At 55.9% G+C, this 70,449-nt stretch overlaps 3 protein-coding genes across 4 annotated transcripts in view; 2 read left to right on the forward strand and 1 right to left on the reverse strand.

Annotated features, from left to right (window-relative positions):
- The first annotated feature begins 3,182 nt into the window (after positions 1–3,182).
- Positions 3,183–32,615, forward strand: fs(1)N (female sterile (1) Nasrat). The gene is made up of 33 exons (XM_037212067.1): positions 3,183–3,288; positions 5,841–5,983; positions 6,742–6,862; positions 7,475–7,600; positions 8,116–8,195; positions 8,404–8,515; positions 8,910–9,091; positions 9,760–9,941; positions 10,218–10,343; positions 10,545–10,653; positions 10,983–11,092; positions 11,617–11,725; positions 12,429–12,569; positions 14,569–14,673; positions 15,290–15,410; positions 16,891–17,046; positions 17,683–17,836; positions 18,174–18,430; positions 20,047–20,214; positions 20,740–21,716; positions 21,777–22,179; positions 22,722–22,975; positions 24,842–25,186; positions 25,615–25,869; positions 26,454–26,601; positions 27,118–27,251; positions 27,658–27,765; positions 28,070–28,213; positions 28,525–28,785; positions 29,020–29,185; positions 30,189–30,418; positions 30,693–30,855; positions 31,558–32,615. The coding sequence occupies exons 1-33, from the start codon at positions 3,273–3,275 to the stop codon at positions 31,767–31,769; spliced, it is 6,318 nt and encodes a 2,105-aa protein (XP_037067962.1). The 5' UTR covers positions 3,183–3,272; the 3' UTR covers positions 31,770–32,615.
- A 68-nt stretch (positions 32,616–32,683) lies between these two features.
- On the reverse strand, positions 32,684–35,348 carry LOC119089509 (histidine triad nucleotide-binding protein 3). 2 transcript variants are annotated; one of them, XM_037212239.1, is made up of 5 exons: positions 35,101–35,348; positions 34,396–34,510; positions 33,948–34,014; positions 33,435–33,561; positions 32,684–32,955 (listed from the first exon to the last, which is right to left on the reverse strand). In XM_037212239.1, the coding sequence occupies exons 1-5, from the start codon at positions 35,182–35,184 to the stop codon at positions 32,782–32,784; spliced, it is 567 nt and encodes a 188-aa protein (XP_037068134.1). In that variant the 5' UTR covers positions 35,185–35,348; the 3' UTR covers positions 32,684–32,781. The 2 variants fall into 2 exon arrangements, with proteins under 2 accessions (XP_037068134.1, XP_037068135.1); XM_037212240.1 differs by lacking the exon at positions 33,435–33,561 and adding an exon at positions 33,602–33,725 and having other exon boundaries at positions 35,101–35,346.
- A 22,571-nt stretch (positions 35,349–57,919) lies between these two features.
- LOC119089401 (TBC1 domain family member 20) overlaps positions 57,920–70,449 on the forward strand; it is a 16,355-nt gene continuing 3,825 nt past the window's right edge. Inside the window, exons 1-2 of the mRNA XM_037212068.1 lie at positions 57,920–58,014; positions 60,677–61,884. Of these exons, the coding sequence (XP_037067963.1) occupies positions 60,688–61,884 (1,197 nt within the window). The 5' untranslated portion in view covers positions 57,920–58,014; positions 60,677–60,687. The remainder of the gene's footprint in view (positions 58,015–60,676; positions 61,885–70,449) is intronic.

Raw genomic sequence — 70,449 nt, forward strand, 5'->3', positions numbered from 1 at the left:
ACAGTCGGCCTTCGTCTGCCTTCTCTTCGATACGTGGCGGCGGGTCCGCAGCAGTGACTCGGTAATTCAGCGCTGACGTCATCGTAGGCTTCGTGCGCGTAGGCCAGTGAGCGTAGGCCTCGTGAATGTAGGTCCAGTGAGCGTGGGTATCCTGGGCGTAGGTCCAGTGAGCGAAAGTCTCTTAGGCGTAGGTCTCCTGGATTGTGCCCTATTCCGGTAGATATAAAAATGCCACAGGTGGAGAAAATCTGCTGCGAAAGACGCAGTGGGGAAGTTTTCTCGCTGGGCCTCTAAATCTCCGAAATACCCAGCGTAGACATCATACTCCGCCACGGGTGCGCAACGAGGTGGAAGCCGATGCCGTATAATAACAGTGCAACTGCGCGGTGCCAGCTTGGTCGTAAGAGTTCTGGAAGTAAACTTGAGGATCGATGGCAAGGCAACGATGCTGAGCGAGGTGGGCGAATTGCACACAGCAAAGCTTCACGTGCTTCCAAGTGTGTGGCTCTGGTCAGATTGCTATCTCCAGATCCCCTCAAACCAAGTGCTTGTAGGTTGACATAATAGGCGTTTTTTCCTATCACGGTCAGTGATGATAAGGAACAGTAAAGGCAGTAGGAACAAAGAAGCAAGTAGTAACTCCTAAATAAAAGAGCAAACCTACACAGACTATATGGGTGTAGAAATTAGTTGGGGGATTAGCTGAGCAGTGAGAAATAGCCTCAATTACCGCCAAATTACGACAACAGGTAGATTTCTCCATGGATTTAGTCCGTCCTCCCCTCAAATTTCGTGGGTGGGGGGCGGAAGGCGGGTAGACCTCATGCGTGAGACCTCTGCTTTTGTATTTGAGTGTGCATGGTGCATGCCACGATGCGTCACAGCATTCGCGATGCCACTCGATGCGGATAACGCCACAGGGGTGTGTTCCGCAAAATAACTTGGTGGGGGACTGAGCAATTAAAATTTTCCAGACCCACCCCAAAAGTACGCCCCCAAACGGGGTTTTCCGCGGATTCGTCCACTTTCTTTGCAAAGTTGGGGAGGCTGGAGCTACTGTGTGAGGGGGACTACTACTGGATGGGGAAACTAGACCCTTGCAACCTGAAGTCTTTAGTTTATTCCGTGCGTACTCTGTGCACATGAGCATAGCCGGTGACTTGAAAGAGAGAGCGCAAATGATTAATAGCCCTCGTCCTGCTTCGCCGTTTTTCGTCAAGCGGACTCACGGCGAAGTCGATGCGACAACCCTCATCCCTCTGCCACTTCCAGACTAAGAAAGATGTCCCCGTGTAGTGTTCCACGTTCAAGGGAACACAGGGGTTTTATATGTGGAGCAATGACCACGACATTGGCCAGTGTTGGGTGGGAAGAGGAGGCAGGGGGAGAGTAAAAGAGCCGAAGCTCGTACTGTAACTGGGATAACGAAGAAGGAAACAGCCTTTTTCTATATTTATTTTGAGTACTTCCCTTACGTATCCCATTGTTTGCTGTGCTGTACTGTACTACCGCCTTCTTTTCTGTCCTGTTCTTCCATCTTCATTCCTGTCCCGACTGATCTTGTCTGCTGTTCTGCCCCCAGGATGTCGAAAGCGTAATGGTTAACAGGCCTGCGTTAGCCACTGCACGTCTGGGAAAGCAGAGGTACTGGGTTCGGTTCCCCACGGTGCCCTCCCTTCCTGCCAGGGTGAGAGGCAGGCGACCCATACAGCATCAGCAGCTTAGTGCGCCGTAAAGTCCCAATGACGGCTGCTGTTCCACCCAGTCATCTCGCGCCTTGTGCTGTTAACGTCTCCTCTACCCTGTTCTGCCTCTTCCTCTGTCATCCTGCCCCAGTCGCCAACCTGTCTTGTTCTGTCGCGACCTACCCTCCATCTGCTGTCTTCTGGCTACCATGCTGTGCCCAGTGATGGCGGAACCTCTATTGAGATTGAGGGAAGGAAGACATGATTATTTCTCCGTTCCTTATGGTTATTGTGCGCCCGTATGTGTGATCCCTCTCTCGATTTTGTCTATAGAATGCTTGCTTTTTGAAATCTTGCAATTCAAAATGTCAGTTTCAGTTCAGGTTGTCTCTTCTAGACTTCATTCTCACCCTCCGATGCCGATTGTCCGCGTGACCTCAGAGTGGTGACTACGTCCATGCCAAAGAAAGCCAAACTGTTATTCTACAGTACGTTGATCGATTAATTGATTAATGTGCATTTGGGCGGTTACAAATTATCTCCGGACTTTTACAACCCATCGTCAGGAGAAATATAGACGGCTGAGGTCATGAGGATAAAGGCAAGCATTCAAAAGCAAACGCACTGAAACGAACGTAAATGCACACTAGTCACGACTCCGCCCGATGCACAAGTCATGACATCTCCAGATGTCCCACGAGAGGTCTTTTCCAAGACCTTTGGCAAGAGTACAATAGGGAGAAGTCGAAGATAGTCCGGGAACTCGTTATACATATCGGGTGCACGAATAGAAAAACGTCGCTTTCCCATTTCAGTACGCGAACGAGGTACAAGCAGATCCCTGCCCTGTATCGTGGGTCGACCGTGCACTTCACCCACAGTGCGGAGCATGCGAACAAGCGAGTCAGGCCCGCCCGAATAGAGGGAGCGGGGTGGTGCGATATGTGCCTAGATCTGCAGCGGAGAGTCAGCCAAGTCTCTGATGTAGGTCCGGCACATGATAGATGATTTTGCGGCTAAGAATGAGTTTTGCAGTGAAGTTGAACACTTTTTGAATCCTGTATATGCTGAGCTGTGAGCCGCTGCCGTACACCGATCCGTTATCTTAAACACGTTCATAGTGCTTGCTGGCCGTTCTGTCTAGTGGCACGCTGACTTGTTTTTTCCTGCACTGCTTTACTTATTTGTCGACAGCATCTTATTTTTCACGCATCCCCTCCGTGTTTAACACCTATTTATTACCACTGCCAATCTCGTACATGCGGTAGTAGTTGCCTAGGGACAGTGTAAGAAAACTTCTCTTATTTGGTAGCTTTGCAGCACATTTTTTTGCCAGAGGTGGCGTCTTCATATCTACCGGTATTGATACGTTGTCTGGACTGAGGCGTCTGGCGCGTGCTGATTGGTTGGTCGGCTCCCAGCGATGACCTCACGTGACACGCGAGAGCCCGCGGCGCGCCGTACCGCACAACCCGGCCGCCAGTCGCGGGGCGGGGCGGGTGCTGGCGCGGTGGCTGGCTCCGACGATTTCTGGTGTGGCCCCGTGTCTGAGTCTGCTGTCGACGCGACTGGAAACCGACAACGACCATGCACAGCAAGTCCGGTGAGTACTGGACGTGGCGTGAACTGGCGTGAACTGCGCAGAGCTGGAATGCCGCGTCTGCCGTGGCGGGCGAATTCTGGGTGCTGCTTCACATGTGTGCGGTAAGGTTCACTTGATGGCGAGGAAATGCCTGTCGCGTGTTCTGGTCGTCCGAATTGAAGAAGCGTAGTCCTTTTTTTAAGGTGACAAGAAACGTTCCGCGGGATGCGAATAGGACTGTTTTGGCTATTCATTGCTGTAGTTGAGGCCGTATTTCCTGGGGTGGGATTCCTGAAACGAACTGAATAGCGCTTTGTTCTTTGCCTGCGTTGGAGTAATCGTGACAGACTGTGCTGGCGCGGCCTGAATGCGTTCTTGTCTTGTACGAAATTCAAAAGATTCTTATGTTCTTAAAACGTTTTAGCGTCTTGCCCGGTTTTGAGAACGGATCAGCTTATCGTCCCAGCTACGCTCGCGTGTTTGCACCACGGATGGGGAATGCTTGGAACAGGTCAGTGTAGCAAACATTTTGGAACACAATATTCGAATGGAATGAGAATCTCCACTTGGAACGAGAACGTAGTGAAATTATGCTATTTCAATGAAATTTGGTTTGGTTGCTGTCACACCCGCCATTTTGCATTTTCCCGATGCGGATGGCCAGTAAGCATTGCACAGAGGGACGTTCGTTCAGGAAACTTTGGCTACCCAGAGGACCCAATCGTTAGCAGCGACGAACCAGAGGCAACGTGACACCAGTGCTAAGTACAAAACCATGCCGCCGAAGTTGCCGGTGGGAGAGTCGGATGGATGGAACTGTCAAGGAACATTGGGCTAAGCGTGATGCGTGCCTTTCGTTCAGGCACAGTTAGCTCCAAGCACATTCTTTTCCCATTATTTAAAAGAAAAGTGCCGAAAAGTGCAAGATGGTTGGCAACTGGTGGACACGGTTGATTAGAAATTGGTAGCGGGTTAGTAGAGCACAGTCCCGTGGGCAACGGGTGGATTGAGTAAAGGAAATGTTATCCATTGACGGCCCCCTAATGATGATGCTGGAATTTGATGACTCTGAATGCCTGACGGAATCCCGTTGCATGAAGACGTGAACAACTATTCGACATCAAAACCAATAACACAGGACAGCGGTTGTCACAGGATAGCTGTATCAAGTATAGTATATACACGCGCCCAAAGCACCTAACGCGGGTTAACAGGCACCTCATCGTGGCGTAATTCAGGCTCCATGGTGTTACGTAGGTACAAATGGTTATATAGCGTACCTATGGCGTTACCACGTTCTGTTCTGTTCTGCTATTTTCTGCTTTGTTCTTTTCTGTTCTGTTCTGTTCTGTTCCATAGCGTTCTGTTTCTGGTCTGTTCAATTATGTGCGGTACTGCTCTGTTCTGTTTTATTCTGTTTTATTCTGTTTGCCCTGTTCTGCCCTGTTCCGTCCTGTTCTGTCATGTTCTGTCCTATTCTGTTCTATTCTGTTCTGTCCTGTTCTGTCCCGTTTCATTCCGTTACGTTACGTTTCGATCTGTTACTACTTGACCTCACGTCGCTTGTGGTGCATCATAATTGTGTACAGGCGGTGAAGTAACATCCGCGCAGAGTAACAGGCGCACATTAGCGTGACGTGCGGCAAGCTAAGACTTGCATGCAGCAAGTCTGCCTGTTATTCTGGTCCGTTCTTCTCTGTTCTGCCCGTTCTGTTCTTGTTCGAGTGGCGCAAAAATCTTGGCACTTTTTCCGACGCCCAGGGCGGTTCTGACCAGCGCAGAGCTTACACTTTTGGCGTTCCGGCTTACAGTATCCTGTCTCGGCGATGACATTCCTCTGGTCTCCTGATCTCTGCTGGCCAAGTATTTGGTTTGCGGGAGTGTTCCGGCCGTTCCGTCCCGATTGTTTTGACGGGCTGAGTCATCCCGCATAGATTACCGGCGGCACATTGTTCGGGTCATTCTTATTCGTGTTCTCTTTTGGTTCGTTCGTAAACATACCCGATGCATTGAGTCACACCCTAGAGCTATGGGCTCCCTGACCATATTGGAGTAACTTGTCTGTTGCGCAGCATTGTGGGCCAACCATGTGCTTCGCCCCCGGGCCGCAAAAAAAGCTCGGAAAGCGACTAGAAGTGATTTTGCCCTGATCGTGTTCTGCGTCCTACCTTCCCCTTGCACGATGCGGTGTCCCTAGCATGCCAGTTGACGTGTCGCAGAGCGCGGGAATTTGGTGACTGGGTCCGCTCTGTGCTGTCTGGTGCTCGATAGACCTGGACCTCTGCGGGCTCTGTAGACCTGGACCTCGTCGGGCTCTGTAGACCTGGACCTCGGCGGGCTCTGTAGACCCGAACCTCGGCGGGCTCTGTAGACCCGAACCTCGGCGGGCTCTGTAGACCCGAATCTCGGCGGGCTCCAAAGACATGGATCTCGGCGGGCGCTGCAGACCTGGACCTCGGTGGGCACTTGTCACCTCCCCTGCAGTTTGCCGTTACCCTCGTGTGCTGGTCAAATGGGCCGCGTGGCCCAGTTTTGGTGTGTCTGCTGCAGTGACTGTCGTGTACCGGTCTCAGGTGAGCCGTGCGGCCTGTTCTGGGCAGCTCTGCTGTTGCTGACGGCACTGCGGGCCGGCTGCTCGGCGGCACTCAGCGGTCCTCCACCGACACCTCTGGCCAGGCAGCTGCGCCAGGGTGCCCCCCATCTCACGCTCGAGCAGGTCTGTGGCGGCGGCCCGCAGTCTTCCCTCACGTCTCCTGCCCATGGATCAAGACAAGGAAGGGGCGTGACTGATTGCCTGGTTGGGAAGATTGTATGCCTGCGAAAACCATGGGCTCCCTTTTCGCGGGCCTCTCTGTTTGCTAGAAGAAAGCTTACGAAATACAGCTGCAACACGGCGAATGAAATGGCTTGGTGACACTGCGTTTCGGGGCCGTTCATCTACCGGGAATAGATCCCAATGCCGCCTGATGCACCATGAATTGTGATGAAGGAACATTAAATATTTTCCGGTTGTGAACTGCGTAATGCCAATAAGGCCATGATGACTGCCGGCACTGAACCGGCGGCGACATTGCCGGTGACGTCTGCTTGGTGCGTGGTCTTAGATATTGCGATGCACGGTAACTGGCACGACATACTCATTGAGTTGAATAATTTACAATTATATATTCACTTTTCGTGCGTGTGGACAGGACATATTCACTAAGCCAAATAATTTATAGTTACGTATTCGATGCTTGCACGTATGGATTGCTATTGGACGGGTACTGGCTGCCAGGACTCTCGAATTGAAATGCGTGATCTGCATAATGGTTATGAAATAGCGTCGTCATTTCGAGACATTAGATACTTTTTTGCTCGAATTCCATGGATTGTGATCAGTTGTTTGTTTTTTTTTGCGGTAGTTTGTCCCATTCGGAGCGCATTGCCTGGATGAGTGGCGTAGGCGTCTGAGCGGCGCCTATGTGTCGGCAGCTCGGGGCCAGTCTGGAGGAGGGTGAGGAGCAACTGGAGCGTCGGCTGGACCGCTGGACCCTCGACGTCACCGGACATTGGCAACACCATCTGGCCGAGATGCTGGAGCGACGCCAACTGGGTACTCGACATTGATGCATGGGCACCACTGACAGTGACCGCATCTCACCAGATGGCGGTGCGAACGGCCAGCTGCGGCCGAGCGGAGCTCGCTGGGTCTCGTCCGCGGTCACCGTGCAGTCCAGGCTGCCCCGGGCGGCGGGCAGCGGTCTCCCGGTCACCGCCGCGCCTCCGGACGGTACACGGCGCGCCCGAGCACAGCGTCTTCCGGCGATACACTATACAGTCCACGCCCGTTTGGCGCGGGTGGCCCGAGGCAACGAATGACCACCGCGAGTTAGCACAGACTCCACCCCTCGCTGTGGAGCGCGTTTGTGCCCTCAGTGCCTATGACACCGATAGGCGAAAACGTCTTCTGAGAGCACACGCTTCGGTTAGATCGTGCGCTATGAAACTGGCCTACAAAGTGCATGTGTAAGTTGTGATACCATACCGTATGACTATTCCAACTCGTTCGTTTGAGCAAAACACCCAGAGTATGAAGCGATGTGTTGTATTTCAGGACAATATTTCACGTGCCGGCTCTGTAACGTGTCAATAACATCTCACCAGTATTGACGCCTCGGAGAGGTTGACCAGTCGTGTTATTCCATGACCTGCCGACGGCTTGCAGGGGTGACTGGTTGGCATCCTCAGCATCAGCAGGAGCGGCGGCGGCGACGGCGGCGCGGCGTCGACGCCCTGCCCGAGGAGCTCTGGCATTCCTACACGTACAACACGCGTGTCGGCAACCGAGAGGGTAGGCTGGAGCGGCCGGCAGCAAGAGAGTGGGCTGGAGCGGCTGGCAACCGGGAGGGTAGGCTGGAGCGGCCGTAAGCGAGAGGGTAGGCTGGGGCGGCCGGCAGCGAGAGAGTGAGCTGGAGTGGCTGGCAACCGAGAAGGTAGGCTGGAGCGGCCGGCGGCGCTTTGGCCAGCACGCAGGTGGTGCTGGGCACTCTTCTGACGGTGTCTGCTGCTTACCCGCCGGTATGGCGCCTGGCTTTCTGTAGCACGAATAGTTGTTTGGCAAGCCGGTCGCGGCGCAAGTACAACCGCACATGAATGTGGTTATGAACGCACCTGGCGCTACGTGGGCAGGCACAAGGAGAGATAATGTTCAGCTGGTGCTTTAGCATAGGGTGCGGGAGATGATTGGGCGATAACCACGGCTGCAGTCGGGGCCTGCAGTTCACGGCCTTCAGCGTGGCCCCGTTCTTGGACGGCCGTGAGCGACTCCCTGCGTCGGTGGCTGAGCGGGTGTGACTGCGCCGACAGAGCTGACACTGCACGGCCTGTACGGCGGCCGCCAGCTGAACGTCTCTGGCCCTGCTGCGGACGCGCCGCCCCAGTGGCAGGTCGGTGGTCGGCCGGCGTCTCAGCACTGCGTTGTTTTGCAGCCATGGCGAGGTGCACGTCTTCCTTATTGGCGATGACTGATTGACGTGTTGAACTCTGGATGAGGTAATTAGCCTCCCGCAGTGGGTTTTGTTTTATTCGTGGTGTGTGCCCTTCGATGCTGTTTTGTTTTATTGTTTGTGTTTGATCTTCAACACATTCTTACAGGTCGTGAGCCATAAGGGGATGTTCTACATGTTTGTATTATATCCCTTCGCTGGGACTGACAAGCTCCACTTGGTGAAAACCAATTTCGACGGTATATTTCTCGAACATACAGGTAAGAACAGCTCACTGAGGTAACCGCCGTTTAGTAACGACCTGTGCCAGGCTCATGGTTTTGTATGACATATTTGCGACTTGCAGTCATAGTATATATCTACGTGGTAATAAACCAATGCAAAACCATCCTGTGAAGCAGGACATCACGGCGGCGTTCAAATTCTGGCATCGACATTTAGGCACAATAAGCAAACTGAAACTGATTGAAAACTAGTTACGAAAAGGCACCGTATTGCACTGACCGGAAAGTATACGCCCAAAAACTTCATAAAATGTCTTCGCCTGTTCAGCGTATGTCCATAAGGTGTCTTTTTCTAAAACTTTTCTCTCGTGTGTTAATCTGCGACTATGTAGTAATTGCGACCGTGTGTATGCGTGTCTGCGTCGGTCAGTGGGCTTCTCGGCGGCGGACCTGCGCGTCACGCCGTTCCTGCACTTCATCCACTCGAGCCACCGTGTGCAGCTGTTCCTCTTCGTCAAGCGCGCAGTGCCTGTGACGGGACTGTACGACGATGACAGCCGCACCTCCGAGCAGATCTTCTGCTTTCTGGTGGACCAGGCCACCCTGGAAACGGTCAGTCGGCCGGACGTGCCCCGCCCAGCCCACGCCGCTGTCCCACCACGCCGAGCCGGGGCAGGACGCACTGATGCAGGCACGGTCTCGCTGTCCCACCACGCTGAGCCGGGGCAGGACGCACTGATGCAGGGATGGTCCGATATGCGCCGATGCGCGGACTGGTTCTGAGAGTCTCTAAGCCCTCTAGGCCTTCTAAGCTTTCTGAGCGGCGTGGTGAGCAGCGCTCTGCTGTGTGGTGAGTTGCGCTGTTCTCTTCGTGGTGAGCGGCGCTGTGCTCTGTGTGCTCGGTGTGATGAGCTGCGCTGTGCACTGTGTGGTGAGCTGCGCTGTACTCTTCGTGGTGGGCGGTGCTGTGCTCTGTTAGCTCGGTGTGGTGGGCGGTGCTGTGCTCTGTGTGCTCGGTGTGGTAAACGGTACTGTGCTCTGTGTGGTGAGCTGCACTGTGCTCTGTGCGTTCGGTGTGCTCAGTGTGACCTGCCGTTTCGCTTCTTCCAATCTTCTTCTCCATGACGCGGCCAGCCGTGTTCCACACGCATGGTGTACCGCTTGCGAGGCGCTTCACCACAGGCTTCGACTGTACGCCATAGCTGCGAATGTGATGGGGTAGGAGGGGGGAGGGTGCAGCGCCCCCACGGCCGTCTGCTAAGCGTCACCCTGCTCTACAGACGGAGGCCTGCGCCCCGGTCACCCTGCCGAGCGGCCCTCCCACGGCCGAGATGCTGGTGGACACTCTGGTGGACGTGGCCACCGGGGCCGAGACGGTCGCGCTTATCCCGGTCCGGCAGGGCCGCGGCCTGGCCGCATACAAGCTGCGCAGCATTCCACACTCGGACTCGTTCAACCTCGGGTCAGACGGCCGACACTGTGCTGCAGTGGGCTCCAATTACCGCGCGGCCTCACTGACGACGCGTTGCTCAGGGACAGTGGCTCTGGCTGTCGTCAGCCGTTTGACTGGCTGTTGGGTCACCGTGCTGTGGCAATAGTCCACTGAACTTGCTTTCGAGCCTACTGCAACTGAGGAGCCCCCGACCCCCCCCCCCCCCATCTTCCCCCACCCTCCTCCCTTCCTGGCCTGTACCGCCGCAACTGCCACCCACTGGACCGTGCCCTGCTCGCTCCGCAGGCTGTACGCGACCATCGACACCAAGGGCTCTGTGTGGCGCGTGCGTCTCTTCACCGTGTCCGGTCACAGCTACGTGGTGGTGGCATACGGGGACGGGCCGTTCGACAGCATGATCCAAGTGTTCAGGTTTGTGACGCCACGCACCGTGTGCCAAACACAAACACCCCCACCTGTAGGAGACATTGGGCATTTCTCACTTCGCCTGCGTGAGATTCGAGAGCCTGAATGGAACAACCCAGTCAGCCGCATGGATATGTGGATGTGCCCCATTCCCGTGTTGGTGTTTGATGCGAGCTGAGCTATCCGTGTTCTGAATACGGTTTCCAGATACGACGCGGGAAAATTCACTCTGGTCCAGACGCTGGCGGTTTCCGATTACGTCATCAACATCGAAGTTTTTGGAATCGGCTTTCAGCACTACCTCGTATTGGCGCAGGTATGATCACGCCATCAGATCATCAGGTATGATCCTGCGATCACACCGTTCGATCATCAGGTATAGTCATGCGATCAGATCACCCGGCCACCAGTTCGTCATCATAACATCAGATCTTGCGAAGTGATCAGACATCACGGAGTCCAAAACATGTTCCAACTATTGAGAATCACGACATGAATTGTGGACTTTACGAGTGTACCAAAACCATGCCGCTTTTATCTACTTTCAAGCGAAGAGTCGATCGATAGCGATAGATCAAGCGAGCCGTCTGCGCGATGTGACTCGGGGTTTGATCACCAGCCTGTGCACGTGCCGTTCTGTCGCAGCAAAGCCGCATAGCGCTCTACACATGGCACGGGGCCAATTTTGCACTGCTGCAGGACGAGTCCTCAACGCTCACCTACAAGTGGACAGTGGTCGCCGTTAGATCGTGCAGGTTCGGCCCGCCGGTTGTCAGTCGTGTCACTGCGGTCAGGTCGGAGTTCCAAAGGTCTCTAGTTTGACTTTCGACCGGTGCATTATTTACGGGCACTGTTCGGTTTACGTTACATCGGTGCAGTGTTTGCGGACACCGATCGGTTTACAGTACAATGTTTATGGTTTACGGTTGCGGGAGTGAGAGGTGTGAACGGCTGCCACTCGCGGTCGTAAGAGCTACTTTAGTGATTGTATATTGTTGGCATAAACACTCACTGCGAATAGCTTCTGTGCATCGCACGTCATTGCAGCGTAGGGTTCAGTCAACTATTACTCGTTCTGGACGGGTTGCGGCAGATATACATGGCGGGAGATATACGCACTTACGACGTGGGAGGAGGAAGCTTGGCATAATCCATTGCTTTTTCAACTTGACACAGCCTTGGAGAGCGGCCACTTAGTTCACGGGCTGAAGCCACAGCTGACCTGACTTGTCTCTTTGTTTACGATCCCGACTTCATGGCGCGTTCTGCTGTTCGCCAGACACGAGGTAGTGCTGGTGAAGGTGTTCAGCGCCGTCGTCGAGGCCTCCTATCAGCCGAAGCAGGTGGAGTTCTACGTGCACAACGCGCGGACCGGCCGCTTTAATCGGGTGAGGGTCGAACAACAAGCTACACGCTACACGTCTGTCTCGCTACACGGTGCATGGCGCTTTTATGCACATTGTTCGAGTATGTGGTATGTATGTATGTATGTAGTAATGGGTAAAAAAGGGGTCTACATATGTTCACAGCATTATACAACTTTGTCACCAATGGCCGTTCATAATGGTAGATCAATACTATTATTAACGGTACGGTTACGGTCGAAGTATACACATCGATGAGATAGCCATTCAGCGTAAAGCTCGATTGACTTTCAAGGTGGCTAGACGGTGACTCAGACTGGGTCAGGTGGCGCCGCCCCCTCTGCCTCAGGTGGCCAGACGGTGACTCAGAGTGGGTCAGGTGGCGCCGCCCCCTCTGCCTCAGGTGGCGAGACGGTGACTCAGAGTGGGTCAGGTGGCGCCGCCCCCTCTGCCTCAGGTGGCCAGACGGTGACTCAGAGTGGGTCAGGTGGCGCCGCCCCCTCTGCCTCAGGTGGCCAGACGGTGACTCAGACTGGGTCAGGTGGCGCCGCCCCCTCTGCCTCAGGTGGCCAGACGGTGACTCAGAGTGGGTCAGGTGGCGCCGCCCCCTCTGCCTCAGGTGGCCAGACGGTGACTCAGAGTGGGTCAGGTGGCGCCGCCCCGTCTGCCTCAGGTGGCCAGACGGTGACTCAGAGTGGGTCAGGTGGCGCCGCCCCCTCTGCCTCAGGTGGCGAGCGTACCTTGCGTGTACGGCACCCGGACTGGCGAGGGCCTGAGCTGCTTCGAGCAACCCGGTGATGAGCTCGACCTGTACCACCTGGTGGGTGTGTCCACAGAGAACGCCACCTACATCATCGCCCCCTCCAAGGTGCGGCATAAACTCTGAGATTCAGAATGTCTGTGTATGCCTGTCCTACCTTCGTCATTACTGATTCTCAAACCGATGGCCAATGCATACACATCTATTGGTGTTATTTTGCCAGCTGGTGGCGGGTATCTGTTTCCAGCTCATTGTTTTACGGCGTGAAGGCTGACGGGCAGAACATCGGTTTCCCTCGCATAAAAAAGCCAGCGGCAGTCGTTACGTTATGTGCATTCCCATATTGTAACAGTGGGCATATGGTACAGGAAAATTGTACGTGCAGTCTGTTTTTTCTATGCATTTGTTTGGAAACGCTCCTCTTCGTTGGTTTGCTTGTTTTGCCCTTTTTCATACCATGTATTTGAACAGCGCTTGACGTTATGCACTGGCAAATTTGTGCAAAAAAGTGCACTTATCTCACTTAAATAAGATAACATGGCATGGGTGGTAGGCTAGTCAGCAACGAACAGCGTCAGTATAACATAAAGATAGCAAGTATGCACGTACATCTGATAGTTACAAGACATGCACCGATACTCTTCCTGTGTTCGTGGCGGCCAAACCGCGTGTCGATTGCCAAAGACGGGTTAGTTGATCCCTAATGTCCACGAATTCCGGGTTCGCTCAATGACATGTCAGTGTCCAAATGATGAGCAATATCCAACTGAGCAATAACAATGTCCAAATGCTCAGCATGACCCAAGTCGTGACGTCTTGATGCGTGCCCTACACACTGGCGGACACACTGGCGGACACACCGGCGCCGAGCGGCACACCCGTGCGGACACACCGGCGCCGAGCGGCACACCCGTGCGGACACACCGGCGCCGAGCGGCACACCCGTGCGGACACACCGGCGCCGAGCGGCACACCCGTGCGGACACACCGGCGCCGAGCGACACAGCCGTGCGGACACACTGGCGCCGAGCGACACAGCCGTGCGGACACACCGGCGCCGAGCGACACAGCCGTGCGGACACACCGGCGCCGAGCGACACAGCCGTGCGGACACACCGGCGCCGAGCGACACAGCCGTGCGGACACACCGGCGCCGAGCGACACAGCCGTGCGGACACACCGGCGCCGAGCGACACAGCCGTGCGGATACACCGGCGCCGAGCGGCACACCCGTGCGGACACACCGGCGCCGAGCGGCACACCCGTGCGGACACACCGGCGCCGAGCGGCACACCCGTGCGGATACACCGGCGCCGAGCGACACAGCCGTGCGGATACACCGGCGCCGAGCGACACAGCCGTGCGGATACACCGGCGCCGAGCGGCACACCCGTGCGGACACACCGGCGCCGAGCGGCACACCCGTGCGGATACACCGGCGCCGAGCGACACACCCGTGCGGATACACCGGCGCCGAGCGGCACACCCGTGCGGATACACCCGTGTCGATGACATCCACCCCTCCCGCCGATGACGTCCATCCCTCCCGCCGATGACGTCCACGCTTTCCGCGGATGACGTCATCCACACCTCCAGCCGATGACGTCATCCACACACCCGGCCGATGACGTCATCCACACCTCCGGCCGATGACGTCCGCGCCTCCGGCCGATGACGTCCACGCCTCCCAAAAATGACGTCCGCGCCTCCCGACGATGACGTCCGCGCCCCCCGACGATGACGTCCGCACCTCCCGACGATAACGTCCGCGCCTCCAGACGATGACGTTTGCGCCTCCCGCTCCATGTCGTTCTCAGCACGATGGCGGACGTGGTCAGTTGCCGAGGACAAGCGACATGCATTTTCCCGTTCTCAACACCCGCTGTCCCCTCTCCGCGGGAGAGAGAGGGAGAGAGGGAAAGAAAGAAAGAGCGAAAGAGGGAGAGTCTCCTGCGCTCAGTAGTCTACTTACAAACACTCACTGAGCGCGTGCACATGTGGCCCCCAACATAGATGCCGGCGAGTGAGATGCAGATCAACGTTTGACGGGTGCTGAATCATGCATGAACAACCTACCAAACGGCGTCACTGTGTGCCCATGTTTTAGCTTCATCAGCTTATCCTGGTGACAGTCAACGCGAGTGTCGGCTTCGTTCACGATCCGGTCTGGCTGGAAAATAAGGCACTGAACGAGCGAAAGGCAGCGTTACAGGTAACCTGGCTCGGCGCTGGGCCACCTCGCTGATCACTGGCCCGGCTGGGTAATGTCTCGCCACTAGCATACAGTCGAAAACATCACCCGACCGCCAGGGTAAGCTGGCTCGGCGCTGCGCAGCCTCGCTGATCACTGGCCCGGCTGGGTAATGTCTCGCCACTAGCATACAGTCGAAAACATCACCCGACCGCCAGGGTAAGCTGGCTCGGCGCTGCGCAGCCTCGCTGATCACTGGCCCGGCTGGGTAATGTCTCGCCACCAGCATACAGTCGAAAACATCACCCGACCGCCAGGGTAAGCTGGCTCGGCGCTGCGCAGCCTCGCTGATCACTGGCACGGCTGGGTAATGTCTCGCCACTAGCGTACAGTCGAAAACATCACCCAACCGGCCAGGGTAAGCTGATCACTGGCCCGGCCGGGTAATGTCTCGCCGCTAGCATGCAGTCGAAACCATCACCCGACCGGTCAGGTTAAGCTGCGCGCTTGAGATCTGACTCGGAGCGAATAACCGATGGCCGTCGCCGTCGCATGAGCGATCGCGTATTGTTGCGCGTCGCACGCAAGCTTATGTTTCGCCTTGGTAACGAGCTCAGTTGATGTAATGCGATGGCAGGCGCAGTACGATGCCAGCCTGCTGAAGCTAGACCGCATCGAGGCGGTGCTGGACCACGTGATTGTGCCCGGCAGCCACCAGCAGCTGCAGGGAGACTACAGCTTCCTAGGCCACATCACTGGTGAGCTTGCCAGAGCCCGCTGGCGTCTGGCAAACCCGGCTGGGCTGGTCCTCTGCAAGGGGGTTTTCAGCAGCCGGGGTTTGTATTATCAGTTCGATTTCTCGCACATGCTCTGAAGATTTATCCAGCCATTCGCTTCGTGTCTTCGCTTTGCTTCGTTTGCATCCTACCGCTAGCTCAAATGCTACCCTGGAACCTGCCCGACACCTGCACCAGAACCTGCCCCGACACTAGCCCCGATACAGGCTGGTTTGGTTGAGCGTCGTCTTCCGCAACGTGGCTCGCTATACTCCACCTGCTATGGCACAACGACGACCGGGGAACACCGCCCTGGTCCGCAATGAGTATCGTATCGCCCCGCCCTTGCCTGTCGTGACCCGCAGTTGGGTATTGTCTACCCCTGCTCTGGTCTGCCGTGACCCGCAGTTGGGTATCGTGTGGCCCTGCTTTGGTCTGTCGTGACCCGCAGTTGAGCATCGTCTAGCCATGCCCTGGTCTGCCGTGACCCGCAGTTGGGCATCGTCTAGCCATGCCCTGGTCTGCCGTGACCCGCAGTTGGGCATCGTCTAGTCCTGCCCTGGCCTGCCGTGACCTGCAGTGGGTATTGTCTAGTTCTGCCCTGGTCTGTCCCGGCTCGCACTCGGATATCATCTAGCCCTGCTCTGGTCTGTCGTGACCCGCAGCTGGATATCGTGTAGCCCTGCCATGGTCTGTCGTGACCCGTAATTGGGTATCGTCTAGCACTGCTCTGGTCTGCCGTAACCCGCAGTTCGTTTTCGCCTATCCCCACCCTGGTCTGCCGTGACCGGTAATTGGGTGTCGTCTGACCCTGCCCTGGTCTGGCGTGGCCCACAGTTGGGTATCGCCAAGCCCTTCCTGGTCTGCCCCGGCCCGCAGTTGAGTGTCGTTTGGTTCTGCTATGGTCTGCCTTGGCCCATAGTTGGATATCGCTCAACCCTGCTCTGATCTGCCCAGGACCTCGGTTAGGTATCGTCTTGCCCTGCTCTGGTCTGTCTTGACGTGCAGCAGCGTGTCACCGCGTGTCACCTGACCGTCCCCTGGTCTGGTCTGTCGTGACCTGCAGCTGCGTGCCGCCGCGTGTCACCTGACCATGCCCTGGTCTGGTCTGTCGTGACCTGCAGCTGCGTGCCGCCGCGTGTCACCTGACCGTGCCCTGGTCTGGTTTGTCGTGACCTGTAACTGCGTGCCGCCGCGTGTCACCTGACCGTGCCCTGGTCTGGTCTGTCGTAACCTGCAGCTGCGTGCCGCCGCGTGTCACCTGACCATGCCCTGGTCTGGTCTGTCGTGACCTGTAGCTGCGTGCCGCCGTATGTCACCTGACCGTGCCCTGGTCTGGTCTGTCGTGACCTGCAGCTGCGTGCCGCCGCGTGTCACCTGACCATGCCCTGGTCTGGTCTGTCGTGACCTGTAGCTGCGTGCCGCCGCGTGTCACCTGACCGTGCCCTGATCTGGTCGGCAGCCGACACCCTGGATGCGCCCGATGCAGCCATCGGCCGTGTCCGCATGACCGGCTTCTCGGGTGACGTGTTCCGGCTGGTGGCGCCGCTGGTCGAGCTGACGCAGAAGGTCGCCGTCTTGGAGGACTCGATCGCTGCCGCCGTCGCTCGGCTCCAGGGTAATGTCACAACCCCAGCTGCCTGCGGGCGGCCGTCTCCCGCTGCGTGGGCCTGGGAGGAGCTGCCGCCGTCGCTCGGCTCCAGGGTAATGTCACGACCCCAGCTGCCTGCGGGCGGCCGTCTCCCGCTGCGTGGGCCTGGGAGGAGCTGTCGCCGCCGCTCGGCTCCAGGGTAATGTCTCGACCCCAGCTGCCTGCGGGCGGCCGTCTACTGCTGCGTGGGCCTGGAAGGAGCTGCCGCCGCCGCTCGGCTCCAGGGTAATGCCACGACCCCAGCTGCCTGCGAGCGGCCGTCTACCGCTGCGTAGGCCTGGGATGTGCTGCTGCTGCGGCGGCGGTGGATTGCGGCGGCGCCCGACTCTGATGGACCGTTCGTTTTCTTCAAACACCAGCACACCGGCGTCTGTTGTCTTTCCTCACGACCTAGCCAGCCACATGGGAATTTGTGATGTCTGGATGGGTGTTGAGCTTGCGACCTTACACTGTGGATTGGGTTTTTCGCGCCTGCGCTGCGGGGCTTTTACTCGCGTGTCTTGTTCATGAGCGTTTGTATCGTGTTGACTGCAAACGTGCGTATCCGTGTGACCCTCAGTGTGACGGCTTAGGCAGCGTGCCAGTGTTCGTTGCTATCGGCAGACGTGGTGCAGATTGACGACTCCGCCGTGGTCATAACGGGCCAGAAGAACGTGGTAGGCGGCGTGTCGGTGTCTGAGCTGGAGGCCACTGGCGCCCTGTACGTCAACACTGTGGGCGGACGCGACTTCAACAACACGTTGGTGGACCTCGTCACGTAAGTGTGTGGTGTGGGGGGGGGGGGGGGGGCAGGGCGGGCTGTCTACTGCAGTGGTGATGGGTATGTCGGATGGGTGTTTGGTAACGGCGCACGCCTCCCGACCGCGCGCCGGTGATCTACCCGTCAGAGGGTGCGGCGCGCAGGACAGAGTGCAGAGCAGCGGCGTGGGGCGTGTGGAGGGACGCTGTATCGCGACAGATGGGCGCAGCACAAGGCCGCTGCTCGTGCCGGCGTCTGTGCCTGTCTGGTGTGCAGGCTATAGCGGCCGCTGCTCGTGCCGGCGTCTGTGTCTGTCCGGTGTGCAGGCTGTAGCGGCTGCTGCCCGTGCCGGCAGACCGGACCCACCGCGCCACATCTGGGGCACCAAGACTGTCGCGTCGGCGCTGAACGTCTCCGGCGAGCTGACGGCCGACCAGCTGAACGGCAGGCCCGTCTCCAACATCGTGACTTTGGACACGATCCAGGAGCTGAGTGGGCCGCTGCAGTATGCAGCTGGCACGCTGTCCATGGATGCGCTGTCCGTGACCGGACTGCTCGGCGGCGTGCGCACCCAGGAGCTGGCGCTGTACGGCGGCTCCGGACCGCTGCCCGGTGCGTCGCCGGCCACTGCTAGCCTATGTGTACGCGAAGATCAGCCGAGCACGCTGCGTTCTCGGCGTATAACGACTGCTTTTTAAGCAGAGGCGATGTGAACTTAGAACGGAGACTTTCTCTGAAAACTTCACGCCATAAGCGTATAATCTGTACTTTTGAGAGCAAAGCATGCGTTGAAGGATTGCTGATTAACAATCATGACATTGCACTCAGCACAACGAACGCGATCCTGCTTTCGAAGAACATGGATAAGACAGTAGTGTTGGCCTTATCCATTCCTATGAAAACCAGGAGAATAGAGGTATAGTTATGTTGATATTTCGGCAGCATGCCTTTTCGAGACAACAGCAGAAGTGCATTCAAGATTGCCTGCCGATGAGCCTACTCGATTTTTAGTTTTTTTTTAAGAGCAAGCCACGGTTTATCCAGGACACCAACATTCATAAGATTAAACAAAGAGCGATTGCCAGCCATTACCAAGATACTGTGCCTACCTAAGAATTAGAACGCCCGGATATACGTGTACATGCAAACTAATTCAAGCAAATAGGCATCACCCATCACGCTTCATTCCAACATGCAAGGGAGCTGAGTTTGAAAGGCATCACACATCGCGCACCAATTATGCATGCAAACGATTTCAATTAAACAGGCATCGCACATTACGCGACAGGCATCACTTACACGTGTAAATGATTTTCGGCTACTACACATCACACATCGAGACATATTTCACGTTTGCATGATTGGCCATGATGAGCCCTGCATGTTAAGATTTGGTCGCCGACTTTTTATAAGAAAAGATTCACTTATTTTCGCTGTCTGGGTGGTCCTGTGCTCTGTAGATGACTCTGAGCTCTTAAAGGGACATAGGGTCCGACTTCCCTGAATCTCAGCTTGAGCGTGCTTCGCCAAAAGCTGGTCACCGCAAGGGATGCTCCCTGTTTTGTTTTTAGCGTCTCGCAGGTGTTCATTATATCTCAGTCGAATAGGGCGCATGGACTTCCCCACAGAGACCATGTCCCCTCCATGCTTTTCACACAGTTTACACTGGATTTCGTAAACCGCGTCTTTTTGCTTGCAAACCCCTTGAAACCCAGAACTGCATAAATTGCATTTGTTGCCACCCGGGCATTCAGGCTTCGCGATGGAGGATTTCACCAGTGACTTTTTATTAAGCTTCTTGTCGTTTTTCCAAGCTACGCGTACGCGCAGTTTTGATTTTTTAACAACGTGTTTGATTTTCCAAAGCAAAGGCTCATCTATATAAGGTAGCTGAACTACCTGAAAGTCTTTCGAAGAACATGCTCATTACCCAAGCAAGCATAGCCAACCCAAAGCCCTGAGATTCGTATGATGGTAGCATTTTGCGTGAATAATTTTATAATTCTGCCTCTTGCCGCGCCACAGGAAAGCATTCTGCTATCCTTGGGATGGATAGATGTGTGTTGATTAAGTGTTTTTCCCCACAGCTTCCGATGTTTGCAAAGTTCCTGATTCATTTTCGGTCGCATCGTTTGTTTGCCTTGCTCAAACTTCCAGTGCCACCGAACGCCGCACTTTGACCGTGTAGCACACGTGCGTGACCTAGCAGGGGCCGACTGTTCTTGCAGTGCCCGTCTCGGTCGACACGCTCTCCACCACCAACTTGAGCGTGGGTCTCCTGAACGGACAGCAGGCCGAGGATCTGTTCTCCGGCGTGCTGCTCTCCACGGGCGGCACGTTCACGCAGTCGGTCACCTTCGAGGGCGACGTCCACCTGCAGAATGTCCAGATCACGGGTATGTCACGTTGCAACTCCGTAGTCAGAGGCTAAGTTTTGCTGCTATGTTTACGCCTTGTAAATTAGTTACGCATGGTGACGAGGGCTAGATGTCCAGAGAATATGGCCTGATAAGACAAATGCGTTTGACCCACGCATTCCGTATTTGTTTGTGTGGCCCTTCCGACCAAACTGTAACTACTTTAACATTACTTGTGTTGCCTTTGCTGAATGGCTACTAACCGTCTGAGCACGGTCACATTTTTATATTGGGATTGTTGGCAACTATTGAGGAGTAAATCATTCCTCATCTCATCAATCTACCTCTCGTCAACATCTCTGAATTTCTGTCATAGGGACATATAGCAAGGCATCGCCCTTTCTTACACGCCACCGGCATTCAGGTCTGCGGTGCACGTAACCTCTTTCCATCCGTGGGCGGTAAGCCAGAATGCTTGCGTATGGGGTTCGAACGGTGGCTGGCTGCGTGCCAGCCCAGCGCTGGCGCCTGTCACACGCTCCTGACCGGTCTGCCGACCTCCAGGGACGCTGAACGGCGAGCAAGTGGCCGACCTGCTGGCTTCGGTCGTCTGGACGGACGCCGCCCAGTCACTGGACGTGCTGCGGCTGCAGAATGCCGTCGTCGCCGGCAGCCTCAGCCCGCAGGCAGTCAACGGCCAGCCGTTTCCGGGGGATCGATACGTGACGCCCAGTGGCGTGCACGCCATCACCGGCGCCAAGACGCTGAGCCGCGTCACGGTGGCGCGCCTGGCTGCCGGGCGGCTGGACGGCCTGGCGCCGACCCAGCTGGTGACGCTCGACACCAGTCAGACGCTGGAGCGGCTGCGGCTGGACGCGGCGCATGTGCTCGGCCGGCTCACGGTTGGCGGAAGGGTGGACGGCGTGCGGCTGGCACCCGGCTGGCTCGACCACCTGCTGAGGAACGGCACGCAGACGCTCAACACCACCCTGGTGTTCTCTGGCTCGGTGACGCAGCTGGGCGACCTCACCGCCGCCGACCTCGACGGTGGCCGGCTAGAGCGGCTGCTGACCCGGCTGGTGTCGCAGCCGCCGCCCGGCCAGCCGGCTAGCGTCGGCGGTCGCAAGCACTTGGCGGCGTCGGTGGCTGCCGGCGCTGTGACCGTACGAGGCATGGTGAATGGCGACAACCCGGCCGACTGGCTGACGCTCTCCTCCGACCAGCTGGTGTCCGGGCTGCTGACGCTGGCGCAGGCCGGATTCTTCTCCAACCTGATAGTGGCTGGCCAAGTGGACAGCGTCGACTTCGCACTGCTCTCGCAGGACGCCATTTACACCACCGCCGAGCACCAGCAGCTGCTGTTGGGTGTGAAGGCGTTCTCCGACGCCGTGATGGTGCCGCAACTGCAGCTTGAGGGCGCACTAAACGGCCGACAGCCGGCCGAGCTACTGTGGACGCGCGGCGACCAGACCGTCTCCGGCACGCACACCTACCTCGGCGCCATGCGCGCCGGCGGACTGCACGCGCGCGGCCAGCTCGCCGTGCCCGACGGCGCGCGCGTCGGCGGCCAAGACTTCTCTGACCTGCTGGCGCTGGCGCAGGCGGCGGCGGCCGACGGGAGCCGCACGGAGGTGCTGGTGTTTGACAGGCTGGAGGTGCGCGGCAGCACCACCATCGACTGGATCGGCGAGCACGACCTGCTGCAGCTGACCGACGGTGTGCTGCGCGCCGGCGGCGGCCTCGTCTCCGGCCGCTGGCACTTCCAGTCGCTGCGCGTGAATGGCTCGGTAACGTCGGCTGAGGGCGCCGGCGGCTGGCAGCTGAGCGGGCTGCGACAGCGGTTGGTCAGTCTGACCGGCGTCACCACCGTCGGCGCGCCGCTGGCATTCGAGCAACTGCTGGTGACTGGAGCGGCGGTCCAAGGCCGGCTCTGGTTGGGCGGCCTGCCCTGGCAGCAGGTGCTGTTCGGGCTGGCACAGCGCGGAGACGACATTGTCATTAACGGTAAGCGTGGCCACGCGCAGTAGTGGCTGGGCTCAGGCGGCCAGGTGACTGCGCCAGAGACATTTGTATCTCGTCAAGCTGCTTGTTTGGTGCTGACTGGTTTGGTTTGGTTTGGTTTGTTTGTTTGTTTGTTTGTTTGTTGTTTGTGGTTTGTTTGGTTGTTTGACTGGTTTGGTTCTGTCAACTGCTGACTAGGAGTGAAGAGCACGAGTCGACTGTTCGCGCCGCTGGCACGGCCTTATCAGCCCCACACCTAATTTGAGGGGAGAGTGAATGGCCGAGGGCGCTACGTTTACCATCCAGTGCTGTAGATACATGGTGCTGCCGTTCTGGGGGACATGTTCCAGCATAGGGCGTGTGCTTGTCATTCCTATCCGCCGCTGCACCTCAAGTTCTCGTAACTAAGGCACCCACTTGTCTTCCTTTGCCCCTAAGTAACGGTTAAGCTGTACATATTGGTGTCACGCGACGCGTCCGCGGCTATGCCATGCTCTCGCCGTCGGGGGCCGCGGCTCCATGCTCATCGACTCTGTGGCTGGCAGCCACCAAGACTTTCACCGCCGGCCTGCACGTGGTTGCCGGCATCCACGCGGCGTCGTTGCCGCTGCAGAACGCGCTGCTGGTGGGCGCCGACCAGGTCGTCTCTGGGACCGCCTTCTTCCACAATGACGTCACTGTTCACGCCAGCCTCATCTCTCAGCAGCCAGTTAACGGCGAATATGGTGTCACGCAGCTGTCGTCTCTGTTCGTCACCGATCCGGACAACGTGACCGTGACCGGCGACCTGGTGATCTGGGTGAGACTCTGGTGGCTGACTGCGCGTGACCGTAACCGCGACCGTGACCGTGACCGGCGACCTGGTGCTCTGGGTGAGGCTCTCCGGCGGCTGTCTGCGCGTGACCGCGACCGTGACCGGCGATCTGGTGACCTGAATGAAACTGGCGGCCGGCTGCGCGCAGAAGGCGGCCGGCTGCCGCGCTCATACGAGCTCGTTTAGGGGTGAGGCTGCTGTAGTCTAAGCCTCCGCGCTGCTGCATTCTGGGTAGGCAACGCTGTGACGTCATCATTTGACTAAATTGCATGGCACCAACGTTACAGCGGGTGAAAACGCCGTTCTTTGCGGGCTGGTATAAACATAAATATTTCCATAAACCGGATTTGTTTTCGACCTAGCACATTAAATGATGCATTTTCTACTGGGAGGTGGCATTGGTTTTCTCCAGACCTACCAAATTATCGCTGGAATGCGTTTCCAACCTGCTCCACCAGCGATAAGGGGTGCCCCACTCGCCAAGGACTTACTCCCGAAGACATCTGGCTGGAAATGCTTAGAAGCAGTCTATGTAAAAAGGACAACATACAACAACAGCAACAACATAGGGTGGGGATGAGACACAGTGAGCCAGACGGGCTCGTACCACCTTGGGACGCGCAATGAGAACTTAGAATGTGCATCCTGTACCCTTAGGAGGGGCGTTGCCAGGGTGGATGCAGGATTGGCCTGCCCTTAAGGGATAATGAATGGTGAGCCTCGGGAGGCGGAAATGCAGCACGCACCTTTTAGTTCAAGATAGTCGATTTTCCCGTTAATGCGGACGATTTCTATAGAGTTTAACAATTTTTGCTCGTCAAATGGTCGTGGCATATATGTATGCTCGGAAATAGTCTTGGGGATATCATAGGGCATTCGGGGTATATCCTCTGCGCACCTTTTTCACCTAACCTATCCAAAATTATCGATCTGCAAGTTAACCAACGCTCAAGGAGGTCATAGTGCGGAAAAAGCGCACTTCTTAACACCTGCCTCCTCACTTTATCTTATTTTCACACTTCACTCCACATAGGTACTGCGGTGCGAAGACAAATGGACAATCGTTGCCTATTAAATTGATATGAATTCGACATAAATGTTGCGATATGTTATGAAAATTTGATATGAATATTGCATATCGTAAGTATTTATTCAAATGTAAATATTCGCTTCACAAAAAGGCAAAACAAAGATTCCGGCGCGTTGACTACGTCGAGTATGGCGTGGTTGCTGCAGCTGGATGATGTGTTCTAGTAGGATCTATTTTTGGAAGCAGATCCCAATATTGATTTGTCTTTGCAATGTTTGAAATTTAAAATGTAGCACATTCATACACATAGCATGTTAATAAGCATTTAGAAAGTATTGACGCTTAGTTCATTGGCGAAATCTCCGTTTTTAGTCATATTACTAGTACCTACCAACTTTTCATAGTATCAACCAAAATTCATACCACAGGCTACCCAAACGTAAGTCCCGTCGTGACGTCACGTCTGCGTAGCCTTCTACCCTGTAAGGCTGCGCAAACGTGACGCCTTCTACTCTGGAAGTCTTGCTATAGTCAGCATTCATCTCCCACACCACCGTAGCTTCGTCTTAGGCTGCTGCTTTTAAGCGCATGAGAGTCAGCATTGAAATGCATGACTGAACCTACTCGTGTCCTCCCACCGGCAACTTTGTGATGGATTGGGTATTCCGTGTCCTGTACTTACGCGTTTGGAGCACAGTGTGTGGCCAAATGCTTGCCGGTCCATGGTGCTGCATTCTATTTAGCACGAGTAGCTTGCTTCCTCGTGTGCTCGTTGTGTGCGATCTCGGGCCAGCCGCCTAACTTGCGGCGGTCGGCGTCAGGGCGCCAGCTCAATATCTGAGGTGAGCCTGTCGGGCCTGCTGGGCGGCCGGCCGGTGGCCGCAACGCTGGCCGCCGCCGTGCCTCTGTCGGCGGCCGGCGCCAGCTCGCTGTCCGGCCGGCTGACGTTCACGGACGCGGTACGAGCCACCACGCTCCACCTGCGCGACGGCCGGCTCAACGGACGCCACCTGGCCGTCTACCTGGCCACAGTGCGGCTCACGACGGACCACCAGTGGCTGGCGGGTCCGGTGGTGGCCGGCGCGGTGACGCTGCCCGACGCCACCGTGCGCCACCTGACCGTGCGCGGCCTACTGGACGGCCTCAACTGCACCGGGCTGCTCGAGGTGAGACGCATGGCGCGCCCCACGCCGCCAGCACGCTCCAGTGTCGCCGTGGTGCGCATGCTGTGCTGCTCCTCGCCCCGTCTGACCGCCTGCCGCTCTGCTCCTCGCCCCGTCTGACCGCCTGCCGCGCTGTTCATCGCCCCGTCTGACCGCCTGCCGCGCTGCTCATCGCCCCGTCTGACCGCCTGCCGCGCTGCTCATCGCCCCGTCTGACCGCCTGCCGCGCTGCTCCTCGCCATGTCTGACCGCCTGCCGCGCTGCTCCTCGGCATGTCTGACCGCCTGCCGCGCTGCTCCTCGCCATGTCTGACCGCCTGCCGCGCTGCTCCTCGCCATGTCTGACCGCCTGCCGCGCTGCTCCTCGCCATGTCTGACCGCCTGCCGCGCTGCTCCTCGCCATGTCTGACCGCCTGCTGCGCGCCGTCGCAGCGTGTTATTCTGCTGGACGGCGACTACGAGTTGTCCGGCCTGTGGAGACTGGCCGGCTTGGCGGTGGCCGGTGATCTGCGCGTGCTCTCGCTCAACGGCCAGCAGCCGGCCGCCCTGCTACGGCTGGACGGCGCCGTCACTCTGTACCACCTCAACGTCGTGGGAGACGTGCACGCACCCGGCATCACCAACGGCTCGCTGTCCACCACGCTGAATGGGATCGCCCTCGGGCGGGAGTTCAGCGCTCTGTTTCCGGTGAGCGCCGACCGGCGGAGGACGCACGGGCGCTCTGTTTCCGGTGAGGGTCGACCGGCGGAGGACGCACGGGCGCTCTGTTTCCGGTGAGGGCCGACCGGCGGAGGACGCACGAGCACGCTGTTCCCGGTGAGGGCCGACCGGTGGAGGACGCACGAGCGCGCTGTTCCCGGTGAGGGCCGACCGGTGGAGGACGCACGAGCGCTCTGCTGATGACCGAGCAGCTGAGCCGTCCCGCGTGGTGTGCAGCACCCCATCCGATGCACTTGCCGTTCCATGTCGAAGGTGGGTGGGTTTAAATGTGCGCTAGAAGACGCCGCGTTGAGGTTCGAACCAGAGGTGGCTTAGTGACTAACCCCACTACGAACGGTGAATCGTGGTGGGCGTCGGGTTGGCTCGGAAGAAGCTGTTGCGAGACTTTGTATGGAACCCACCATTTGTCTGTCCTGGTGCATGTTTTTGGGCATTGTCCATAGTTCTCCTGGCCATTGCATACGGTGCAAATTCAGTGATCGCTAAGGCATTGGCCGGAGAGGTGTCACCGCTTCGGTTCCTGTCCAGAACGTCGTGCCCCGTGCCCTCAGCTGCACCACACGAGGCGGCAGATACACCCGGGTGGGCTCATCTTCACCGGTCACGTGGTGTTCAACGGCAACCTAGCTCTGGCTGGGCCGCTCAATGACTTCAACGTGTCCGACGTGATCGTGCTAGGCAACGCCAACACCATTGTCGGTGAGCCACCCGGGAGGCCGGCACGCTGCTGCCGTGTGACGACGTCATAGCTCTGGAGTTTCCAGCTTGTCTTGCGAGTCTGTGTGTAAGGTGTTTTGCCACAATTAGGGATTACGTGCGCAGCTTGGTGTTCGTGATGGTTGTGTTTGTATGATACCTGTTTTCTGTCGTTCATGACAAAGCAAAAGGATATGCAAGCGTACCTGTGCCCAGCGGTTTTTTTTTTGTAAGGTCCGATAGCTTTCAGAATGGTGGACTTTTCAGTTTAAACTGCTATGGGTTTTTCAAAAGAGTTTTTCAAAGAACCAGCCATACTTTGTGATATTTCGAAGTTCTTGTCTTTGTTTTTGACGAGTTTCGAGAAGTTCTAGCCCTATGTTTTGCCCACCGCCAGTTGTTGGTCGTCCTGATACACCACGCTCAGCGTGGGTGCCACACACGCCACGTTTGCGCGCGCAGGTGTGTTGATGTGGCGCACGCTGATGGTTGTGTGGCTGAACGTGGCGCCGGTGGCAGGGTCCTTCCAGTTCAGCGGCGCTGTGACGGCGGACGCGGTGGTGCTGGACGGCACGGACATGGACCGATGCGCCGCCACGGCCGTGTACCCCGACCAGAACGTGACTCTGCATGGCCACTACCTGCTCACTTCGGTGGGGACCTCCAGAGCGGAGCCTTGGACTCCGGTCACCAAGTCTCCCGTGCTGACGTCTCTACCCGGGTCGTGGATCGGACTCCGGTCGCCGAGTCTCCCGCACTGACGTCTCTACCCGGGTGGTGGAGCAGGGGGAGGGGAGGCCTTCTCTGCTATTGGCCGATTGATTGCGAAGCTGCGATTTATGGTCACGAATCATGCAGATGCGTCATCACTGGGACAGGTTACAATGTATTTCCTGACCGTCATTCCTGCCAGTCCTGACCTGCCTTACCGTCATGAAGGATGATGTCATGATGATGATGGATAGGGCTCCATGAAGGCCCTATCTTTGCCGTGCTGCCGCGCTGTGTGGCCGGGAGGCTATGATGAGACCGTCTCCACTGGGCGTGTGTCACCGACAGGTGGGCTTGGACGGCTCCAGTATCGACCAGACGCTTGACATGGACGACTCGCGGGCAAATGTCACCGCTCTGCTGGGTCAGTGTGCCCGACAGGTTACAGAATTCAACGTGAGTGGCGTGCCGTTTGCCCGGCCAGGCGTCCGAGGGGACGCGCCGGCGAGATGTGCGACGAGATGACCAGAAATGCGCCGAGCCGTTGTTGGGACCAAGCGCCTGAGTAACGGTTGATGCGATTACAGATGTTATACATAAGCTTGACTAATGAATATCAAGCCGTCGATACTTGAGGAAGTCTCGATTGCTGCACTGGAGGGAAGGCCAGCTGATGCCCCATCAAACTAGGTCTCATGAACCGGTGGCGTATCATGTCGTGACCTCCTGATCCGCCTCAGCTGTGTCGTTTGCTCCCCAGAGCTACTTCAGCTCACAGTGTCGGGCGATGCTCGACCTCTACGACGACATGCGCTCGACCTATTACGCCCTGCGCTACTTCGACCTGGTCCAGGAGCTGACCTGGCCCGACATGGAGCGTGTGCTCAGCTCGGTAGTGGTGGAGGTGGGTGTGCGCCGGTCCGAGCGTCGCCGGGCGGGTCCTGAGGGGAGCAGGGGAGCGGGTCGGACAGAGGCCACCTGCTGCCAGATCGTGGAAGCCGATGTCGTGACGGGCCTGTCGTGTCATCCCAGCTTCCCCCGCAGCTGGCTCAGACTGCCGCTTGGCTGCAGAAATACCGCTGAGTGGGGAGGCGTGAGAACCTGAGCGAGTCTCTTCGGCCCTGGCGGATCCCCACCATGGCCGGTTGGTGCGCCGTCAGCGGCCGCGGTCTTGGCGGGGTCTCTTCTGACCGCTGCCATGCCGCTTTGCCGCAGAAGGCGGATAGCCTCCACGTGGTGGTGACGTACGTGCGTCGCTCGAGTGGCTGTCCAGAGACGCGGCTGCTTCAGTGGCGTGAGGACATCACCCAGCTGCGGCCCGTCGGCGCGGCGCCGCTGGCCACCGGCGCCGTGCGACAGTGGCGCCACCTGCGGCTGGCCGGCCGCCACGTGCTGGTGTCTGCGGCCGGGCCGGCGCCACAAGGCTGCCCGAGCCTGCTATCGGCCATTTGGCTCTGGAGCGGTGACACTCTGCAGGTTGGTGACGTCTCGCCGGCCAGCGCGCGTTCTCTGGATGCGTGATACTCGCCAGGTCTGTGCTGTACCCTCGGGGTTTCCTCGGGCACTAGCGCTCCCACCTGAGTATGGGCCTCGCAGTGTTCCCCATGCTGGTATTGTGCTTTAGGATCTCTGGCGGCGAGCCACCAGACTGTGGTGTCTCGGCGCGTGTTTGCGCGTCAGAAGCCTGATGTCCATTGTGTTGCCGGCCAGCTGATCCAGAGTCTGCAGGCGTCAGCCACCCAGGTGCTGTACACCGAGGCCCCGCTGGGCCTAGCGACGCTGCTGCTGCTGGACCCTGCCGGACACTCTCTCTGGCGCCTCACGTACCACTCCGACTCTGGCACCTTCGTGGGTGGACCTGAACCTACTCAGGCCGGTACGAACTTGACACGGCGTTTCTTTCGGCTGACGTGACATCGAAAGTCATTCCAGGCAGGTATAGAGACGCGCAACCGTCCTAGGCTGCTAATAACTACACAAACGTGTGGCCACCGGAAGGGGTCGATGCGCACGCCTCCCCTCGCTCCCAATATTTTAATCCTTAAAGATATGTGGCTTGCGCGGGTGGCGGGCGGCCACCGAAGACGCCGCGGAACGGGCGCGGCGGACTGACATTGTTAGAGTAACGGAGCCATACACCGTGCATCATAAGGTATAGATCACTCTCGTTACTACGCAGGATTAAGTAAGAAACACGCCTGTTTAGGCTTTATGCCGCTACATGACATGTTCTCATGCGTATGAGCATGTAAAGCTGAAAAGTTCAGTTACTGGAAATTTGACCGACCCGGTATGATGGGATCAATGAATGACCTGACAGCATAAAACTTATTACCAACCACCAGATCCCGCATAGACCAATTAACTCGCGTTTTCCACCCAGCCGTATATTTTTCGGTTTGGAAATCGCAGGGCTCGTATACCCCCCCCCCCCCCCCCGCCTATCAGCCCGTGTTATGAAACACAGCGGAGCAAGACGGGGGTTAAGGCGCCCCTGTTCTAGCCTTGGTGACTGAATAGACCCGAAGCTTTCCTCGGTCCGGTCCGAGACTATCTGTGTTCCTATTCCGCCATCACCTCTATTGTTTGGTTTGCCCTGGCCCGATTGGGCCCTGACGCTCCCTTGCCCCGGTCTCCGGCCCCTCCGTTTCTCCCTCCGCCACCTCCGGTCCCTTCATCTCTCCCTCAGAGATATGCGACCCTCCGTCTCTCCTTCGACATGTCTGTCCTCCATCTCTCCCTTTGACATATGTGATCCCTCAGTCTCCCTGTCAACATGTCCGCCCTCCGCCCCTCCCTCTGGAGTTTTGATCTTTCGGCCCCTTTCGGTTCGGCCTCCTTCCCTCCCACGCCGGCTGACGCCGTCTGCCGTCCGCCAGAGCTGGTGGCGGCGCACCAGCTGCCGGACGGCTCGCAGCTGCTGCTCTCGGCCGAGGACAGCACGGTAGTGGTGCGGCACGAGACGCGCCACCAAGACGTGCAGCACGAGCAGACGCTGGGTGCGCTCACGGCCACCGCATTATACACCTACACCCTGCGCGACCGAGTCCTAATGGCCGTCGGCGACGGGGGCTGGAGCTCGCTGCTCAACAGTCCGCAAGGGGTCAAGGTGAGGCCACCCGCTGCCCAATCATGTATACCATCTCAGACTAGCCAGAGGCTACACGTCAAACCATTGTCATCGCCTTGACACGGCCACTGCGCCGGGGACTGTCGCGGGCAGAAATATAACCATTCTCAGTTTGCGCCCCGGTTACCATGCCGCCCTCATTGTAGTGTTTTCTTTGTGTCGCTGGAAAAGCCAATATCGGAAATTGCGAGAGGTCGTCTCGGGTCTCGCACTGCGGGTGGATGTTATCGGTAACTGAGGTTCCGCGCGGCAGATATTCGAATACTTCGGCAACGGGACGCACCGTTGTGTGCCGGTGCAGCACCTGGGCGCCGTCAGTCCGGCGGACATGATGTTACTAGCGGCCGGCAGTCTGCCCGACCTCTTCCTGGCCGTGGTCGAGCGCGACTGTGGCCTGCGTCTTTTCATCGACAAAGGTGAGCCACCCGCCACCACAACCGTGACCCCGACGACTCGACGTCAGTCTGGCCCGGGCGGTGGGCAGGGCTGCACAGGATAGTGTAAGCAAGTACAGTGCAGTGCAGTGCAACGTAGTACATTGCAGTGCGGTGTACTATAGTACAACAGAGCAAGGTTGGTTTCGGTCTAATTTGTCTGGAGTTGACCTCGTCTATGTAGAACTACCTGCACCTGTATATATCTCGCTGATCCAAAAGTCGCAAGAATGGTCAGGACGGTGGAATGGAATGACTTTTGGTCTGGGTGATGCTTTGTTTATTGCGATAGAACTGAACGACTGACTCGGGGCGCAACTCGAATCTGGAAAAGCCCAGATTTTTGCCTGATCCGGATTTTGGCTGTGCGATATTAGGAGTGAGGAAGTGGGCAGTGACATCAGTAAGCCCCTCGCCCCACTTTTCAGGAAACTAAACCACGGGTTCAACCTGACGTCAGTCTGAGGCCTAGCCGACATGCGTGCACAGCCACATTTCCGCCTGTAGCTCTGGTGGGGGTCGACGACCCGTCCACAACTCATGCCCGTGTCAGACTAGTGTATACGTGGCGCGCACCACGGACCAGTGCTCAGGCGTGTGAGTGTGGTCGGGCTGTGACGGGGCGCGACCCAGCCTCCCGGCGAGCCAGCCGCTCAGCGCACGCGCTCGCGTGTTGTGCCGCAGGCGAGGCCGGCTTCGTGGAGTTCCAGCGGCTGGCGGTGCCGGGTGCCACCGCCGTCAGCCTCCTGTTCCCGGCCGACGAGTCGCCTCCGCATCTGCTGGTGACGGCTGGCGACCGCCTCGTGCTGCTCGCCGCGCACATGGTCGGCGCCCGGGTAACGCCAGAGGACACGGACTGCGCGCCGCGCCTGCCCCAGCCCTCCTTTGGTCTGTAGTCGACGCCGCGCCTACCTCATCTTCCAGGCCGGAGGCTGCCGATGCACGGTACGCCGACCTGGGACACGCCGCCCGGGTCCGGCAAAGCCGGGCTGTCGGCCCGGACACCGAAGAGACCGGCATCCACGCGGCTGAGATTCCGTGCGCCCGCATACTCTGACGCCCTCTGTTCTCTGGACGTGTATTGTATATTTGATCGAATATAAAATTGCCTCCTTCGTGCTCTGTCCGTGAAATTTGCTCGGCAGCGTTCGACACGCGCGGCGCCAGATGAGCCGTTCCGCAGCGACGGCGAGGGAGCAGCCAGTCTCGTGCTCGAGGTGGCCATCATGACTTTGGAACGTTCTGACCATGGTTCACATGGATCAGGTATTACATGCTATCTCAATGGTCTCGCAGGCTCCAAATAGTGTGATAGTAACCGTAAAGAAACCCGGCAGACGGCCAAGGACCGAGTATGGACAGTTCTGACACATTCGGATGATATAAACCACGCTAATCGACCATAACGGACAACTGTGCAGTCTGAGTCGGATCATCCCGACACTGAGTACAAGAGGTGGCCGGTACGTACATAGGCTACGGAGTAGAGTCGCATGTGAAAGCCAGTAAAATTCCATCTACCACCGCAGTCGCTCAGCGCACGAGACTTGCTTAGCAGAGGCTGACAGGGGGCGATATCCACTTGACAATCCACTCAGAACTAAACCCAGACGTGATGTTGCTGGGGTCTAAATGTGTATGATCACGGGGCCTGAATGTGTACCAGGACCAATGCATATCACAACTATACCTCTGGCGTCATGGTCAAAACAGGCATAAAATGCCATCCCTATAAGGCATGGTGCTAATCAACACGTGCTATTATTAGGCCTTGTCACGCAGTCGGCGCAGCGAATTACGGCCACCGGTGCTGCTGCCTGCCAGGAAGCCTTGTAAGTCCCGCGGATATGGCAGGCCTGTGGCCCGACGGCTTTGAAGTGCGCACCAGACGCCCGCCGGCGGGCGTCGCTAGTTGGTCGACAGCTGCGCGACGCGACGCGTGACACCCTCCAGCTGGTCGTCGCTGTCGCGCCGCTCCTGCCGCTGGTCGTGCTGTTGCTGTTGCTGCTGCTGCTGCTGCCGGCCCGGCGCAGCGCCGTCCCCGCCGTCCTGCTTCCGAAGCCACGCCTTGGCCGTCTCCGGCTGAAACGGCCCAGCTTCTTCTCAGCGTCTCAGCGGGCGACGTGACCGCCGGACTCGCCGCGGTACGACTTACACGTGACGCCGACGGCCAGCGGCCCGACACATCTCTGTGGCAGCCGCTACGGCAGTCATGGCACATTGCATCCGACCTCAATACCGCAAGTTTGTCAGCTATTCAGTGCATTTGCGAGGAGCATTATTCACGTAAATAAGACAGCAGTAATAGCCGTATTCCTCCGAAAGAAAAACAGGAGAAAACTACACGCGCCCAGCCATACGCGTAGTTGTCGCTCCACCTCTATCGTTTGCACGTCAGTTCTATGGCTCATACAAACAGGCCTGCTTCCGTGATTCTGCTGGAAGAATGCTCCAGCGCATCAGCTGGCGTGTTATGAGATCACAGCGCCGCGGCCTCCACCTCGCGCACCCCTCGAACGAATCGCGGCTACCAGCGTGGCCAGGGGCATGTCAGCACTCACCAACCAAAACCAGGTCGACTTTCGCTTGTACTTCCACCTGACCAAGCACTGCGTGTTGGACCACGGCCAGATGACGTGTAGGTGGATGTGGTACACGGATACCATGGGAGGCACGTGGAAGCCCACCCTGCGGGCGGCACGCGACGCGCTGTCAGTCGTCTACTCACGGAGGCGAACCAGAGGCCAGGCCGGAAAATGAGCCGCGACGTCCACGCCATCTGGCTGGCAGGGTGGATGGCGTGCAGGTGAAGGTGCGACACCAGGTGGAAAGGCGGCCAGTGGAAGCCGAACCTGGCCAGCGGAGGCAGTGCCAGGGTCAGCAAGGGGGGGGGGCCAGCGGCTCATGCACACACCATGTGGAACAGCACCTGAAGGCAATAACAGGTCTACAGACACCTGTAGGTGCAGGTAATGAACTGTATTACATGTTTCATTAGTAGGTATGATATGGTATCTGGAAAACAGATGTAGAACATGCAGGAGAGCTCTGCAAGAAGGCTACTGCTGACTCACCTGACATCTCCAAGATCAGCATCCTCCTTCTGCAGCAAAGTTGTTGCCACATGGACCAAGCCATCCACTGTAATGTCATGATGTAATGAAACATTGCTGGGAATGTTCCATGGTGCACTTTGTTTTGTATGGCATGTAGCATGGATACCATGCCTTTTCTATCAGAAATTTTTTACTCCAATGAGTATGAAGATTAAATTCCTTTCATTTACCTGGCCATAGCAAATAATCCAAAATCTGAGTGACTAGATTGCTCTTATAATTGTCACTTAAGTAATCATTGTTACATTGACAGATACAATGTGCTCTCACCTTCCTATCCAGTATTTAGTATATTCTGACAAATATTGATAAACAAGATTCTCTGGCATCCAAAGAGTGGTGATTCACATCTTTTTGCAATATAAAACAGTGTCCTCAAGCCCACCAGTAATGGGCAAGAACTAACCTACTTCTGCTCTGCCACGTAGACATGTGACATCACGCACATGCTCATTTGTGATGACTAAAAGGTGGTTGGTTGAAGCAGGCCTCCTGTCCCTGAACACTGTATAGGTGTCATCCTGCAAAAACCAGAAACATGCATCCATAAGCATCTCTGGGGTCAATGCTAGGGTCTGCAATCTCTTTGCAGATGTGCTTCTGTCCTCCATATGCACACAAAACAACTTCAATATCTGCAATGCCAGATATTGGAAGGTCTAAGCCATCTTGAATGCTTGAAGCTAGAATGCCAAAAACATCTGCTGTTTTACATGTGCACATGGGAATGATAATCCCTGGATGTTGTGCCATCATGGCTTTCCACAAAATTCAACATTAACCCTATAGCAACTGATGGAAAGAACAACTTCAAAATTGGTTCTGGCATCCACACTTTCAGATGATTCACCTGCAATTCCCTGCAAAAATAAAAAATCATGTTTTGCCTGGCTTTGTCCTCTTAAAACTTTAAATATCATATTGTTCATCAAATTCTAAGGCTGACTGCATGCAGAAGTCACCACCTGTCATTGTGGGAATGCAATGTGGGAACAAGAATGGGAGCCAGTGATCTGCTGCTCATTTTTTCAGTTTCGTTTGGCGAACAAAGTTCATTTACACTGGCATGTACATGCACATGGATGCTTCTGTTGTCATGGATGGCACCTACCCTGTATAAAATCGGGTTTCGTTCTAGGCCATCGGCGATGCGACAGAAGATGCATGCGAGCCGACGACTGGATTGCGATTGCATCTTCGTCAATTAAGTAAAAATATTTAAATGTTGAAATGGTTGCTTATGTTCCCGGAGTAGGATAACAAAAACCAAGAAATGATGACGTGATTCTGCTAGACTGGAATCCTCGCGGCGGCCCCCTCCCCAACTTCTCCAACCAGCCACCACCCCCTGCCCACCACCAGTACCCTGACCGGCGATCCTGCGACTGCTCGTTAAGAGTGCGGTCCACGAATGCCGTAGATTAAAGTAAGTCTACTAGAGAGAGCTACGCAGACGTGACGTGACCATGAAACCAAATTTTCGTTACCTGCCGCATGGTTTTTGGTTGATACTACTAAAAGGCTGGTAGATACTAGTGACATGATTTAAAACGGTGATTTCGTCCTCGAAATGGATGACAGCGCGGTTCTACAGCTTCATTTTAATGTTACAATAATAAATTTAATAATTTTGCATTTCAAGCCTGCTAAATACAACCAGATACCAGGATCTGACTGCAAAAATAAATCCTACCAAACCTTATTTTCTAGCTGTAGCACCCACGCCATATTCGTCGAGGCCAATTCGCGTAAATATATATATATATATATATATATATATATATATATATATATATATGTAAATCACTTTTGAGAAAGGAAAATCAAAAGGTAAATGAATAAATATCGTAGGTAATATTTAGATTGAATTTCGTAATGAGCAATGATAACGCACACATTCTTGCAATGCAGTACTTATATAGAGCGGAATGTGAAAATAAAGTAATGTGAAGAAGGCAGGTGCCAAGAATTTCGCTGTTGCTGTGCTATGATCTTCCTAGGTGTCGGTTAACTTGCAAATCTATAATGTTAGATGGGTTAGATAAAGATGGTCGACAGGGCAATGCACCCACCGGCCTAAAATACCCCTATTATACTATTTCGGAGTTGAGATATGGGCCTCGAATCTTTGATTGGCAGAAATTGCAAAACATACCAGAAATCGGCCCACTTTGCGGGAAAGTTATGCTATCTTGAACTGAAATGGCATGTGCTGTATTTAAGCTCCCGGGGTTCACCACTCACTAACCCCATATGGGCAGACCAGCCCTGCATCCACCCTGACCATGCCCTCACTAAGGCTACAGAATGTGCATTCCAACTTCTCAATGCGCACCCCAGGGTGCTGCGAGCCCGTCTGGCTCGCTGTATCTCATTTCCAACATATACTGTTGTTTTTGCACGTTGTTCTCTTTTACACAGACTGTTTTTAAGCACTTCCGGCTAGAGTTCTTCGGGATAAATCGCTGGTGAATGGGTAACCTCATCTGTCTGTGGGTGTAGACGGCGTCACCCATAGGCGGCGGCACCTCCGTAGACCGCGTCACCAGCGTAGGTGGCGTCATGAAATTTGTAGGCGGCGCCACTGAAAATGCCCCTGCCGCCCCATCCGCTAAATGTCACCGTGCTCTATGCAGTATCAGATTTCACTTGGAATTTGTCACGTCAAGTCCGCCAGCTGTACCTGCACTTTTTTCCTACCGTTTAAATTATTTATTCACGCCGACAGAAATAGTTTCACCTCGTGAAGACCTTTCATATGGCGAATTGTTTCACAATGTCTTATATGCCTTTCGTCAGCGCCAACATATAAGTTCTGAAAACATCCGCTCTCTCTCTCTCTCTCTCTCTCTCTCTCTCTCTCTCTCTCTCTCTCTCTCTCTCTCTCTCTCTCTCTCTCTCTCTCTCTCTCTCTCTCTCTCTCTCTCTCTCTCTCTCTCTCTCTCTCTCTCTCTCTCTCTCTCTCTCTCTCACGCCGCGACATGCGCATGAGGCGGTCGGGCCGCTCGCCGCTCTAGTGACTGTCCAAGAAACCTTTGTTGTGAAGATACTTGTTGTATCGTAGCCTCGTGTCGCATCGTAGTCGTAGTTCATGGGCGCACCGCGAGTGGCGTCACTGTCGGGCGTTGCGAGTCAGTCGGCCCGGAGCCGCCGTGCCGCGCGGTTGGTCGTTCGTAGTTTGTAAACTGAACTCACGTTAACGTTAATAAACGGTTTGGAGGCACAACAACTTGGCGACGAGAAAGGGATTTTAAAGTAGGGACAAGTGCAAGTGACGCGCGGACCGGCAGGACGTGTGGAACTGCGAGGACTGGCAGGGCACGTGGAGCTGAGGACCGGCAGGACGTGTGGGACTGCGAGGACTGGCAGGGCACGTGGAGCTGAGGACCGGCAGGACGTGTGGGACTGCGAGGACTGGCAGGGCACGTGGAGCTGAGGACTGGCAGGGCACGTGGAGCTGAGGGCTGGCAGGGCACGTGGAGCTGAGGACTGGCAGGGCACGTGGAGCTGAGGACTGGCAGGGCACGTGGAGCAGAGGACTGGCAGGGCACGTGGAGCTGAGGACTGGCAGGGCACGTGGAGCTGAGGACTGGCAGGGCACGTGGAGCTGAGGACTGGCAGGGCACATGGAGCTGAGGACTGGCAGGACGTGTGGAACTGCGAGGACTGGCAGGGCGTGTTGGGGAGCCGATGGCAGCAGTATTAGAAAATGCAGGTGATCAATCGACGGGCTTCGGGAGTTTTCTGACTCGGTCGACGGAACAGGGCAGTGTCGGGTCATTCATTTATTGTCACAGTGTGTCAGGGGCAGGACAGTGACGGGGTCCGATAGCCCTGGGACAGGTTCAGGGGCATCAGTTGCGAGAAAGGCCCCAGGACTGGCGCGTGGTTTTGCAGTAGCGGCGCGCCGCCATTTTGGACGTTAGTTTAGCGGGGGCCCGGCAGAGGCGCTGCGTCGTCGGGTCAACGACCTCCAGAAGCGTAGTTCGGCAGCTCGCCGACAGAGGCGCTGTGATAGCCAGCGGTGGCGTGACTCGTGAGTCAGCACGACATCAGGTGATCGGCCGGAGAGGAGTCGAGCCGGCCGGCTGGGCGGCCGGACGCGAGCCAGCTGATCGGAGCGTGGGAAACGACTGGGCGCCGTGCGCGAGACAGAACAGCTGATCGGACCGTGGGAAAACAGCTGAGATCAGTGTGCCGGATCGAACAGCTGATCGGGACGTGGTAAAGCTGAAGGGATGGCGCTGCCGGGAATGCATCTGCCCACGGTGGCACCCTACCATACAGGGGAGGACTTTGAAAGGTGGGTGAGAAGCATAGAGCGGTATTTAGTGGCCGTGAACATAACTGATACCAATCAGAAATGTGCAGTGCTTCTCCATCTGGTTGGGCCGGACGTCGCAGATCTCAGCGAGACGCTGCCGGATGAAGACGCGACGGGAGATAACTTTGAAAAACTTAAGAAGAAGGTCACGGCGTACCTGTCGCCGGTCAAAAGTGCTGTGACTGAGCGGGCTGCATACCATCTAATGAAAATGCAAGCGGGTGAAGAATTCGAACAGTCCCTGGGGCGACTCCGGATCCAAGCACAGAAATGCGGCTATGCAGCGGCTGAGATGGACAGGGAATTCTGGGACCGGTGTGTCGTCAGAAGCAGCCCCGGGCTGAGAGAAAAGCTACTGCAGGAGGCGGCGACCAAAGGAGACGGGCTGACGCTCGCGAACGTCCGGCAGACAGCGCGGGAGTACCGAGACATGCGTCAGCTGAGCGCCCATCTGAAAGAGAGTCAGCCGGCAGTCACAGGAGTCGACTGTGGGGGGACGGCCGTGAACGCAGTGCGGCCGGACCGACCACAACGGCCACAGCGAGGCCAGTGTTTCCGATGCGGATCCAGACAGCATTGGAAGGGGGACTGCGCGGTCGGGGTGCAGGAGCGTGGCGCTGCCGACCGGCCATCGTCCGGGGACAATGAACGGCGTGAGGAGCGGCGGCAGCAGGGACAGACCCGCCGTCCCCCGCCCGTCCGACGCTGTTTCCGGTGTGGGTCGGACGCCCACCTACTGCGCAGCTGTCCACAGCGCCGCACAGTGGACCATGTGACTGAGACTGAAGGAGGTGTGCCACAGCGCCTCGAGGACATTCTCCTGCAAATCGACATCCCGAGCGAGAGGCATGGCCTGCCACTCATCACAGTGAGGATCAACGGTCAGGACATCACGATGATGATCGACACCGGCTCGCAGGTGACAATCGTCGGCAGAGATGTCAAGATCCCGGGACTGCGCATGCGGGCATCGGAGCTACGTCTGCAGTCCTACACCGGTCAGACGGTGCCCCTCCGCGGAGAGGCAACGGTGGAGGTGGAACACGCAGGCCAGGCCCGGTCACTGCGACTGGTGATATGTGACCGACAGGGGAGCGCGCCGCTGCTGGGACGAGACTGGCTGCACCAGCTCTGACTGAACTGGCGAGCAGTTAGCATCGTCGGCCGGCCGGGAGACGCTGACGGGAGAACCACGCCGGAGTCGGGCGCGAAGACGACGCTGGAGTCGGTCGTCAAGTCGCACGAGACAGTGTTCACCGACGGACTGGGGAAGATGTCGATGAGGGCCCATCTCACGCTGAAGCCTGACGAGCGTCCGGTGTATAGGAAGGCCAGGCCTGTGCCGCGCGCCCTCATGCCTCTAACTGACAAGGAATTAGAGCGCTGTATCACGGAGGGAGTCGCAGAGAAGGTTGACCCAGAACAGAGGCCGTCAGGCTGGGGGACCCCGCTGGTCCCAGTGCTGAAGCCCAACGGTCATTTCAGGCTGTGCGCAAACTACAGCTTGACAGTGAATCCACAGCTCCGGGTGGATCCGTACCCACTGCCTGCGCCAGAGGACCTATTCGCGGACATACGTGGTCGAGTGTTCGCAAAGCTGGACATCCGGCGGGCATACGAGCACATGGAGCTGGACGAGACGTCACAGGACCTCACCACGGTGACGACGCACCACGGCTCGTTCCGGATGATCCGTATGCCGTATGGCATCGCCAGCTGCGGCTTCCTGTTCCAGCAGGCAATGGACGAGGTGCTGGAGGGACTGCCGGGCTGCGTGTGCTACATTGATGACGTTCTCATCGCAGCGGAAGACGAGGCAGAGCTGGTGACACGGCTGGACCGGGTCCTGACTCGGCTGGAGCGTCACGGCCTCCGGCTAGAACGCTCAAAATGCACTCTCGGGGCGAGCGACGTGTCTTACCTGGGATGGCAGATCATCGCGGACAGCATCAAGCCGGAGGAAGACGGGACAGCCGCGCTGCTGGAGGCGCCAGAACCACGTGACGCTCACCAGCTCAGATCCCTGTTGGGATCGGTGAACTACTACAGTCGTCTCCTGCCCGGGCTCGCGACAACGCTAGCCCCACTGTACGCGTTGCTGAAGCGCGCCTCGCCGTGGAACTGGACGCCGAGATGTTCGTCTGCAGTGGATGAAGTAAAGCGGCTGCTGGCGAGCGGCCGTGTGTTGGTGCGGTATGACCCCGCCCTGTCACTCAAACTGGTAACAGACGCCAGCGCCACTTGAGTCGGCGCGGCTCTGATACACCGCATGCCGGACGGCACAGAACGACCGATCATGTTCGCGTCGAGGACGCTGACACCGACAGAAAGACGTTACGCACAGGTCGAGCAGGAAGCCACCGCTGTGCAGTTTGGGCTCCGGAGGTTCAGCAGGTTCCTGTTCGGCCGGAAGTTCACTCTCACCGTGGACAATCGGGCTCTGTCCCGGATCCTGAGCCCCGAGCGCGACCTCCCCGGTCTGACCGCGGCACGTCTGCAGCGGATCGCCATGGAACTGGCAGCATACCAGTACAGCGTAGAGATACGCAGAACGGCAGACATGGCGCTCGCGGACAGTCTATCGCGGATGGCGCTGCCGTGCAGCGGAAACGAGCGGGCGGAGGAGGACAGAGAGGTGGCGGGAGTGCACTTGTTCATGGGCGGCGCGGGAGCGCCGCTGACAGCCCGCGAGGTCGAAAACGCCACCCGGCGCGACCCGCTGCTGGCGAAGGTGCTTATATATATAAGACATGGATGGCCGACAGAAACGAAGCCGGAGTTGGCGCCGTTCCGACACCGGGAGGCGGGGCTGTCCACAGACCACGGCGTGGTACTCTGGGGAGGCAGAGCGGTAATACCCCAGAGGCTGTGGTTACGAGTACTGCGGGAGCTGCACACCGGACACCTCGGCAGCGTCAAGATGAAAGGAGTGGCGCGCCGGTACGAGTGGTGGCCGGGCATGGACACAGAACTGGAGGCACTGGTGCGGGATTGTACCGCATGTGTAGAAAAGCGAGGAGCCCCGCCACGGAGCGCGCGGCACACCTGGGAGCCGGCTGGCGGCCCGTGGGAGCGAATCCATGTGGATTTTGCCGGGCCGTTTCAGGGCTCCAGCTTCCTCGTGGTACATGACAGTTTCAGCAAATGGCTGGGGGTGTGTCCGATGATAGACACGGGCACAGAGAACACGGTCCAGGGGCTGCGAGCCATGTTCGTTCGTTTCGGTATACCGCGGCAGCTTGTCTCCGACAACGGATCTCAGTTCACAGCGTCGCAGTTCGCGGAATTTTTTAGTGGGAACGGTGTACGACACGTCAGAGTAGCACCATATCACCCGAGCAGCAATGGGGCTGCCGAACGAGCGGTCCAGACCGTTAAGAACGGCCTCAAGGTGGCGCTGAGGGACGGGGGTGGCGCTGAGGGACTCCCTGTCTCGCCGGCTGTGCACGTTTCTGATGGCATACCGCGCGGCGCCACACTCGACGACAGGTCGGATGCCGGCGGAAGTGACGTTCGGGCGCCCAATGCGCATCAGGCCCGATCCTCGTGCACCCAAGCATCACACGAGATGTGCAAAAGAAACAGCAAGACCACGGGGAGGCAGCGGGAGGAAGGTCGCGCCAGTTCAGGGTAGGCCAGACCGTATGGACGCGGACATCTGGCGGACCCCGACGGCGGCGGCGCGGCGAAGTGGTAGGCATCACGGGCCCCGTCTCGTATCAAGTAGACGTCGGCGAGGCCGTCTGGGCCCGCCGTGCGGACCAGCTCCTGCCAACAACAAGACGGGAAGAGCAGCAGCCGACCGAGTCAGCTCCGCTGGAGCCGTCGCAGCAGCGTCCGGCCGACCCTGCTCCCGGCTGGCAGCAGCGTCAGATCCCGGTGGCTCACAGCTCTCTCGGGGAGAGAGAAGAGGAGGAGGAAGAGCGACCGGCACCGGCCAGGCAGGAGGCAGGTGGTCGCGACCAGACCAACACGGAGCCGGAATCAGCTCAACAGAACCGAGCTCCTGACGGGCCGGACGCCGAGTACCAGCAGACGGGACAGCCGCGCGCTGTCAGCGCGCCGCCCCTGCGGACGGGACAGGCTCACACGGCCAGCGCGCCGCGTCACGAGACGCAGCCGCGCCGATCAGCGCTCACCATCCGACCTCCGCTTCGTTTCAGGCTGTGGGGGAGCGCCACCATGGGGCGGAGGGTGTTGTATCGTAGCCTCGTGTCGCATCATAGTCGTAGTTCATGGGCGCACCGCGAGTGGCGCCACTGTCGGGCGTTGCGAGTCAGTCGGCCCGAAGCCGCCGTGCCGCGCGGGTGCTTGTTCCTACTTTGTAAACTGAACTCACGTTAACGTTAATAAACGGTTTGGAGGCACAACAATACTCGCACAAGTGTTAGTGCCCATACGCACAACATGGAGGCAGGCTGGAAGCGCATTTCAGCAATACTTTTGTGGGTCTTTTGCATTTTGCACCAACGCCATTTCCCAGCTGCAAATTTCATCGAATGTGCTAGGTCGAAAACAATTCGGCTTTCAGACATATTTATGTTTAAATCGGCCCGCGCAGAACAGTGTTTCCACGCCGCCATAGCATTGGTGCTATGTGACAGTCCCATGATGACGCCACAGCGCCGCTACCCAGAATGCAGTAATGCGGGGCTTGATTAAAAGGAGGTTTGCTGCCAATAGCGGCGGATCCAGGATTTCAAGGGGCCATGCAACAATTAGGAGTCCCGCTGCAGTTTGCCCCCTCCCCCCTAAAAAACATCCTTGCATTTCGGTCATGAGAACACCCATGTGCCAGCCAGTGAATGTTTGCGTGTGGCCAGTGGAGAGCGCTGCTTCGAGGCGCCCGCGTTCCCCTCCTGCCCCATGCGCCCCGTGCGAGGGACGCTGCCGCGGGCTGGGAGAGGAGGGGGATAACGAAGAGAAGATTCCAAGAGCCGCCGGCGCGAGGACGGACGGTGACGTACTGTGGTGGTGGGACGTACTGTGGTGACGTACTGTGGTGGTACGTACTGGCGCCGGTGGGACGTACTGTCACGAGTGTCTGTGACCAGCGTTAAATACAGAAGTGACTGGACGTACCGTGTGTACCAGTGAGCCAGAGGCGAGACACCGGAACAGCAGAACTTGCACATATACCTAGCACTCATTCATTTTCTACAGATCATGTTAAATCCTGTCATGTGGGGCTGAGTGTTTCCAAACAACAAGGAAAATTATCTCGAGTTCGCTGCTAACAACCACCAAAACCGAGCACGGAATTCATTCGTAGCTTATTGGCGGCTAGCCGGCGAGACGATGTAATCAGTTGATGGCTGGTGACAAGTGCATCATTTTTCCTTGGTTATAAAGTAGTACAAAATATCCTGGCATTCAGAATATGTTTAGAACGTGATGCACTAGCATAATAGGCGTCACACACTCGAAAGCCAATGGAAATGACGCATGCGATATTGGCGGCATGTAAAATTAAGCTGAACATTTACACCTAAAAATTCATCGGCACATATCCGAGTGCTACTGTAAGGCGAAGGCGCCAAGGCCAATAGCAACGGGAACCGGAGCGATCATGGGTGCCGCAGGCCAATAAAGTGGCTCCTGTCAATTAACAAAATGTTATCAGAGCAAGCCAAAAGAACCCAAGATTAACGTCGTGAGCTCTAAACGATCGGCAGTACCCCTACAGGCTGACATACAGGACTCCCCAGAGCGTAGTACTTTCTGAGCAAAGGGAATTGTCCAAGACCATGAGTTAGTACCCTTGTGCGATCAAGAGAGCACGGGCAGGTTAACAGAAAGAGGCTCGATGGGAGTGAAGTGTCCTCCGCAAATGAGATCAAAGGGAGAGAGTCCTTGACCAAAGAAGAGCTCCCCTGAGCATCGAGTATCCCCGTGCCTTACCTTATAAGAGCCCCAGCAACAGCACAAGACCCTCCAAACAAGTGGAAAGAATCCGAGACTTATATGAAGAGCCCCCTGACCAACTGAGCACACCCGGCATTCGGGGCTTAGAAAAAACTTATAGAGCCTTTCGAGCGAATGGAATGAATCCGTGGAGAAAAACCTGCATCGGCCGAGAGTGCCCAGACGTAGAAGCAGAAAGCGTTCCCACAGCAGCGTTATGCCCTACAATAAAATGCAAAGAGATCAAGGGCAACGTGGAAAGCTCCTTAGCGATTAGATTGACCCGGCAACTGAAAATATAGGGCCGGGGCAACCAACAGTGTAACGCCTCTGGACGGTGCAATAAGCCCCAAAATTTCCCCAAGTCACAGTTTCTCAATCAGCGAAGAATTAACGTCGTCTGCCTTTGAACTCTTTACTTTTACTAGAAGCTGTTCTTGGTCGTCTGTAGGGCCCAGGCGCCGAATTTTGTTATGTTTTTGTTGATAGAAGATTGCGTCCGTTCGGCCCCGGTTATGGGTTCCTTCGGAGCCTTTAGAGCCCCTCGGCGTGGTCCAGCGAGGCATGGTCCCATGACGAAATGCTGGATCCGCCTCTGAGCCGAGCATGACGATATTGTCAGCATTCAGCGTGATGCGTTACGAGAGAGGGAGCCACTGCTGCGTTGCTGCCGTTTTTAACGTGCGCTCTGGTGGAGTGCTAAACTATCCCCCGATAATTTTTCCGAAATGATTTCCGAACGGTGCGGCGTAGCCGCGCCAAATTCTTCATAGCTGTAGGCAATTAAAAAGCGGATCGCGCGGTTGAAAAATATTACATTTAACTTCTAAGATCGCTGATCTACGGCAGTTCAAAAGCAGGCCATCGATTCAGCGAAATAAGTTTTTAAGGATTTGTTTAATCTGATGGAATATCGGTGTTAGAAGAAGCCATACATTTTTGAGATACTTCATTAGGCGACACAAGAATGAAATGACCGAATTGCATTGACCTAGGGTCAGGTATGAAAGTCAAACCATGGTGAAAACCAGCTTGTGTTGATGTCCGTGAAGTTAGCGATTTATTCAACTATTTTTACAGCGACGAGTTCCGATTTCCCTGAAAAATGGTTTCAAGGTCAATTGTGGCATGATAACACCAAAAATGACCCTTACTTTGCAATTTCATGTGACCTTCTAGGTCAAAAACTGGGTCAAAGGACGGGGAACTCGATATCACCCAAAAGTTACCGGCCGATTTTCAACTTGCAAATGTCAGAATATTTAACACAGAAATAACTGGCGTCCGTTTAAAAGTCTAAGCCTCTCAAGGTCACCCTTCAAGGTCAAACGCGAGCTAAAATGACGGGGAACTTCATATCACCCAAAAATTACCGTCCGATTCTTAACTAACAAACATCAAAACATTCATCACAGAAAGAGCTAGCGTCCGTCAGAAAGTCCTGACCTCCTAACGTCACCCTTCAAGATCAAACACGGACTCAAATGACGGGGAACTCCATATCACCCAAAAATTACCGGCCGATTTTAATTTAACAAAGATCGGAACATGCACCACGGAAAGACCTTGATCTTGACCTTGACCTTGACCAGACCTTGAGAGGTCAGAACTTTTTTGACGGACGCTTGCTCTTTCTCTGGTAAATGTTTTGATGTTTGTTAGTTAAAATCGGCCGGTAATTTTTGGGCGATATGGAGTTCCCGTCCTTTGAGCACGCGCTTGACCTTGAAGGGTGACCTTGAGAGGTCAGGACTTTTTGACGGACGGTATTTCTTTCTGTGGTGAATGTTCAGATCTTTGTAAAACAATAATCGCCCGGTAATTTCTGGGTGATATGGAGTTCCCCGTCCTGTCCCGCGCTTGACCTTGAAGAGTGACCTTGAGAGGTCAGGACATTTCGACGGACGCTAGCTCTTTTTGTGACGAATGTTCTGATGTTCGTTAGTTAAAAGTCTGCCGGTAATTTTTGGGTGATATGGAGCTCCCCGTCCCTTGAGCCCGCGTTTGAATTTGAAGGGTGGCCTTGAGAGGTCAGAACTTTTGGACGGACGCTATTTTTTTCCGTGGTGAATATTCTGACATTTGCAAGTTAAAATTCGGCCGGTAATTTTTGGGTGATATCGAGTTCCCCGTTCTTTGACCCAGCTTTTGACCTGGCAGGTCACATGATATTTCAAAATAAGGGTCATTTTGGTGTTCTCATGCCGCACTTGACCTTGAAACCATTTTTCAGGGAAATCGGAACTCGTCGCTGGAAAAATCGCTGAATAAATCGCTAGCTTCATGGATATCTTGTGTTGTTACCCCAGAGCCTGTTGCATGGGGTAGTTTCTGGTGCTCATTTTTGATTTACTGATAGCAGAAGCACGTTAGGCATCTTCCATGGACTTCTTAAAAGTTAGAATAGGTCACCGACATAAAATGACACAGGTCAATATTTCGTTGTTAGGAACATACTGCCTAGAATAACCTGTCGCTGGTTCAAATGCAAAACTCAAAGCTGTCTTCTATGATTTTGGCCATATCCAACCCACATTCTGTGTTCCCTGACATGCTAGACCTATATATTAATCAGTTGGTGCCTGCTGTTCGATTCTGTTGCCTTGTTTTCCAGAGGTAAAGGAGCCAGACCTGCAGACGTCCAGATGTTTCCAAAGCTCTCGCAGCTTCTGGCCGGTTAACGATCTGTTATCTGTCTTGCTACTATGATGTCTATGCCTCAACCACACCCCTGTCCTTGGATCTAGCCCTTGGAATGTCTGGCCACTGCTATGTGAGATATGTCCTGTGGGTGGGACCTCCACTAATAATTTTACTTTGCTGTCTTGTGACGTGGTTCATGAGCATCACCATCCACCACTGGTGGCATCACCATGTGGTTCATGAGCGTCATCATCTGCCAGTGGTAGCATTACCCTGTGACCTGTAATGTCGCTTTGCATAGAGTTTTAGCTGTCATCTACCAATGGCAATATATGGTGCAATGTCCTGTGGTGGTGGGTCCTGAGCTCAAGATGTTCTCTACTGGTAACCATGCTCCATTACCTGTACCATTACTGTGCTTTTGTGTATTGCAGTCCAGAGTTCAATGTGTTCTCCATTAGTTGCCTGGCCAGTGGCCTGTTCTATGACTGTTTTGTCTTGACCTTAAGCTGTCCGCCCTAAATGCGTGGCTCCATAATCTGGCCCGTTTTGTCGGGTACAAAGCTTGAGCTGCCTCCCAGAAGAGATAATACCTTCTACATATACTGGCACTGGAGTGTCAGGAGTTCCAGCTGTCTCCCACCATCGACCTGACTGTGACATCCTGGCCTTATAAGATCTGGACCATAGTGAGAAGATGTCACGGGGGCAGGCTAGGGCATTACAGAAGTAGACGAGATTCAAAATGCTCTATACTACACCGAGAAAGCCATTTTCTGGATTATGAGACCACCTTTGCGAATAAGCAGCCCATGCTCTACATCAGAAGGTGCAGTGTTGTGTTAAGGAGAACGCTTGGTCATCTGATTGCGTGACCTATAACTGCGGTGTCTGGAGCCCCTCCTGTCTTCCGGTGTTGTCCTGACCACGAAGCTGATTCTGCAACAGCAATGATGTCGCAACATCAGCTGTGATGTCGAAGCTCCAGATGTCCACAAGTGACCGGGCGACATGATCCGTCTCATCATGGGTCCTGGGCTTTAGTTGCCCTCCACCAGTCGCCTGACCGCAACTGCGTGTCCTGTTGCAACAAAGACCGCCCTTCTACTTATCCTCTAACGCTCCACTACTGGCTTTGTCCAGTGGCCTGCTATCACTGGCGTTTGGAGCTTGAGGTGTCTGCTAACGGTGGTCTGACCCCTGACCTTCCCGGTTGAGACGGGGTGAATAACGCCGCCGCACGGCGGGCCTGGGCTTGCCACTGCGCGGAGAGGGTGCGTGCGATCTCGCAGCTGCGATCCACGGTGGTCGGGTGACCCGTGCGGGGCCACATACCGGCGGGCGTGGTTTTGAATGCGCAGCTACTTGGCGCGCCCTTGACCGCTCTTTTCCACTCACGCCTCTGATCGCGTGACCTTCAATTGCGTTGTCTGGTGTTTCATAGGAAGTCGTGGTCCAGTTGAATTGGTGTCCAGGGGTTCATCTGTCTTCCACTGTTGACCTGACCACGTGACCGAACCTGCGACAACGGCACTCGGTGCCCCACCTGCCTAAACTCGTCGCGTGTCCCCCCCCCCCCCCCCGTTGCTGGGACAACGGGAGCTCCAGGTGTCCACAAGTGGCCGAACGACATGACCTGTCTCGTCGGAGTGGTGTCCGGAGCTTTAGCTACCGTACACCAGTCACCTGACCACGCGACCCGTCTTGTTGCAACAATGACCAAAGCTCCATCTGTTCTTCAGTCCTCCAACACCAGCTTTCTCTCGTAGCCTACTATCAGTGACGTCCGCAGCTCGGGCTGTCTGCTATCAATGGTCTGCTAATCCTGACCTTCCCCCGGCTCACGTTTTCCGAAATTTCCGCTGTCGCCCACCGCTGACTGTGTGTGGCCTGCAACAATGACCGAAGGTGCATGTGTCCTCCATTCCTCCACTGCTGGTCTTACTCCGCGGCCTCTTGTCACTTACGTCGGGAGCTCGAGCTGTCTGATGGCAAAACCTACTTGGCCACTGTTGACCACTGGTGGCCAAGTGGCCACTTGGCCACTTGGCCACCAAGGGACCTCCCCTGTCTCTGCGGTGTCCGCAGCTGTATCTTCCGTTGGAGACCATACGCTGCGATTTGGTCTTTTATGGCGGTATCCAAAGCAATTACTGCACCCCATACCCTGATATCCTGTACTGTTATAGTGGTGTCCTGGGCTCCAGATGTCCTTCATCTGCAGCCTGCCTCGTGATCTTCAACCTCCCCACATGGCCTGCAACCCGTCCGGCGTCCGGCAACCGTCCCCATGACCTGTAACCTTTCCCTGTGTCCTGTAACCTGCCCCCTTAACATGCAGCCCGCCTCTGTGGCCTGCAGCCTGCCCCCTGGCCTGCAACCTGCACCCCGTGACCTGCAACCGGCCCCATGACCTGTAACCTTTCCCTGTGTCCTGCAACCTGCTCCCTTAACATGCAACCTGTCCCTCGTGATCTGCAACTTGTCTCTGTGACCTTCAACCTGCCCCGTGACTTGCACGCTGCCTCGAAAACCTGCAACCTGTCCTCATGTCCTGCAATATGATCTAGTGGCAATAACCTGACGCAGTGACCTGCAACATAACCCGGTAGCCTGTAGCCTGATCCTATGACAACCTTACTCGTTGGCCTGCAGTCAACACATTGACCCACAACCTGACCCAGCAGCCTGTATCCTAAACACGCGGCCTGCGCCCGTGCCGTGGTCTGCAGCCTGGCCCTGTGACCTGGCATGTTGTAGCCGCGTCTGAAATCTATCTGTCCTGGGCGGGTGCTTTGACCAGTGCCTGTCCCGCCGGTGTCGTGTCAGGAAATCCAGCTGTCTTCCGCTGGTAACCATACCTCAGCTGACCAACTGGCGCGATGTCGCAACAGCAGCTGCGAGGTCGAGGCTCCAGATGTCCACAAGTAACCGGACGACATGACCAGTTTTGTTGCAGTGCTAACCGGAGCTCTAGCTGCCGTCCACCAGCTGCCTGGCCGCATTGCCCGTCCTGATGCAACGAAGGCCGCAGTTCTACTAACCCCCCAGCGCTCCACTGCTGGCTTTGTCCGTTGGCCTGCTGTCACTGACGTCCGATGCTCAGGCTGTCTGCTAGCAGTGGTCTGAACCCTGACGTGATCTTTCACATTGATATATCTACGGTAATGGGACGTACCGGTCCGAGATTTTGTGCACATTGCGCTCAGGAGGATAAACTGCATTTGTATACAAAGTTTCAGGTCAATTTGAGGATTACGCTGAATCCCGAACATGAACCTGAATTTGAATGTGAATGTGGTGCCAGCTTGACCGACGTCACTTTTAGGCATTTGTTGCCGACAATTCCATCCGTTGCCATGGGCGACGGGGTGACGCTTTAACGCAGACGCAAGCAAGGCTATCTAACGCAGGGTTGATTGACGAACGGAAGGACGGTTGAAAGCTGAACAGTGAGAGGAAATTGTATTTAGCGTCGAAAACATTGTAGGGAATACTATTCCGAATCTTCAATCATTTCGTCTTGGCGAAGGCAGGTATGTATTACGCAGTGCGTTGTAGGTGTAGTTTTATGGAGAAGGTGGGGAGGGGGCGGGTGACTCGATTTCACACGTGATCGAAGAATTTCGATCTCACACGTGAATCACACGTGATCGAAGAAGCACGTGTGATTTGTACAGCAAAGATTTGCACCTCGCTTCTTTCCAGGCGCTGTCGAAGAACTGTTGTTTAGTGCTCAAATCTTCAATGTTGCGCGAAGTTGGAGGGGAGTGTCTGCCCTTCCAATCCGCCGCCCGCAGGAAGAATCACTGATGTCCTGGCTCCCGGTTGGCGGTTTGCATTTAGGAAAGAGCGGAACATTGATGTTTGAAAACTTAGCATTTTCCGTCATTTCTACGTATCAAATACCATGTCATATATAAATGACCCAAATGCAGTGCTCGTGGCGCATGCAGAAGGGAGAGGCACAAGGGCACAAGCCCCCCACCCCTCCCTCCTTAGGGTCCGGCTTCCGAGTGTCCAGGAGGGCCCAGCGGGCCGACGATCAAGGACCTAATCGGAGGACCTAGCGGCACGGCCAAACGGAGTGTTCTTTAGGGGCCCAACCCGCGGGAGCGGGCCCTCAGTTGACATTCAGCGGATCCCTTGCACAGTTGCACAGGGGACCCCTGAGTCGATAAGGGCCTGACACTGAGTCTGGCACTGGCACTAGCACTGGCACTGGCGCTGACACTGGCACCTGAGTCTGGCACCTGAGTCTGGCACCACCAGTGCCGTATAGTCGGCGCCGTGTTGGTATGTGCATGAGGGCCCACTTTCAGGACGAACAGCGACCAAGCTAGGGCTCCTGCATCTATCAGGGACCTACAGTGCCTACCAGGGGGTCCTGTGTTGGCAAGGGTTCTGAATCGACCAAGAGCATTGTTCAATGAGGCCAGAAGACGGGCCTGGGGGCTCGCCGAAACTGACGACCAAGAACCTGATTGAAGGGCATAAGGCGCCCGAGGGGTTGGCAGTAGGTCACACAAAGGATCGCGGTCCGTATGACTGATGGGCCCCCTGAAATATTAGACAGGGCGCCCTTATACTGTTTGAGGACCCCTGAGACATTGCAACACCAAACAGGTGGCTACGCGTTGGTCCGAACCCTGGGATCCCATTTTCCAAGCAAGGACAATGCCGGGACCTATGGTTTGCAGTGGTCTAGGTGCCTGAAACAATGACTGGGCCCCAGAGCTGGTACTGGGTTCACGGTGCCTAACGGTGGGCCAAATGTCGGCAAGTGTCCCCGAGTCCCCGAGTCCAGTCACGGGGTTTGTTTGATGGGGCCGAAAAAGGGCTCATTGCCCCCTCGGGACCAAAGATCCAGGGTCCGGTTAAAAGGCTGAAGAGGCCATAGGGCCAGAAGGACTCCCCGTAGGTTGCAATAAGAACGCACCCCGTCCGTTGGGCCGTGACCTTAAAGGTCAGTCAGAGGGTCACTGCATCGATTGGGCATCCGTAGGACAGTGCGGGCCTTTCATACTAGCGTTTGAGCATTCAGCCTCAACCTGTGCCAGTTCAGTTCTAAAGTGGATAGAGTGGCCGGATGAGTCCACATTGAAACGGAGAGGGCTTGGGTACGTCCTTTGTGGATGTGCTGGGTATTTTACGAATAGCAAATATGGCGGTGGAAAAAGCTGCATTGCTCGCTTCCCTAATAGCCAGGCATCCCACGCTGTGCATTTTTCACCGTTGGAGCTTTTGTCATCGTCAAGCCTGGATTTATCACCGGGACGCGAGCATCCCCTTCTGACTTTCGGCAGATGAAGTTGCATGCCCAGCACCGTACTAACCGTTCCCAGGGATCGCTCGCCCACTGCGCCAGGTGTGCCAGCTCCCGCGGAATACTCGGGACGTACAGCACGTCCAGACCGGGGGTGTCTTCGGCCGGCGGCAACTCAGTCACTCAACTTAGTAACTCAGCCAGTATCGACTGGCCAAGGGTCGATGGAGGGATTTGGTGGCAATACTGTGGCACTACGCTCCATCTGCCGGAAGACCTATGCATTCGCCCAGAATGTCATGAACGCACCCTGCCTTCAAACAGCACGCTATCAAGGTGGATGCGTGACTTCCAAGTTCCAGTTCGATGATGACACCATCCATGCGGCACTTCGGGTGCTGAAGCCGGCGGTGGTGACCATGGACCCGCTGGAGTGCATCTGATCCTGCTTCTGCGTTAGCGAGGTAACATTGCACGGTCGACAGTTTTATTACTTGAGCCTGCTGTCAGACGAGGAATATCATTGTTAATTGATCAACTGCATTTTTCATGAATAGCCAAAAAGACGTGGGCTGTGACGCGCTCTTAGGCTACATTTTGTTAATGATCGAGCAGGTATTATCCGGTGTTAACCAGACAAAGATGGAACATGATCTACCCGTGGATGAGCAATGAAACAATGCCCTCGGCGCACCAGCCGCGTGCGGCTCTGTATTCCAGACTCCCGAACAAACCACAGATCCGAGCTAAGTACCCGACCCCGGTTGTAATCAAGCACTCCGCCGCGTAAGTGGCGACACCTCTTGGTTGCGACTGCTGACAGCGAACCTGTATACATATCAACTCCTCCCCCGTAAGATTAACGAGTTCGAGAATAATACACAACTGACAGCGCGTCCGACCATCCGACATGGCGATCTAACATTACTGATAACGAGCGGGTAACACACACTCGCGACCCGACCGGCGCAGGGCCGCAAAGGGAGAGCAAAGTGGCACTTCTCTGTCAGAAGAGCCGGGCTCGCCCGCTCCACTGTGGCCGCCGCCGGCGACACAGGACACTACGGAACGCCAACTGCCATCCCGCTGTCGACCAAAGGGCTGTCCGGCGACCGAGCCCGCAGGTGATCAACGTGTCGCCGGAAGCAGCAGCCGTCCGGCAGCCGGACGGCACACTCACGGCCCGATACCGCCACCACCACCGCCGGCTGCCAGGGCCGCTGGCCGACCGCAGACACGTACACCGGGTCGCCATTCTCGAACTGCCGCACCGCGGTCGAGTGCCGGTTGTTTGTCAGTGCCTGACGCTCTTGTTTGGTTCGGGCACGTTCGAGCAGGGCGGAGTCTGGCCGCAGCCGGGACAGGTGAGTGGTCAGCGGGCGGCCGTGGAGCAGCTCCGCGGGCGACGCGCCCGTAGTCGAGTGAGGAGTGGTCCGAAACTGAAACAGGACCCGACTCAGGCGCGTCTGTAGCGGCCCAGCACTCTGCTTCTTCAGACCGGTTTTGATCACCTTGACTGCACTCGCCCTGACCATTGGACTTCGGGTGCAAAGAAGGGGAGAACACATGTTGCACGCCATTATCGGTGGGAAAGCGACGGAGCTTATCACCGGTGAACACTGCCGCGCTGTCGCTCACCACTACACGTGGCACACCATGCCCTGAAAAGGCTATCCGCAACCGTTCGATCGTCGCCTCTGCTGTAGACGCCGTCGTGGGATACGCCGATATCCACTTTGAGTAGGCGTTCACGATGACCAGAATCATCGCCCCATGGATCGGCCCTGCATAGTCCTTGTGCAGACGGTCCCACAGTGCCTCCGGGTACGGCCATGGGCTCTCCGCCACCGGGGAGGCCTGGGGCCGGTTCAGCTGGCAGGCATGACAGCTCCTCACGGTCGACTCGATGGCTGCGTCCGTACCGGGCGACCACACATGCGCGCGTGCCTTTGACTTCATTGCCACGACGCCGGGGTGTCCCTGGTGCAGGAGCGACAGCCTCGCCCCCCGCAGAGCAGAGGGCACCACGATGCGGTTTCCCCATAGAAGGATGCCATTTTGAACGCTGAGTTCGAGACGGCGTTGGTAGAATGGCTCCATTCCATCAGCTGCCGGCACCGTCCAGCAGCCGTCCATGGCTGCTTGACAAATACGTGGCAAGACTGGGTCACGGCTTGTGCACCGGCGGATCTGATCGACACGAATCAGCTGGTCCATTGACTCCAGGAGACAGACAATGTCTCCGGGATCCGGAACGCTGGCCGGGCAGACAGCCAGTGGCAGGCGGCTCAGTCCATCGCTGTTTGCCTGCCGAGCTGAGGGGGCGTACACCAGCTTATACTGGTACGCCTACAGTGCGAGGCGCCATCTGCCTACTCGGGGCGACACCATGAGCGATAGCGGCTTGTCACTGGTCCTGGAGAGGCTTATGGTCCGTTTGTATGATGAAGTGCCGGCCACACATGAACTGGTGAAACTTTTTCACTCCGAAGACCACCGCCAGTCCTTCTTTATCCAACTGACTGTAGTTGACCTCAACGGCCGCCAGGCTCCGCGATGCATACCCCACCGCGCGTTCCAGTCCCGAACCGTCGATCACTGACAGCACAGCTCCCAGCCCGTGCGGGCTAGCGTCCACAGACAGTGGGAGCGGCAGGTTCACGTCGTAGTGTGCGAGGCACGGCGCTTGCACCAACAGCTGTTTGGTGCGCGCGAATGCCGCGATCTCCGTCTGTTCCCAGCTCCACCGTTGGGCTGCATTCAATAGCCGATAGAGCGGCGCCGCCACAGTGGCCAGGCTGTCCATGAACTTGGAGTAGTACATGAGCAGTCCGAGATATGCCTTCAGCTGCTTGACGTCAGCAGGCTGTGGCGCCTCCACGATTGCCCGCACTTTTCCGGCTGTGGGATGGATGTCGTTGCAGTCGATCCTTTAACCCAAGTATTCTACTTCTTTAGACATCCACTCACACTTGCTTGGGTTCTGCCGCAGACCAGCTTCTAAGGGACGCTTCAGCACCGCTTCGACATTGTGACCGTACTCTTCATCGTTCCAGCCCGTGATGCACGCGTCATCCAGGAAGACGGCAACGCGTGACAGGTCGGCCAGCAGCTGCTCCATCATGCGCAGCGAACTGTATTGCTGCTGCAGGTCGGTCAGCGGTGATGCCATGCTGAAGATGCTTTTGCATGGTAGCCGCAGCTGCGCAAGCCAGTCCCGGCCGAGGAGTGGGGGCCCGTCGCCGTGGACCACGAGCAGGGTCAGCGTGGACTGCTGCGCGCCACACTTCACGCGCGCTGTCAGTCGGTCGCGCACCAGCACCGCATCTCCCGTGTATGTGGTCAGTGACTCCCGGCCCGGTTCCAGCGGAACACTCCCCAACTCCGTCCGCCACATGACCTCGCTGATGATCATCTGACTTGCTCCTGTGTCCACTTTAAACACCAGCGGCTTCCCGTTAACCTCCACTGTCGTCTTGTACGGAGGAACACGGTTCGGAGTCATTGTACCGTTCACATGTAACATGCTATTTTCTCCATCCGATTCCGCGCTGTCCGCCAGTACGGTATGCATCGCTCTGCACGCATTCCGAAGGTGTCCCACTTTTCCACACCCACAGCAGGCAGGCTAGGTGTGTGTGGACATTCCGGCGCTGGGTGACCGCGGCGACCACAGCGTACGCATGCTGCTCCACCCGCTGATCCGCATGGCAGGCTGCCAAAACTCGCCGACCCAGCCGCCGCCGGCCGGAATGGGCGGGGTCGTCGCCTCAGCCCTTCCGGTGGCGGCGCCGCCGGACCGACTGCGTGCAGCGTCTCCGGACTGGTGGGACTGGCCCCTGCTGGAGCCATCAGCGAGACTGCTTACGGAGCGACACTGATCTCCTGCAAATCAGCAGCTGCTGTCTCCATCGCGGTCGCTATTTTTATGGCGGATTCCAGAGACAGGCTGTCTCCCTCCTGCAGAAGTCGCTACAACATCGCCCCGTTGCTTAGCCCGCACTCAAATCTGTCCCGAAGATGCTCCTCCAGGCGATCACTGTACGAACAGTCCCTTGCCATCCGCCGCAGTTCCGCCAAAAACACAAAGACACTGTCTGTCCAGCTCATGCACTCCGGTTTAACTTATACCGCGACACGATCACCGTCGGCCTCGGGATGAAATGCCTCTGGGCTGCCTCCGCCAGCTCATCACAGGTTTTCGAGACGGTTTGCTCCGGAGCACAGATACTTCGCCGAACCGAGTACACGCGTGACCCACAGGCGCTCAGAAATACGGCCCGTTTCCTCGACGTAGACGTGATGGCGTTAGTAGTCAGAAACTGTTCAAACCGCTTCAGATACTCCCCAAAGTCCGAGTCATTATCACTGTACTCGCCGATATTCCCAATCAGTGATAAAGCCATCTTGTGGCCGCCACTTAAAAAAAACAAAGTTCGCTATCCAACTCTCGTCGCCAGTTGATCTATGCGTGGATGACTAATGAAACAATTCGCTCGGCGCACCAGTCGCGTGCGGCTCTGTATTCCAGACACCTGAACAACCCACAGATCCCAGCTGAGTATCCGACCCCGGTTGTAATCAAGCACTCCGCTGCGTAAGTGGCGACACCTCTTGGTTGCGACTACTAACAGTCAACCTATCTACATATCAGAGCAAACCAGTGGTACCTTTTGCACGTTGAAACTAGCAACCGTCATGGCCTAGCTTTGGTGAATCACTAGGCCCCAGTGTGCATGGACTTTACTGTCTTTGTTAGATGGGGCCACGCGAATGGGCCTGACCAGCTCCAGGTCGGGAGCCCCTGCCGAGGAGCTTGGGGCACCTTAGAAGCTTCTTGCGCTGCTATACCCGACTGCTCCTCAAAGATATTTCAGCCAGGAAGGTGGGAGATACGTCCGCACTTGCTCCGGTACACCGTCTTAGGCTACATCAATGCAACCATTTTGACCTGTTGAGTGATCTGCCAAACCGAAGCCCAATCCAAATGCCAACTGGAGCTCAAAAGTTCTATGGATTCGCTTGGGGTAGGTACCCCGCAGGGCGGCAGCCGTGATACACGAAATAAACTGATAACCCGATGGCGCAGTTTTGAGTTCATCTGGTGAATCCGAAGTCATAGATCAGTCCTTACGTTAAGCACTTTTTGGGCGTAAAACGCGGCGGATCTTCTCAGAAAAGCTTGTCTCCTGGGTCCTATATTACCACCTCGCGTCCTGCAATACATTCAGAATCAGGCAAAGCTGTTAGGTCTTTTCATTCGTTCCTAGTTACTTTGACCTTACGAATCATTCCACCTACCAAACTTGTTGTATACGCGCGATCTCTCATGGCCGTTATCACGCGCGCGGCTGTCTCAGGGTTAAAGGTGACGTTAAATAGGGATCTTTGCTGAGAAGTGCGTTGTCGGGGCGGTTTCACCTGGCATGTATCGCATTGGGTTATTCTACCAGCTACTAGGGAGCGTGTCTGTGCCTGTTTTCCAAAGAGCTGTTACACTGGATGTTGGGATCAGGTTCCATATTATGTAGGTCCAGCCCAATATTGCGACGGCCAGCCCGTTGTTGCGGGAGCCTGTTCAAGCATTGGGAACCCAGCTCAACATTGGGAAGGCATGACCGCCAAAGAGATAGCGATTTCTACCTCTGCACATAGGGAGTGCACCACATATGATTATGTCCAACAAGGACAGTTTCAGGAGTTTAGCTATCTTTTGCCTTTGTAATTTGTAGACAGTTCTGGTCGATTGCATACAAACAGGAGACATTTGCTTACCCGCGCGGTTGCGTAAGCCAGTGACCTAAGGGAAGAGGGATTTCCATCATTCCGAGGTATAAATCTATCAATGCGTGGAACCAATACACCAGTATCAGTAAACTAATACCCAGGTGAGTGAACCCATTGGATCGCCAGAATAAGGTCGGAAGTGTTAAGGGACTTTGGACTGGTTATATGTAGCGAGGGCCAGGGGCACACTCACGAAGTAAGTTAGGGAGTTGGGCTTGAAAAACGCTAAATCTCCTCCCTAAATCCGCCAAACAATATTTTGGTACTGTACGCAAAAACGACACCAATTTGGCCCTCTTGCTGCTCAAAGTTGGAAGCTGAAGTTCCCTTCCCACCAATAACTGAAACTAAATAGAGAACTACACCCCTGATGGACACAGCTCCAAAGGTGTAGTGCTGTGAGTGGGCCTGCCCTTGCATTAATCAAATAGGTGGCTATCTTATTGCTGTCCATACCTATTTTACCAAACTTGGCCATAAATAATGGTATGTTAGCATGTGTGCACACATGGATACTGCAGGAATAAGCAAACCATGGTGGGAATAACTGGTGCATGCTCCTAACCCTGACACCACCAGGGGTTGTTGCCAATCACAATAAGTATTTGGTAAATTTTCCAATCCAACAGGAGGCTCATAACTATAGCATGGGTGTTCTGATGTGTCATCAAAGTTCTTATAACTTGAGTAGTGCATGCATATATATGTTTCCAAAATCAGTAGATGTTAGTGAAATGGATGTTTTGCTTTGGATAGCCTGTAACATTAACAGCTATACCTGACTTTGATAGAGCATGATGTTTCCATGGATGAATGGATGCAAGTATGATTGTTTTCCCTTACAAGCCAGGAGTGGATGTTCATTGAAACAATAGATGATTGGAATGCAGTTTTTAGTCTCATCTCAAGCAAACAAAAAACCTCCCACTGCTCCTGTCCACAGTGGTGTATGACTTCATGCTACCACCTTTGGGCCTCAGATGTCACCATCAAAGTATGATCTCTTTTTCAAGCAGAGGCTCTCTTGGGGCAAATGCCCTGTGTATGCAAAGCTGTATTCTTTGGTGGTGCACAAAAAGGTTAATTTTCAAGCTGACTCTGGTAGTATAAATAGAAACATTGATTTTCAGGAATTGTGACATCAGTGCAGCTACTAGAAGATTACTCATAATACCTTCAGCAAGCAATAAAGCTATATCATTTAGCTGCAAGTGTGTGGTTGTATATGTCAGAAAGCTAGGTCTCCAATTTCTTAAAAGCAGTTAGAAATGTGAGAATTCAGATTGTGATGCAATGCATTACTGTAAGGGAAATTTCCAGGATGATCCAGTTAATGCCTTGGAGTAGTTGGGTGGGGTGTGAGGGTGGGGCAGGGCATGGGGGAGACAACTGGTGCTGCAGGGCATGGCCAGTTGTTTTACAGAGTTTTGCAAGAAAGTGTTGAGTGTTTATTTGTGCTTTATTAATTAACCCAGATTTGTTGTTTGCACTGTAATTTCCCACTTTAGCACTTCAATGCTCACAATGTTGTTTTTAGCATTGAAATAAGTTTGTGCTCTTAGATAGTTTTCTGCTCTATTACCAGGATTTGTGTGAGAATTTCAGCAAGCTGGACTGGTCAGCTATATTATGTACTTCAGAAGTTTGGAATGGCCATGTAAATGGAACTGAAACTTGCATAAAAAAACTGAATGAGCCAAGAGCTAATTAAATATATTGTTAATGGGCTTGATTGCTGTGGTCTGTGAATACATATCTTTATTACATCCAGCAACAATCACTTTTCATTTCTGTTTATGCTGTGCTGCTCAATGACAGCAATGCAAACTTATTCTTGGGCTCAGCACACTGAATTTTCAAATTGTTTGTCAACATGTGCTGACAACACCACCACTTTGCAGCCATATGGGGAATGTGATGTGAAATCACTTCCAGAAAACCTCTGTTGAAACTTTCACCATTGACTATGTAAATATTATCACAGTCACATGGACAGCATTAATGCTAAATTATGTACAGGAACTACAGCCCTAAACATCACAACAGCCTCCTGGTTGCAGGGGAAGGGCATGGAGCAGCCTGACTTTCACCTCATCAGTGACTACTGATAGGCTATTGATGATACTACAGTAAACTGGCCAAAATGACCTACAGGACTGTAACTCACCCTTACTGACTGGCATCTCACTCCTGCACCTGGCACAGGACCGTGGCTCGCCCTGACTGGTGTCTCGCCCCTGCAGCTGGCACAGGACTGTGGCTCGCCCTGACTGGCATCTCGCTCCTGCACCTGGCGCAGGACCGTGGCTCGCCCTGACTGGCATCTCGCTCCTGCACCTGGCGCAGGACCGTGGCTCGCCCTGACTGGCGTCTCGCTCCTGCACCTGACGCAGGACCGTGGCTCGCCCTTACTGGCATCTCGCTCCTGCACCTGGCGCAGGACCGTGGCTCGCCCTGACTGGCATCTCGCTCCTGCACCTGGTGCAGGACCGTGGCTCGCCCTGACTGGCGTCTCGCTCCTGCACCTGACGCAGGACCGTGGCTCGCCCTGACTGGCATCTCGCTCCTGCACCTGGCGCAGGAGCGTGGCTCGCCCTGACTGGCGTCTCGCTCCTGCACCTGACGCAGGACTGTAGCTCGCCCTGACCGGCATCTCACTCCTGCACCTGGCGCAGGACCGTGGCTCGCCCTGACTGGCGTCTCGCTCCTGCACCTGGCGCAGGACCGTGGCTCGCCCTGACTGGCATCTCGCTCCTGCACTAGGCGCCGCTACCATGACTGTCGTCAGTCCGGCGGACGGCGAGGGCTCTGCACCGGGGAACGCCGCGGCCGTCCGGCCAGCCGCCGAGGCTGAGCATGAGCCGGAGCCGAGAGGCGACCTCGGTCCACCGAGTGACGTCACGCCACCGGCCGCCGACGCCGCGGGCGTACGGGCCGCTGACCCGGCCGCCGGCGACAGCGAGGCGGACGACTCTGGCGCTGCAGGGACGGACTCGGAGGCGGCCGGCACCGACGAGCGGCCGGGTCCGCCCACAGTCGGCGACAATGACAGCGACTCTGAGGGGCAGGGGGAGGAGGAGGAGGAAGACGAGGAAGAGGTGTGGAGGCAACAGAAGCGGGACCAGCTGCTGACCCAGCTGCGGACCGAGCCACTGGATATGGCGGCGGTGCGCGAGCTGGCCCTGTCGCCCGGTGGTCTGCTGGAGGACGCGCTGCGCCGGCGCGTCTGGCCGCTGCTGCTGCGGCCCGACCGCCGGCTGCCGGAGGCGCCGCCGCTCAGCGACGCCGAGCTGCGCGATCACCCGTACCACCACCAGGTGCTACTCGACGTGGAGCGCACGCTCAAGCGCTTCCCGCCGGGCATCGACGACCAGGTGCGCTTCAGCATGCAGGAGGGCCTCGTGAGAGTGATTGTCCGCTCGCTGGCCGCCCACCCGGAGCTGCACTACTACCAGGGCTACCACGACGTGGCCATCACCGTACTGCTGGTGTGTGGCGAGCAGCTGGCGCTGCCTGTCCTCTGTCACCTTGCCGCCCACCAGCTGCGGGTGTTCATGGCGCCCACCATGGAGGAGACGCGCGACCTGCTTACCTACGTGCTGCCGTTGCTCGAGGCGGAGGACCCGCCGGTCTGCGAGTTCCTGCTGCGCTCGGAGGCCATGGCCACGTTCGCGCTGTCGTGGCTCATCACGTGGTTCAGCCACGTGCTTCCTGACTTCGCGCTCATCACGCGCCTGTTCGACTACGTGCTGGCGACGAGCTGGCTGTCGCCGGTGTACCTGGCGGCGGCCGTGGTGCTGCACCGCCGCGACGAGCTACTGGCCGGCGAATGCGATCTGGCGGCCGTGCACAGCCTGCTGGCCGACATCCCGGCGCACCTGCCCTGGGAGCGGCTATTGGCGCGCGCCTCGCGCCTGCTGGCCGAGCTTCCGCCCGAGCGGCTGCAGCCGCGCGTGGACGCGCTCAACCGGGCGCGCCGCCACGCCGAGCAGGAGGAGCGCGAGCGACTGCAGCAGCGGCGGCTGGCGCTGGAGCGACGCCGCCGGCTGCGCGCGATCGTGCCCTCCCGACACTGGACCGTGGTCGGCGTCGGCGTCGGCATCGGCGTCGTGCTGCTGGCCGGCGCAGTTCACGTCTGGCGCGGCCGGAACGACTTCGGCATTGCCCACTGACCGCCGGCTCGCGACACGCACTCGCGGGCCCGACCGGCCACGCAATGCGGGATACTCGTTTGTAGTGATATGGGACTTGCGATATTTGCTCTATGTTTTCTGATGCCTTGCGTATGCGGTTTGAGGTACTGGATGCTTGTATTGGACAGGGTTTAGAGATTAAGTAGCTTGAATGTGGTACCGTTTGTTAGGTGCATTTGTTTATGATATGCTGTGGATTCATGTGAGCCCCGTGTCTGGATCGCACCGTGTATTCTTTGCTCGTAATTGCGGAGGACCGCCATCTGGACTGGGTGAACATCAGTTGTGGCAGTGAACGTGGAATTAGAAACGTGGCGGTGGGAAAGTGCTGTCCTAGCAAATGGCGTGCCACATATCTTCTAATTATTGGCTGCGATCTGCCGCTGACGTGGTCATATTTCCGAACAACTTTAAACTTCCTCTAGTGTTTGACGGTTGGAGATCACGCGCCCAGTTTCACTGGTCGCGTTATGTTTATTCTGTGAGAAGCCCAGGTGTTGCGTTGCGCATTATCCATCGGTCGTTAAATGGAAGCATGCGATCGGCCATGTGACGTCAGTTTGCACTGTGAATTTCATGACACTACTGTCAAATTAATGAATTATGCACTTTTATTTAGCGCTGGAGACATGGCCCCTTTTTTCGAACATATTCAGTAAACTTAGTAACCCTCTTTTCTGTGAAGTTGTTATGTTTTGTTCACTTCTTGAACGGAGTGGCAAGGGTGGGCGCCATGTTCTAGTCAAGAGTGCGTTTTGGAGAACGTTTGTGACAAATTACCATGTCCATGACTTATTCTGACGCGGTCGGCGCTGCACTGAGACATCGCCATGTTCGGGAACAAAGGGTACAAGTTTTCTATGCCTGTATCTCGATGCGTTACTACTGTTACTACTGTTGGAAATACATCTATTGGATAAATCTCGTTCGGTTCTCGACGCTTTTTTGGTTGGATTTTTGGGCATGAGCACGATTCAGCCGTTGAATGAAACGTAATTGAATGGCTGTTGCTGTGATCGCTGGTTCAGCGCCGGTAGGCGGTCTACAGACGACCATTTGCAGGCCGTCCTCGTGGAATGGCTGCCAAGTCTGCTATCATGTATCAACGAGTTTTCAAATCACACCATGTGTTCGCAACGTGAAGCAGCAGAATTTTGACCGGATGCCTTCCGCCATAAGAATGATCATCAGTATCATATATTTATTACGAATCGTTTGATATACATGGCACAGATGTGACATCCCTTACTTGAAGCCAGTGGAAACACCGACGATGCACTGTTGTTTAACGTTGAAATCAGGATTTGAGAGATTAGAAGCCGCGCCGGGTGCGATGTTTCCGTCGCGATGTGGCTACGGCAGTGTCCTAGAATTACCGACTGTTTGATGTGAGGCGACACCCTAGCAGCACTAATTTTTCACTGCATATCCCAAATGTTATGCGAATTTTTCACTCCTGCCTGATATTGACCGCGCATTCTTAACCCATATTTTAACCTTTCAGAAGTTTTAAGGTGTCATCCAAGTCCGAGCTCACTTTAATACCCCAAGCATAAACAAGGCTGCACAGAACCTGGACACCTATGGCTACATCCTGCCTCACCTACATCTGAACCATGTCTTTGTATGAACAGAGCAACGACGCGAGGTATCTTCAATTCCGAGAGTCCCTGCATCTTTAGCCGCCTGCATGCATCAATTTTGGTTTGGTTACAGAACGCATCACAACCTATAGTTGTGTGCCGCCATATACAAGGTTTCCACGCATCCCCAGTTTCGTGGGTCACACCACGTGAACTCTACACTAGCAAAGTAAAGCCTGGTACAAAAACCAGCAAAGCCTGGTAGATAATTTTCTCCACGTATTTCTTTTTCCTCGAAGAAACTTAACCTCTAAATTGCATAAATACCGAACCGTAGGAGGGAAAATTCCAGAAATGCTTTAAAAGTGAAATGTAAAAGCTGAATGCTACCATCTAAGTGCTCATTTTCACAGATTTCTATTCAGATGAGTTGTTACAAAATTTGGCCAAAATTCTTTATGTCCTTATATTTATTTTGTTACTTTTGTTTTTCTTGGTCTCATACAGATGCGATGCAACTTCATTTTTCCTTCCTTTTCGAGAATCTTGAAAGATGCCATCTATGGCCTAAGATGTTGATCAATTTATTGTCAATTATTGTTGTTTTGATGTTGAATTTCTTTGGTCTGTTTCGTGTTAAAAATTATGTGGAACGGAAGCGACAAAGTACAGCATCAAAACATTGGTGTCACATACCTTTTGGTGCTCATTACAATATTATAAAAGTACTTCCCTCTAATGTATTCTGTTTCAGTGCCATGACCTAAGAAGTGTAAAACAAAAGTACGTTTTGTCATATCTGTGATATTTTGTCCATGCTAACTTGAAATGGATGTTCTTGTTTGCTGGAGTATCTTTCACTGACTCATAAGCTCCACCTTTTGTGGATGGAATTTTTCACTCCTGTGCGGTCTCTTTGCAATGGAATTGTTCGCTTCCACCCTAGCTTAAAAGCAATGCTAGCTCACTGGGCGACGGAGCCAGCGGCGAGGCGGGGCGAAGGCAGAAGGATCTAGCGATGTCATCATCATCCTGTACGGAGCTGCACGGCATCTCACCTCTGGGGAAATCCCATGAATATCCTAGATTCTGGCACAGATTCTTGATTTCCTACTGTATCTTCGTGATTTGTTTCACCTTTTTAGTGGAACATTAGTCAATCCAGTGGATGATACTTTTTCTGGACACATCCTTCATGCATTTGGTGACAAGGAGGCATTGCGGTTAACGACCTAGTTCAATCGATGGTGAAAATGTCTAAACTGGTGGCAGTTATGCAATTGGAGGGTAGGGTTGATAACTGATTGAAAGGGAGCCATGAATAATGTCATAATAACTGCTGCAAAACGCAAAGGCACATAATATCTCAAAAATTGACCATGCACAGTTGCAGAACTCCTCCCAGGCGTATACAAGCGGTTGCACGTTTGCTCCGCTGCGCTCAATAAGAAAACGTAGAATTTTTAATTGTCTACCTTTCAGTTTAATTGATGGTTCTAGCTGCTTTAGATGCCGAGATGCGGCACAAAACAAAGGAATAAGGAAAGCGGTCGGAAACCTGTCTCGTGCACGCGTGACACATAGCACATGTAGCATGGCAACTTATATCAAGCGATTGCCCTTTCGATTCCCCATCAATGCATGCTAGCTACTTCCGAATGTGTCCGTGCACTGGGTGTCGAGATGTGGCACAAGGCGTGTAAACCCGTGGAAGAGAGAAAAAGCCATCTTCTTGGCTCGTGTTTGCCCAACACGCGTAACTCGCTACCCCGCACTCGGGACGCCAGGAGATTTCCCGTTCAATGGCCTATCGCAGCATGCCAGGCTCGTGTTACTACGTGTCATAAGAGCGGAAATCTCGTGTACAACGTAAAAACCGACGAAGTCGACAAAATACATCTTCACAGCTAATGCGCACGTGTCACATGTCACGTGGAGCATGACATTGTACACGTCTGAGGGATTGGCCGTTAAATCGCCCATCGAAGCACGCCAGTCACAAAGTACTTTATTCCGTGGTTCCGTCAAAAGAGCAAACACGGGATAATCCATAGTCAAACACGTGGGAGCCATGACATGCGGCATGTCTCACCACTCATTATCATCTCGCTCCTTCCATTCATCAGCGAAGCGCGCCAATCCCGCGTGTGTTCGTGCCACGGGTGTCGAGATGTGGCACAACACGCGCAAACCCGTGGAAGAGAGCAAAATCCATCTTAAGCGCGTGCCGCGTGGTATGTGCGACCATACCATTTAGCATGGCACATCTTAATGTGCCATCCCCGGTTTGCTCCGACCCGCCGTTGTCGAGATATCGGTGCGAGATGGCGTCATCGGTCAGAGGAAGTTAATTGCGGCAGCCAGTCACGTGATCACACGGCCGTTTAACCTTGAAGCAACGGCCGGAGTCGGCCGAGACACCGGACAACGCCGCTCCGTCGCGGCGTGGAAAGACGCTGTGCAAACCCACTCATCTAGGCTCATTCCGTAGCAAAGCATCGTGAAAATATGATAAAAAAGATTGGTATTGAGAGAAAACAAATCGCCCAACATGCTGGTGTAGTTTTCAACGCTACATCATGAATGATTGTAACGGCGGAGGCTTGTATTGGGCGCCGATTTTCAAAACTTGGCAATCCTGTAACTTGTATTTCAATTCGCAGCGCAACGGTTCGCTGCACGAGGTCGCGATGCGCACCGAAAATGCAGCCGCTTCAATTTTGAATGTTGGGGAGAGAAATTCACATCTGCACGCGCACTGGGTGTCAAGATGTAATCCGAGACGTAAAAACCCGTCAAAACGGTCAATTTAACCTTTTTAACACGTGCGCATATGAGGCGGTTTCCTTCGCTGGGCGTCGTGCGCGGCTGTCTGGCCGCCGCTGGATGTTGTGGACCGCCGGCTACCGCTGTCACGCCTTCCCACAAGAGCGAATTTGCAATGAGGAGCCCATTGGTCAGCATACGAGCCAGATGTTGTTAGCGCACGACTTGGCACGTTGTGGCTCCGGTACGCCCGACATCAACGCACGCTCATGTGAGCCACAGAGCTAAGATGAAGCGGGTGACCGGGGCATTGGCGGGATGGTGGTTCCGGTCAGGCACCATGAACGGCTATCTCCCTGCCCATGGCTGTGCGCTCTTAACCACGGTACCCCACCTCCACCCTTTAGCTTGCGACACTATTTGAATGGGGCAAAAACAGAACCGCATGCATACTTATACGCCCAACTGGCAAGGGTCCCACGCACTGGCGAATTATACTGGCAAGAGCCCGCTGCGTAATGGCCCTGGGAGTCCCCCCCCCCCCCCAGCCTTAACTAATCCACGCAGACTCCATGCACTCGGCGCCCCACCACACTCACTCCAAGCATTCACATACGCTGGCGCCCACATCATCCCATTCATCCTTGGCTTACACACGGGTGGGACCCCCCCCCCCCCCCACACACACCTATTTCCTGGGCCTTGGCATTATAATCGGCTCGTCGGCGTGCGTCCTTGTTAAGTAAGTCAAATTCATTTATCACATTTCGATCCTGTCATAAAGGCACGTTTAAGCCCTGTTTAAAGTGTATCACGTTAATTTGCCAGCTTGGCACCGACGCAACTGCTGGGGCGACGCCGGGTGTCCGAAGCTGAACGGCGACTCCTTCCCTCGCCAGACCTCCAGGGTGACGGATCTCTGTTTGGACGACGCTCCCCGCGTTCCGTCCACGATGGGCGGCCCACTATTCGCACGGCCACACCCACCGCTCGCAGCTTCCCGCTGCCGCGCATGCGCCTTAGGCAGCGCCTCGTCCAGCGCGGAGGCGTCGCTTCCGGCACTTTTTCGCCCTCGCCTCCCGCCCACCGGAGCAGGCTTTGCAAGGCGCCGCCCCACGGCGCGTCCCTCAGAGGCCTGGGGGTAAACAACGCGTTCTATGGGACGGTGGAGCCCCTGGGCAGACGACGAGCGCCCGGCGCGACCTGCGTCCACGCCTCACGGTGTCCTCGGCCGGCGCGCTCTGGAGGCTCGGCCTGACCGGCCTGTCCGGCGACCTGATTCCTCGTCGCCTTCCCTATGAGCGTCGATGGCGGGATCCCTATCCGTCCCGAACATCCCGTCACCAATCGCTCATGAGGCCCGGCGTGCACCACGTCGGAAGAGAGCGGACTGACTCCTGGCCTCTCCCAAGGCGGAGTTACCACGGATAGACTCCGCTACCGCCATGCACAATCAAGCATCCCGGGCGGTCCCCACGGGTCCTGGGCAACGTCATGACCAATGCCTCTTTGTGCCGTCACGCCTGGGGTCAAGTGGGAAACAACAAAACGAGTCAACCGTCTCCCAAAAAAGAGCGAAACTGTGTCTTGAACCGCGCTACACACAAACGTCTATCTGCGTAAAAGCAGGACTACGGTCGTCTGGCTCCTCGTTCTCGTCACAGCCACGCCGGGCTACTCGCCTGCCGGCGGGCCGCGAGCGGTGGACTGCTCCGTCCATCCACCGCAAGATGCCGCCATCTGCCGGCGGGTCGCGGGTGCCCGCGCCGCCATCGCGCACCGTCGGGTGCTGCCCTCTGCCGCGATTGCCCACGTCGGCTGACAGATGGTGTCTGTGTCTCCTTCCGAACGCTGTCCCGGACGACGCCCGCGAGTAACCTTCCCCGGTCGTGCAGAACTGCAGGCGATCCCTCGAGATGTCGCGGGCTCCGCGCACCTCGCCGCTATGCCTCAGCACCCCGGCAGGCGGTCTCCCTTCGACATCTTGCTAACATCCCGGGATTATGTCCGGTTCGGAAAATTCGACGCCGTTCTCCCCTACACCGAGCCTCCGGCATCCGTATTGGATCCCTCTCGGACGAGATGGGCCCTCGCCAACCAAACATGAACCTCGCGCATCGCTCGGTCGGAGAGCGATCCAGACCTAGCGAAACGGAGAGGAAGGTAGAGGACGGGCAATATACGCGCTCACTGAGAGAGTCCGTGCAGCGCATGCACTGAGCAGAGCTAGGCCTCACTAACCTGTTAAACAGCGGGGTGAGCGGCAAAAGGGAAAAGAACACGATAAAAGGGGAGGACAACAACAAAAGAAACAAAACAAAGCAGAACACACAAAAAAGAGCAATCAAACGTCCCCACGCGCGGATAGCTCACTGAGCCAGCTGACCTATCGGGATGGACAAGTGATCAGGCGAAGGCAAGGGACAGCATGCACAACACGAAGTGTGAGCAGGCGCACCGGGCGGAGCTTGGTAAGAGCTCGGCGTCCCGCGACGGATCGAGGGGAGATATGAAATGCAAGCGACCAATTGAACGGGGAGTGAGCCTAGGCACGCGCGGACGTCCGGTGAGACCATCCCATCCGTTGACCCGGCAAGGCGATCAAAATGGATGGCAAAAGGGGAGCGCGATTGTGAGCGGATCGCGCATGCGCGCTGGCCGTGCTCCGGCAGGAATTCGGCGTCTAAAAAAAAAACAACCACAAAAAACGCACCCACACCAGCGACAACGGGTGCGGAGGGCCAAACACCCCGTTGGCCGGGGAAAATGAACCTTGGTCTGTGCGGAAGTCCCACGAGACTATGCAGTCCATCAGTCTAGGCAAAGCGATCAACAACGAATGGTGGGAAGGCGGCGTGGTCATGAGAGAAGCCGAGCATGCGCGCTGGATCGAACCCGTGAGGGTCCGGCCACCTCGAACTATTAAAGAAAAAACAACAGCGAAGGGAGCAATATAAGGCGAACCGTCCACCTGACCTACATTCCACCATCATTGCCGCCGGAGACCTCCGGTGACATGTCAGCGCGGCCCGCACGCCGCGCCTGACCGCGACGACGACCAGGCGAGGGCCCAGACAAGCCGCAGCGCCCCCACATGGCCTCCTCCACCGGCAAACTCCAGACAGCCACGGGGCGGGTCAACGAGCGGGCCTCTGCGTCCAAGCATGCATCCAGGGCTCCGCACACAGCACCGCCCAACGCCGGACCGAGTGCCCTCTCGCCGCCCGGACCAACCTCATCCAGCCTCGCTCCTTCACTAAACCATTGCAATGCAAACCGTCATCTGTATTTACACACAAAGAAAACGAGGAAATCACTCACATACAGCGACACACCAGTCCATCGCTTTAGCGAGGGCCCAGCGTCCGAGCCGCGTGGCACCTTACTACATCTCACACCCGAGCCCCTCCCCCTTTCACCAGCTCCACGGGAGGGATCCGATAACCGTGGCCTGCGCCGCCCGGTGGGGAGGCGGTGAAAGGGCACGCTCGAAGCGCCAGCCGTCTATGGCCCGGTGGGATGGGGAACAACAGTCTGGGCACTCACATCATGTGCGCTGTCGCCGGTGACTGTCGTACGCCGTGCCGAATGTCACAGCCGGGCGCTGTGAGCTGGGGCCTCGGAGGGTCGACCTCGAGATGCAGCTGTAGGCGTCGGGCGTACTCACTGGCACTGCACTCTGTGTCCTCCGGAGCCTCTCGCATGTTGTTTTATCGATTTTAGACCCCTCTCAACTGGGTCGGCCCGCCTTCATCTTCTCGCGTGATTCAATGGGTTTGCCGCCTCTCCCCCTCCGTCCAATGTGTCACCGAGCCGGCATGCACCGCTCCCAGAGCCCGGCCCTCGACGTGCCCCTGGGCCAGATCTCGGGCGTGACGTCGCTGGCGACGCCGCAAGGCCCGCCCGCTCTCGCCTCGAGCGGGCCCTGCGCGTCACGTCTCTGGCCCAGTTCCCACGTTGCGTGGCTCTTCGATGGCATCTGGGGCGACGGCGG

This window comes from Pollicipes pollicipes, unplaced genomic scaffold (assembly GCF_011947565.3).
Source record: "Pollicipes pollicipes isolate AB1234 unplaced genomic scaffold, Ppol_2.1 Scaffold_3087;HRSCAF=3621_pilon_pilon_pilon, whole genome shotgun sequence".
Taxonomy (NCBI): Eukaryota; Metazoa; Arthropoda; class Thecostraca; order Pollicipedomorpha; family Pollicipedidae; genus Pollicipes; species Pollicipes pollicipes.

What these genes read in the sequence shown, in the direction of transcription:
- LOC119089509 (XM_037212239.1), bottom strand. Translation starts at nt 35,184, where the DNA reads ATGCAATCGCAATCCAGTCGTCGGCTCGCATGCATCTTCTGTCGCATC. An exon ending in ACGTGGCAGAGCAGAAGTAG is followed by an intron (nt 34,015 to 34,395) that starts GTTAGTTCTTGC and finishes ATGACATTACAG; the next exon opens with TGGATGGCTTGGTCCATGTG. An exon ending in GCTGATCTTGGAGATGTCAG is followed by an intron (nt 33,562 to 33,947) that starts GTGAGTCAGCAG and finishes TGCCGCCCGCAG; the next exon opens with GGTGGGCTTCCACGTGCCTC.